We start from the raw sequence: 72,089 nt of genomic DNA, 5'->3' as shown, positions 1-72,089 counted from the left end.
TTCCCTTCCCAAACTCCTCTTGCCTCATAGGCTTTGTGTTCAGACTGTCTCCCATAGGGCTTTGCAGTTGACGTCACGGTGCAGTGCATTGTGGGATTGCGGCGCCATGTCAGAAGGCCACAAATCAAAACAAACACACTGTGTTGGAAGCAGGACTGCCAGAACCATGCTTAAAATCAGCGCAAAAGACAAAGGGCTGTATCGCGATCGATTGCGCCCAGACGCCAAGAGACGGTACTTGGAAAAAATAGCGTGCATCGGTAATGTGGACCCGTATGAAAAAAGGCAGTGGAGTGGAAAACCAGACAGCCTACCGCCGTTGTCCTATCCCGATATCTTCGCGTACCTTGTCTGTGGAGTCAGCGCATACACGGCGAATCATTTTCGGAATTATAAATTCCTGGAGGCGCACATCTAATTCACAAACGGTTGGGTACAAGATTTTTAAACCTCCACGTTGTGAGTACGTTGACCATATGATCAAGATACAGCCAGAGGTTGCCAGCTGTGCGTTGCCATGTAAATAGTTTGCATTTCATGTGTATGTACTTGCAGTACATAGTACATGTGAACAGATCTTGAATAAAAAAAATAAACATACTTTTCTTTTCTGTTTCATATATCATATGCTAGTTTGCCTGCAATAATGCCAAATAATAAGCTACTCCGTCAACATGACGTGGTTCTGCAGCATCACACATTAGGATGTTTTATCTAATTATTTATGACCTCAGCGCATTCAAAATAACACTAAAAGCCTATTAAGCGAGATATGAATTTATTTAGAACTCACCGGAAAGAAAATGCCGCAAGCAAACCAACAAAAAATTGGGGATGGCAGAGAACTCGATATCTGCTCGTCTGACCGCTTCAATCCAAGCCTGACGTCTTCGTTTAGTAATATCGAATACATGAGATCCCTCCCGTTGCCTCCAGGAGGGGAAACGATGAAAAGAGAGCCCATTTTCCAGCTTCTTGCCTTCCCTATCGTGTGATCTAACGTTGCAACCGACAACACAGCACGTACGAACCATAGCTGACGCTTCCGTGTGCTTTGTTTGGCCTACTGTCATGGCGGGAGGGGGCGTGGCATCACGCTCCAAAGCCCTATTCTCTCTCTGTTCTCGTCTACTCTGGAGCGGAGTCGAATTTCATTGACACCTCGCTCGCCGCTAGAGACACTGCCCAAACCCTCTCCGTGTTCATGCACTGTCAGGTCAGCATTTACCCGACATTACCCATGTTTCAGAGCCGCTCTCTCTCTCTCTCTGGGTAATCACACAGAGAGAATTTGTTTTTTGCATTCAAGGCACCGCTCACCCTGCTAGTGTTAGGCCACTCCTGGCTTGTGCTCCACAACCCACACATTGACAAAAAGGATAAGAATTCGTTCGGCCAGACGTCTCAACTCCCGGCAGGCTAGGTGGGCTTTGTTCTTTACCCGCTTTGATTTTACAATCACCTACAGGCCAGGATCACGGAATGTGAAGCCGGCCCACCCGGCCACCTCTTCGTTCCTACATCTGTCCGCCCTCAAGTTCTCCAGTGGGCTCACACCGCCTGTTTCTAGTGCCACCCGGGGGTCCTCCGCACCATATCCTTCCTCTGACACTACTTTTGGTGGCCCACTATAACTAAAGATGCCAGGGAATTTTTATCAGCCTGTTCTACATGGGCTCAGAATAAACTTTCCAACCGTCCTCCGTCGGCCCTCTTCGGGTAATACTACAATTCTAACCATTGTCGACCGTTTCTCCAAAGCAGCTTATTTCGTCGCCCTTCCGAAACTTTCCACTGCCTTGGAGACGGCCCGGCTCCTCACCAACCACGTGTTCAGGCTCCCTGAACAAGTGGGTGTTCCCTGAGGACATCGTTTCGGACAGAGGCCTGCAGTTTACATCACGTGTGTGGAAGGAGTTCTGCTCTGCAGAACTCCTTCCACACACAAACCAAATATAAGAACAGGAATGTGAGAATTATAAGAATAAATATATTTACAAATATAAGAATGTATGCATATTACTAAATATGTATACCAAACATATATATATATATATATATATATATATATATATACATATATATATATATATATATATATATATATACACAAAATAAAAAATATATATATACAAAATAAAATATACAGAGGTCAGCAGCATGACTATTGAGCAAAAGAAATGGCATATATGTGAAGTGAACTTTTTTTGTTCGTGTGAACAGACCATGTGAGATCCTCTGCCAGATGTACAACTAGGAAACGGAAGCTGCTCACTCTCTTCACAGCAGCGCCGTTGATGGTAATGTTGTTGTGTGCTTCTCTACTTCTCCGGAAGTGTACTATCAACTCGTTTGTCTTTGTGACGTTGAGAGTGAGATGGTTCTCTCGCCAACAGTGTGTCAGAGCGCTGACCTCCTCCCTGTAAGCCATTTCATCACCTTTGGTGATAAGACCCACCACTGTTGTGTTGTCTGCAAACTTCACAATGATGTTGGAGTTGCTAGTGGCCGTGCAGTCGTAGGTGTAGAGTGAGTACAGTAGAGGGCTCAGTACACACCCCTGTTGTGCACCAGTATTCATTATGACGGGGGATGAGGTGATGCTGCCCAGTCTGACCACTTTGCGTCTGTCAGACTGAAAGTTAAGAATCCAGCTGCAGAGAGAGCTACTCATTCCTAGGTCCTGCAGTTTCCTGTCCAGCTTCAAGGGAACGATGGTACTGAATCCTGAGCTGTAATGTACAAACAACATTCTCACATACATGTCCCTTTTCTCCACCTGCGAGAGAGCAGTATGTAGTGTCAGGGCTATGGCGTCATCAGTGGACCTGTTGTGGCGGTTTGCAAATTGTAGAGGGTCCAATGAGTTGGGTAGTGCAGAGCAGATGAAGTCCCCGACCAGCCTCTCAAAGCATTTGCTCACGATGGGGGTCAGCGCTTCATACCTGCCACATTCTCCGAGGATTGTCAAATTGTTGTTCCGCTCTGTCTCTGAACTTACATTTGGCTGCTTTAATTGTCTTCGGGAGTTGGTAATTTGCGTGTTTGTAGTCCGATGTGTTCACGAAGGCAAAAGCGGTGTTCTGTGCTGCCAGTGCGGTGCAAACAACACTGTTAATCCACGGTTTTTACCTTTTCCATGGAGTAAATAGGTAAAATACCACATTCCTTTTTTTTAAGTAACAACCCCACCACTGGCCCCAAACTCAAAAGAATCTGTGGGGAACCCTGTACTCCAGCCCAGCTTGTGAGACTTGGCTTCATCCTCTTTCTGAAATCGAAGACTTAGCTTTCTGAAGGAGAATGGAGTGGTGCAGCTCCACATGGAGATAACCTTGAAGCTAAAAGGTTTTTGCTTTTTATAGCTTTTGCTTTTTTATAGGTATGGTTGAGGAGCTTTTTGATTGTACCTCGTATATACCTTCAAAGAGAAACTCTGAATTTGTGTACTGTTATTACTAGTTCTGCATTCACTGCATACACCAGGAGAGATCAGGTAGGTGGCTAGAGGGATGTTTAAACCCACATTTAGAAGGTAATAAACACTCCACACTTGGTCAGAAACACAAATAACTTATTTTTAAACAAAATGCTGTGGAAATGAAATAAAACTTTTTTTTTTCACATGATTAGGATGTTACATATCGCTGTTACGCCCGGGGCACACCTTTTGACAGTCATCAAACTGTCTTTGTAAGCATATGCATATTGTAAATTGTAGCCCAGTGGCAAACAGATGCAATTAGAGACTGTTTATTGTAATTATTATTAAAGGTGTTTTATTCTGTTCAGTTAAAAACACTCATGATTGGAGAGAGACTCTAAAGAAAAAAATCCAAATTATTTTGTATGGAATTGCATTATTTGTGTTATTTATTTATTTTTGTTTCTCAAAGGTTATTTTTTGACCTGGATACAAATGCAGTCCAACCAATGGGATTGTTTGTCCCGCCTTGTGTTTTCATGTTTGGTTGCGCTGCTAAGGCTGCTTAGACCACACGCGCCATAGCTGTACCTGTGGGGAAAACGTGGTAGCTGTTGAAACAGCGAAGCTGTTGGTGTCTGCTTGATTAGCCGCCAGATTTGGATAGCCGAAGCTAGTTTTATGACTACGAAGTGCTTTGCACTGGTCAGGTTTTTTGAGTTGGAGAAAGGAGCCGAGACTCCCCGGAGAACTTTGGATTACAGACTTTGTGGAAAACCGCAGAAGAGGAATAATTTTCCATTGCAATGGATGGCGAGCCACAGCCCATTTGGAATTGAATCTTGAAGTCTGGTTGCCTGAACTGTGGTAGGACAAAACAGTGCAAACCATACATCGATCGTGGACTGAACTCACACCAATAACTCACCAGATCACCAAACAGGCCTGATCTGGATCCTATTGACACTTTAAAAGACCCGGGTCTAACATTCTTTTCTTTTGTTATTTTGGGTATCTGTGCACGCACACACAATTTTGGTTATTATTATAAATGCCATACAGTGCACAAATTTCAAATACAGTTGAACCATTGCTTCATCATTTGCAGTTGTGTTTTCATTGTGGTTACCCATCCTCTGGGCTCCTGTCGTTCCTGAAGTCCTCTGATTTGCCCATTGTTTATATATTTTGTTACATACTGGTTACAAAATGCTGACAGGCACAGGCATTAGAGAAGAAAGATGATCTACTTTGTCAGAGCTCATCCTTAGCTCTGATTGGTGATTTCGGGAAAAGGAGCAGCACCTAACAAATCTGTGGGCTCACAGGTTTGCTGGTGAAGTATTGAAAGCCTGTGATTGTATATTACCATGCAGAAAATTGTGGATGGCATACAACCTATAAACATATGTTCAGCTTGCAAGAATGAATTTGCACAGCCGACTTTCCATAAACTTCCAACTAGCACGATTTGTATGTGCTAGTTGGTACAATATAATTTTGTGTTAGGGGGCACATAAAAGACAAACAGTCAACATTTTGGGAATCGCTGCATTTCAGGTTTTGCAGTGACCACCAATTACATGAAATTAACTTGTCCACTATTTTGGACATGTGACTCTTAAGGGTCAAATGGATAAGGCCCCAGTAGTACAAGACAGGAGACTGGTGACCAACCATTTGGCAACCACTTAGCAGTTGCTAAGTGAAACTGATTGCAAACTTATATACAGCGCCACACCAAAAACCTCCTTGTGAATGCTTTGCTCACTAGCAGACTGCCATCTGTTTGCATAAAGGGCAAATTTTCTGAAAACACTTGCTAGCTACTCTCTGAGCTATTCTGCCGGCACCTCTGGCTCCTGTCTTGTTCAATAGATTACAGTTGGCATGAGTCAGGTTCCCACACCTCTTTTATGTGTCTCCTTGCCATCACTTCCTCTCTGTCTTCAAACTGAGACTTCCTCCGATTTCTCTCTTGGCTTTGCTCGACTCTTTATGAGAGAGTTAGACCTCAGGAAGTTAGAAAGAACAGCTCTATAAGGGAAACTTTGTTTTGGTCTGATGCCAGCATGTGAATGGGGAAGCTGGCGACTGAGGTGGGCCTTTTTATAACAACACGACTATAGAATAAACTACAAATTTCTCACAGATTGACGAGGGCCACCCTGGGCTGCAGTAGAGCAAATGAATGGAGCCATTTTTCACCTGTCTCCTTACTTGTGTACATTTTTTTTTTTTTTTAAATGAAAGACCATTTGAAAGTCTAAACCCTGCACTCGTCTCATTTACTGTACATGTGGTCAAACAACAGTGTGGGAAGTAGAAAGGCCTGTAGTGAATGTAAATAAAAAAAACTACAAGTTTAGTTATTACAAACACACAGTCAGACTTGCCACCTTCTCTGTGAGTGCTGACTAAAAAAAGCTCTCAACCATGAGCTAAGAAGCCAAAGTAGTGGTGGTAATGACAGCTGTAGTAAAAGAGGTGGTGGCTGTAATAATATCTGTGGCAGCAAAAATAACAGTAGTAGTACTCCTTCAATATGTATATTAATAGAAGCAGTGATGATAAAAGTGACAGAAGCAGCAGGAGCTGAACTGTACAAGGGGTACAGCTGAGTTTGGGTACTTGACTGTTTAAGAGGTAAATGTTGTATGTTATACAGTAACATTTATACAGTAACACATAATTACTGTTGTCACTGATACAAGACAATTAGTATAAAACTGATGTAATGTTTCATAATTTAAATAACTCAGTTAATTCAAATAACTCAGTTTACTTATATTTAATTATTTAAAAATTTAAGTACTTGTTGAATTTTATTCAATCATGGAAAATATATTTTAAAAAGGCTTTAAAATATATTTGGTTTGTTCTCTGATTTTTATGGTAAATTTAGGATAATAAAATACATGACATTAATAAATACACAGTACTGTGTATTGTATTAAATAAAATGTTAACATCTGGACTTTTAAATGTAATATTTTTTTTACGTTTGTTGTACTTCTAGGACTCTTCCAGAAGTTTTAGGATATGCCGGTATTGTATTTGTACTTTTTGTAAATTTCTCTATAGTCAACAAGTGAGACGACTGCTTTTAAAAATATGTCAGATTTTCAAAATAAAACCCAGACTTAGCTATGTTAACCAGTTTGTAGTCAGTTTTTAGTAAGTCATCATGATGCTTTTTCTCTGAGATTTTCAACTTTAAAGACCTTAGATAGTTGTTAAAAGTGATCAGGTTCATCCCAAACATGTCAGATGGCCTTAATACAAGCTCCAGTTATTCCAGGAAGCTTTAAGGTATCAGATTTTAAAAATAAAAGCTTCTACACATGCATATTTGTACAAATTTGAGTTAGCAATAGGCTTAGATCTTTTCAGTCAATCTTTTTAGCTACAATCTTTAACATTCTAGCTTTTGTAGCTCTTATTGTGATAACATTTTTATTGTGAATTCTTCTGACTACAATAATCTCATAGTGAAAATTTCACACTGTGACAGACATAACTGCTACTCTGATTCAGTTAGACTGTTTCAGTAAGTACAGTATTATTAGTTATTAGTTATATTGTAGCTCCTGCTCACCACATCGTTAGAGGTGTCGTTCTCTGGCGTCTGGGGTGGTTCACCAGTAGCAGGACTGTTGGACGGCATGGCAGGGAACAGCTCGGTGAAACCAAGTTTAGAAAGTTAAAAAAACAGAGCAAATCAAAACATGGGAAATGCCCTCAGAAGCACCAGGTGCAGCTTCATTCAACCTGTCTCGGCCTGTCAGACGATAACGCGCTCCCTCAGACCTCCCCCTCTCCTGCGGGAAGAAAGACAAAACACACACAAACACACACATAAGTACACGTACAGCTGGAGCATATTTGTCAGGTCTGAGTAAGGAATCATGCTCAGCATGTGACTGACATCTTTCTTTTACTATTTTCTTGCTTTCTCAGCTGCACACACATTACAGGTAAACTACAGGTATGGCTCTGTGAACTGTGCTTGGCAGGTGGAAGCAGAAAAGCAGCTTCTAAGCCCTGACATATTAAGAGACATGCAGGTGTCTTCAGAGAAGTCTGCTGGAATCAGGGTAGCTGTCATCACTGCTGTCACAGAGTGATTGATGCAACCTGATGAAACTGTCCCATTTTATTAGACAAAGTGGCTGCATTCAGACTGCAGATAAGGCCAAATCAAAATCCTGACCACAAGCATGACAAAGATCTGTGTACTTGTGGTACCAATCGCACTGTATCCAATAACCATCAATACAGAAGTCTTTTTCAGTGATGTATCACGTTTTATTTTGTTTTGGTTCTTTTTCCTATATGTCCTACATTTTCTGCATTTTTGAGGCATGTTTGACAATAATTGTTTATATAATATTTTTGGGGGGCTATAATTGAAGAAAATATAAAACAACAAACAAGTAAGAAACATTTTCCATAAATATCCATAACAAGTTTTATTTGATCTTACATTTTTTTTGCTTTGTCTAACAGTTTAAAACCCACAGATACTCATATTACAATGACATAAAGCAGACTCTATCATATATGGGAAGCATTCAATTTTGACTTTTATTTGATAAACAATTAACCTTTTTCTAGGACATTGTGTCTCATTATTGAGCTCGAATGGTTGAGTGGAAGGCAGCAGTGAGAAAGGTGTTCAGTGGAGAGGCAACCATGTGTGACCTTGTAAGTGCTCGAACTAATATTGGCTCTCGTTTCATCACCCTCTCATCTCATCGCCGTCATTAACATTTTTTGTTATATGGAAGGTAATTAATGACGAAACCAAGGAGCAGGAACACAGCAAAGTGAGCACAGGGACAGTTTTATAACCGCAGAAGATGTTTTGAAGATAAAATCCTGTTTTTTTTAATAAACATATGGCTTGAAATGTGAGCCCTAAAGGTTTTTTTACCAGCTGTTTTGGCAGATTGTAGGCACTTAGGTGTATTACAGGGGTATTTACGAACAATTATTGGAAAACACGCTGTAGCAGAATAACAAGCTATTGCGCGCATGTCTGTTCACAGTTTAAAATAGCATGTAAGGGATACAAACAGGAAAAAAAACAGATTTTAAGATAGCAAACAAAGAAAGCATTACAGCTCTATTGACGCAGCTCTTCTTGGGAGATTAAAACACTGATTGCGATCACATTTCAGTCCCTCTATGTTTCAGCAAAGGCATTATAAGAGAGAGTCCCGGCATTCAAAGAATACCTAACTGATATCTATGGGAGGAAGATGGAGGGAGAAGTATAACTAGGGGCAAAGTCAGCAAACTTTGTGTTTGTTTTTTTGTTTGTTTGATTTCTTTTTATCAGATTTGACTGGTGAGTATAGTTTCTGTGCCCCAGTGATTGTTGAAAATAAAGTTTATTATACATCTTTTTAGTTTATGCGCCACATGCAGCACAATTTGATCTCAACTGACCTGGACTAATAAAACCGCTGCATAATTTAAGTATAAAGCAGTATTTTGAAAACATTCACCTAGGTCACTGCCAAGATTTTAAAAAGCTGAAACCTTACGCCGAGCTGAAAGAAACCCTTCACCCCAATCCCTTAAATTGTAGCAGAAAACTAAAATTAATTGATTGATTTGCAAAATAGATGACACAAAACTTGAGATACCTTGAAATAAACTAATTATATCTCAGCTTTTCCACATTCATTGAGTTTATGGTCATTCCATTTGCAAACAGATCACAGTGGAAAACCACGGAAACCTTCAAATGCATAGTCCTGCATGCTTGTATTCCTCTAAGTAAGCTTATTGCAATGGTTCAAAGTGCAGCAAAAAAGAGTGAACATCCTATACCAGTTCAAATTACTCTGCCCTGGCTGCTTGTTTGTTTTAGGTTTGATTTATTTCTTTTAAAGCCTTTCATCACTCCATCACGTCCCATAACTGTTGTCCTTAGTGCACAGCCTTTGATCTTTAGGAAAAAATGTGCTGACGGTTTGCACCTTTCACTAAAAGAGGGGTCCTGCTTGTTACGTCTACTTTTAAATTGCTGTCTATTTTATCACTTATTTAGAAATAATCTTACAGATTTTCTTTTAACTCTGACAGTTTTAGGTATCCCCCATTTTATTCTCATAACTTTCAAATGTTTAGGTTATTTTTAATTTATTTGGATTTTTTTCCTATTATATCTTGAGGTTGCACTCGAGTCTTACATGACCAATTTTAATTTAACATGCAGGCTGTCTGAATTATTATAAGGGTTAGAGTTTGTGTGTGTTTAAACCTGGTTTAGATAAAAACTGTGTAAAAATATCTTTATTATTGAAACTTACTTAAAACCTCTAGATCAAGAAATGGCATTCATTTCTATCTATTTTCACCCTTTTCTAATAAACCCAACATCGGGAATGGAAATGCATGTTATCACAAAAATGAAGAACTATTGACTTGGATGCATCTTTGTCAGTCCTGGTTTAAATAACTAATCTAGTATTTGGAGGCACTTCATGGTTACTGAGTGGCAAGATTTTCTTGTGGAAAGACGCTGGTTTTACCCTGCCCTAACATGAAATGCCTTAAAACCAAGCCAGACATGCCTGTGACAGACACTTAAACAATGAAAGAGAGCCTTATTAGGACTGACTCTTCCCATCAGATGTCAGAATATGTCCTAGCATCTGCTTGCTAATCTTGTTTTTATGGCAATATTGTTAAGCATACTAAGACTAACACAAGTTATGTAAGAAATGCAAAAATCTATGCTCAAACGGTGACCATTATTCAGTGTTATGACCCCTTAATGCAAAAGTACTCTAACAATGCTTTTTTTAATAGCTTTAGGGTTATGTCAGATGTTTCCAAAGCAGAGGAAATTTTCATCATCCTATTAACTACTAATGGTTCTATTAACCATTTTTAGGATCTTTTTTATATCTTAACTCAGAGCAGAAACTTTCTCCTTACAAGAGGAACTTTAACTGGGTGTACAGATATTGGTCAAACCAGACTATATTTTAAAAGAGTCATATGCTTGTGAGGCAGATGCTTGTCAGGTCATAGCAAAAATAACTCTGCCTCATTCTCCTTCAGTGCACTCAGCTATAACTTACAAAATCAACAACTGTTTTCATTTAATATGAAATAAAAACAGCAACGGAGACCATAAACTCATGGGGAAAGTGTTTAGTGGTGTTATTTTTCCCATAGACTTCAATACATCTGGGTGGCTTTTTGCTCCAGGTCATTAAAAGAATGCAAATTTAAAACACTTCCACACTGGCTTCACTTTTGAAACCGGGGATAAACCAGTCTTGAGATCTGTCCTCAGACAGACCAGTTCTTGGGGAGTTGCGAGCTTAAATGAGTGACTTCAGTTTAGTTTTATTCTCTATTTTTCAGGAACTGTTCACAAGAGAAAAGCTTTCCTGTTACAGATTTAGCTACCCGCGGGCAGGTACACACAAGATTAAACAAGCTATAAAATACAAATATATGGCGAGTAATAAAATCAGATATGCATGCAAAGCCTAAACTTCCTACATCTCTACTCTGACCCACAAAGCACAAAGCTACGGCTAGACTAATATAAACACATGAGCACAGGGAAACTGTTCATGTTGAGGGTCTCCGATGGGCAGAGGAATAATATCATGTTGCAGGAAGAAGAGACCGAAAACAGATCAAACTTCATCAAAGCGAAAGCGTCCACATCACGAGGTTGGTTGCTAATATGTCAGTCTGTGATTTTGACTACTTGTTATGAAAACATCCTGATCCTAAGGGTTAATGTCCACAATGAAATCCAAGTCACATTAGTTTGGTAGAAGCTTTCATTTCTAAAAATTGTTCAGGTAACAAGTGACATGGAAATCATAATAAAACAAATTTTGTTTGTTTTTCATCTTCTCTGAAGAAAAAAGGAGGGAAGGACTGAAACTGCGGTTTTGGAGTGTCCACATATAACACTAATTAAATCAGTACTGACTCTTGGTTTAATAAACCTCAATCACAGATTAAATCAGTGGCTAAAGGGATAACCTGATCTTTTGGGATTACACCATACAGGATGGCCTCTATTTCAGATAAACACCCCTGGATTAGTGTGCTAGGTGCGAAGTCTGTTGTTTCTGTGCTTTTGTGAGTGTGATTTGTTCAGACAGGTGTCAGAAGCTCATCCCAAAAAGGAGCTTCAAAATGTGGTGTTGTAGACTTCAGCAGTGATCTGGATTCGAGCGCAGTGTGAGCGCAGCCAGTGTGTCTGGCTTTACTCAGGATGCATTGTACAGTATGTCACTCCTCATGCTCAGGCCTTACATCACCTACTGTAAAGACAACAGGCGGCGGGCCAGGGTTACCAGCAGAAACACGGAGTGGAAACTTTGCAGAAATGGTTGTACAGTATCCACCCCGCCATTCCCGGGGGCTCCCTGCACAAACTCCAGGCTGCAAGCCAACTAACTCTTCCAAGTCCTAAGTATTTAGGTCACACACACACCTCACCCTCCTATAGCAAGTCAATATACACTGATTTAAATTGTTCCAGTCTTCATGTCAGCAGTGGTTTAAATTAGCCCCTAGTCAAAGGCCCAAGCAGAAGCCTGCATTGGTGGGAGGAGAAATGGTTGCGCAGAGAAAAAGCTTCAGAGGAAGGTTAAGGTAATGAGAATAAGGCAGCGACAAGACAGGAACATAAGTGATAAGTGATTAGTTTTCACAATAAAAGCATTACATCCTATTAAAAAGATCAATTGCCTTGTTTGTTTGCAAATGTTTTTATCCTGTTATTATTGTTGTTTTACAAATCAAGGCCAAACGATACTTTTCTTTTAAGTGATGAAAACACTGACCGATTCTTTTTTTCGAAATTAGGTTTACAATTATGCACATTTCCCAAACTGCAGCACTTTATAAGTTATCTGTACTCACAGAACTTTTTCACAGGTTTTGCAAATACACAGGTCATCTGAGGACAAAATACTCACAACACACCTCACCCTCTGGTGTAACATTTGACCATATGCAAGAAATAAGGTACTACAACCATGTTTATAGTTAAAAGAACACAAGGTGGGAAACATATTATTAATATCTTGTGTGTTCTTAAAGTTGTCAGATTGAGATATTTACATTATCAAATGTATATGTTGTTGGAGAATGATGTCCAGTTAGATCGTGCATAGAATTTTGTGAAAGAAATTACATTTAAACGTATTATTAATATTCATATCATTCCCCAATCTCTATTTCTCAACTAATAAATTATATATAATTAACTAGTTGAGTGTTTTAGCCAAATTTTGCACAGATATGAAATGAAATTTCTAAAATAATTACCATCACATTCAACATATAAACAAACAGATCTTAAATTCTTTCAGCAGTACTGGGGTAAGAGGCCTTTCTGGATTCAAGCAGTAAGGGATATGTTATTTAAAACACACCCATGGAATGCTTTGATGTTAATGAAAACAGAGATAGACAGACAAAGATAACAGAAGTAGATTTTCAGATTTATAACAAATGAATTTATATTTATATTTCTCATTTATGTATTATTTTTCTTGTGACAAAAGGGAATTGTATTTCTAAACATTGCCCACTTGTAAAATTATCTAAATGTGGAACTTTATTTAGAAAAATGGCCACTTAAATCACCTCTTTCTTGTTCCTTTAGTTTTCTTTTATGTCAAAATTGTGTAAAATTCAGTCATTCAAACTATTAAAATAAAAGATTTTCTGTTTTTCAATCTTTTGTGACATTTTTTAAGACGGTATAATTTGGGGATTTCATGGACGTGTTTTTCTTAGTTTCCTGGCATTTTACAAGCCCAAATATAACCAGCATACTCAAAATATAATAAAATACTGCAGATATCTTTGTAGCAAAATAAATTCCGTCAAATAAATTTTAAATATTATAATAATATCATATTGTGATTAAGTACCGTTAAGTAGTCAAACAAACGCCTTTGTGTCGACTTTTATTTTAAACGCCCAATCCGGAAGTGTGGTTATTGCTCCTGCTACCTTGACAACGTGCAGTATATAACAATTAATATTGTGAGCGACCTCACGTGGCCTTTACCGGACGGCCTCTTATAACCGGTGTATAATCCCGGCTGGGGTGTTTGCGGGGCGGGCAGCTGGTGAGAGGCACGTGTCTGAGTGTGTAGCGACGATAAGCTTTACTGGGTCAGGTAAAAAACACACACGGGGGCGCGTCTCAGACCGAATGCACCCGTTAACCCCGGCATGCGCGCCCCCGCCTGCTTGTTCACGCGCCTAGACTCCGGCTCCGCGCGCTGATGTGTCTGTCTGCATCTGGTGAACGAAGAGGACGGTGCGCTCCGGTTTAACGTTACCTGCTGGTGGTTGCGGGGGGGCAGAAGCCTGGCGGAGGGAGCAGGGCTTGTACCCTCCGCCGGACATCGGTTAATAAGCATCCGTTATATAACGGCTGTCCGGTGGCGGTGATTTTCCTCCCACTGTACAAAAGAAGTCCCCAAGTTCACTCGCCCCGTGTACCGCTCCGTCTTCACGCGCCCATCATCTGCTAAAACGGAACCGACGATTTGGCTCCGGAGCGCGCGACGACTTTAGGAGGTGACTATTAGCTAACTTAACGGCTGTAACGGGTGCCGGTGTGCGTTCAAAATGTAACGTTTATATTTACCGTGTCGTCCGTCCCTCAGGCACCCGGACCCTCACGGTCGTCGCTCTCTCCCCTCTCGTTCACTCTCGATCTCTCTCTCTCACACCCACACGCACTCAAACTCTCTCTCTCTCTCTCCTCGCGTTCAAACGGGTCTTCTCTCTCCGTTGCTGCGCGCTCCCGTCGGCGTTCTCTCACACACACACAACTCAATCTCTCTCTCTCTCCCCCCTCCCGCTGACTTTCTCGAACTGCAGAGGCTGCGGAAGCAAGCCATTTCAGCCAAATATCGCGAGTTTTCTAACACGTCTGGTTAAGAAATGGCGTAAAAAAACGCCGTTTGATTATTCAAAACGTCGAAATGGCTTGCCATAAAAACATATAGGAGACAGGTGTGTAGAAAATGAGCTTCAGTTCAGAGCTGCCTCGGGAGCCCGCTTTAACCCGTGCAGTTATTTACAGTGTTTTAAGATTCAGCTGGCTGGATGAATTTAAAATAAAATCTTCTTTATTTAACTCAGAAGTGGGTAAATTCCTGTATTACAGAGGGGGGGAATTAAAGAAAATAGTTTAATTATTTCCAGTAGACAAGCTAAAAAAAATTATGACTAAAGTTAAATATTATCCAAAAGACTAGAGCTCAACTAAAGAGGAAAAAGTCCAATAAAAAATCAATAAAGTGCAATATAATAGCCTAATATAAAACAGTGAGCTGAAATAAATTGAACAATTTATATTAATAATTAAAGGTCAAAATAAAATGCAGTTAAATACTGTAAAAAGGTGATACAATACAGGAGGAAACTTAACAAGTAAGAATTTCAGTATATGAATTTTAATAAAATGCATATTTCTATATACACAGGATGAAACATGGGATACAATCTCTGTTATAAAAGTGTTTTAACACAGAAGGAATCACATGTAGAAGATGAGCCAGGTTTCAAAGTGCGAGTAAAAAGGAAGAATCAACATAAGGCAAAGATGGTTCTTTCTGTAGCTCTACATCATAGACATCAAAATTGGTGCATTTTTGCTACGATGTTTATAGAAGCAGTCTTGGCTTTAAAATTTCATTTGTGCCTGTCCGTGAAAAATACTCACAACAATAAAGGCATCACAATTACAGAAACTAATAACAAGAATGTGTAGTCACACTATCTTCTGTGTGCAAGTGACACTACTGTATCATACTACATCGTATCACCTGGGTTTGTTTAACAGATTTATAATACCTGGTATAAAAGGTTAAGGTTAACGTTACTTTATTTATACCCATAGGTAAATTTGCTATGTTTTTATAATGCTTTGTCCTGCATCTTTAAACTAGAAACCTCCGTCCTAAGGAAAGAAGCTGAAATTCACCCCGTAGAGGATGGGAACCATTTTTAAGAATTGATAAAGCCATCTGTTGTACCTGTTTAGAGTACAGGGAGGCTAAACGGGACTGTGACTCACCTGTCATACGACTGGACCATCTCACTATCTGATTCAGTGAGTTTTTTTCTGTGACAAAGGTCTGACCGAACCATGCCACCAAACAAAAAGATAAAACAGACTCAATAAAAGAACGCTAAAACAAAGTTACAAATTTCTGGTCAATCAGGAAATGAGCAAGTTTCCTGAGGCAGAAAAGGCGCTGATGACCCTGTTTACAGACCGATTTGCAATTCTCATCCAAGTTCAGTTTTTCATTGATTATGGTCCCAAGATATTTATATGATTGCATTTGCTCTATTTTCTGACCTTTAATAAAAGTGACTCCGTGCCCGTTTTGTTGTTTACTACAATCAATAACCAAATCTTTTGTTTTAGATATGTTCAATTGGAGATAAGACTCCTCACACCACTGAACAAAGTCATCAATCAGTGGACCGTGGCTAGTTTCACCCTCTTTCAGTAAGCTGACAATAGCATAGTCATCTGCATATTTAATATTGACCCTGTTTTCATATCTGCTCTGACACATGCTTGTGTAGAGAATGAGTAATAAGGGCGATAAGACCCACTCTTGAGGAGAACCTGTGGAGGAGAACACTGGGTCAGACAGAACCCCATTTATTCTCACTCTTTGTGACCTTTCAGTTAAAAAATCTAAAATTCAGCCCACCAGGTTTTTCCTGATTTCAAACTGTTCTAAAAGTTGTTTAATTAAAATATGGGGCTGTATTGTTTTAAAAGCAGAAGAAAAATCGATGCAAAAGTCCCTTTACTCTCTACATGTTTAAGAATCTTCCACTCCTCTGTTGGGCCTATATGCAAATTACATTGGATCCAGCTGTTGTTCAATCTCTTCCATAATCACACTTCTGATGGTTTTTTCAAAGACGTTTATCACAGCTGAGGTGAGGGCAACAGGCCTGAAGTCATTTAGAACTTCTGGACGACTAGATTTAGAGACAGGAACCATGACAGTTTCTTCCCAAAGAGAGGGCACATGTTGTATTTGCAAGGATTCATTAAAAATAACCTGAAATGTAGGACTGAGTTCTTTAGTGTAAGATTTAATTAGGTAATGCATAAAAATATGAATTTGCAGTTTTTTCACTATCATTTTTATAGTGGATGCATCCACTGCACACTATTCATTATACACGTGGGTCCACTTTTCTAGCATTTTACATGTTTTTTTCGTACTGTTTAAGAGCTGTGCCGATGTCCTCCCTGGCACAATTCCAATGGGATTTTTACATTTTTATTAAATTGATTTTATGTTGAATTAATATTTCCTTATTTTTCTTTTTTCCCCTGTTCATTTACTGCTTTACTCTTATAGTATTACCCACCAACCATTTTTATTAAGCTGGATTGACCCTAATGTAATCTAACAATGGCTAGAGGGTAAAAATGTCTGAAAATGTGTGTTTTGAGCAATGATTTAAGTTATTATGGGTTTGAGGGGCTTTTTTTTAGAGGTCTGCAGCATTGGATCCCCTGAAGTCTGCAGCCAGGAAAGGACAAAAAACACACAAGGACTGAAGATTTCAGGAGGGGGAGCAGAGATTAAGGAGGTCAAAGAGATGCTGTGGGGCAGGAACATGAAGGGACTTGTAGTTTTGGAGGGAGGCAGTGTAGAAGGGGTTACTTCTGCTTGAGAAGGACTTGTGTTATAGTACTTCATGTAAAAACAAAGTTATGTGGAGAAAAGTCTAAAAAAATCATGCTTATTTCTTACCTTTCTAATCACCTCATGATGCTTCTGATCCCCTTTGGGATTTGGGGGAACTATGTTGGAGAAAAAACGTTGTTTTCTTGGGTGAGACGGCTTCACAGCGAGCTGCTGTACCTTTCTCTTGGCTGCCTATCTTCACCTGCAGCACCCACACCGACTTGTTTCTTGTTTGGCAGGTTACTTTCTTCTGGTGTCACTGCTTTCTCAACAGGTGAAGTTCAGCCTGATGCAACACATTGAAACCTGCTCGCTCACCGCTGCGATGTGCTCTGCAAATGGAGAAAAAGTTTGGAATTAGCGGGAAGAATTCCTGCTCTGACAGGTGGTCTAATATTCGTCCTATTTACAAAATAACAGCTGGATTGGACTGAGGAGCGTGTGAAAGGATTCCCTTAGAAATGATAATGTGCCCATCTCAGCGCTCTCACCTCAACATTTTCAGTTTGCCCCAGCTGTTAAAAATATCAGCCTACTTTGATTAAGTAAATATTATATTCTACATTCGTTTTGAAGGTTTTATCATGAACCTAAAGTGATTTGTGACCTTCTTGTCCTTGCATTTTGCTGCTGGACAAAATAAAAGCTTTCCTGTACTCCTGATGAAGGTTGTTGTGTCTGCATGCAGCCCTTGCAGGCATTCGTTTATGCATACCTCTCTTAAGGTCCTGCCACAGCATTTCAATCACATTGAGGTCTGGACTTTGTCTGGGCTACTGCAACACCTTGATTCTTTTCTTTTTCAGCCATTCTGTTGCAGATTAGCTGCTGTGCTTGCGTTCATTGTCCTGTTGCATGACTCACTTGGGACCAAACCTTAGCTGCTGCACAGATGACCTCACATTTGACTCTTCAGTTCATGGTTGACTCAGTGATTGTAAAGTACCCAGGTCCTTTGGCTGCAAAGAAGCCCAAGTCATCACACCTCCACCATTGTGCTGCGTGTTGTATTGGTTCTGATAAGCTGTTTGGTTTTCACCAAATGTGGTGCTGTGCGTTATCTCCCAACATCGCAGTTTTCTTTTCATCTGTGTGTAAATTGTGCATTTCATACAAATCTGTGATTTATCAAGAAAAATCTTACCTGAATTTGTTCGTACTTTAGGAACTAATATAAGTCTCTCTGGCCATATGTACGAATAAATGACAGGTCTTTAAAGAAATAGGCCGATTATAATACTGCTAATAATAATAACAATAATAACTAAATCAAATGTAAGTCTTTTTAATATTGGCTTTTATTCATTATTTAGAGTTTTCCAAACTACAGTAAACCACAAACACTCCTAATTATAATAGAATGCATTTAAAGAAAATAACATACTAAATAGAAAAGCATAGGCTAATCTTCCAATTATCGAGGGCCGGGTCGCAGGTCTGTAGCTTAAGCAGAGCAGCCCAGACCTGGCTCTCCCCTGCCAGCTTCTCCAGCTTATCTGGGGGAACACCTTGGCATTCCCAGGCTAGCAGATAGATCCAGCATGTCCTGGAGCTATTCCTCCCAGCAGGACATGTCTGGTATGAGTGTAGATTTAATCTCAGCCCCTCCTGAATGACTGAACTCTTCTTTCATTAAAAAAGACTTTTATCATTCCTTGATGCCACTTACAGTATCATCATGCTGGAGGTTGACAGATCACATGGTTCTGGCCTCCACTAGTTTTCTTGTAATCTGTTAATCTGTCTCAAACCTTTGTTTTCACAGTCTGTGTCTCCTGTAATTCTAGAGTTTTTATTTATGTGGTCATTTATTAAATGGTCGTCACTCCCGTGAAAACACTTTGCTTTGGAAAGCTGTGCCTCTTCTGGCTTCTCCTTGGAACTCTGAACTCTTCTTTTTCTTGCTTTGGAGATGCAGGCTTCTCTCATACAAACATCATCACCACTTTCTCTGCTTCACCTGGAGGTAGTCCTTATATAGAGAGGGGATGGGGCAGTATGCAGCGAGTATGCAAATTGTATGACTGCACAAGAATGATTCTGATTTACTAACTTATGTGTGACGGTGAGGAAAAAAATAGGTCAGTATGCACATTTCATAAATCTTTGAGTGCAAAGTCATTTTTTGTGCAGGGCAGAAATGTTTCCACAGAATTATTAGTAAATGAGGCCCATTGTTCCAGGAGTCCTGTTGTTTGTTCAGAGGCAACTTTGCAAACTTCTCCTGGCAACCCTTTTTCTAATTGTACTGTCAAGACCTTTAACATTGAACATGCTATCTCAGGCCTATAGAGTCTGAGACGTAGCTCTTTGGGTTTTTTTTTTTTGCAGTTTCTCTGAGGGTTGCTGTGAATTTGCTGGGACATCCACTCCTGGGAGGATTGTGGAGTTAACACAAACCTGACTGGACCAGAAAACTGATAAAATGTCAGCCTTTAGAGACGTGCAGAGGATCAATTAATCAAGAGCGTTTGATTAGCAGCACCTGGTTGATATTTACCCTCTTAGAGGAAGAGGGGGTTTGTCATGGGTCTTCAGATTGTTTTGTGAAAAGCTTTTGTTTTCACGTCATTGTAACTGAGGGATGTTTCAGACTCACCATATCCAGCTCTAACTCTAAACTTATCAAAAACAACATTTTGAATTTTAGTCTTAAGGGTAAAGAGGCTGTCTATCTTTCAAATCCTGAAGCTGGTTTGACATAAGAGGGGCCTGATAGCTGAAGGCTCTGCTTTGAGAAACTCTAGTAACCACCAGTCTGCAGCCTGACAGTGAAGTGCTCTATTAGGACAATAGGAAGGCTTGGACATGTGATGGGGTTTGATATTTCAGGACTTTATATGTGAGAAGAAGGATATCTGATGCCTGTCAGCACTCTTGCCTCAACATTTTGGATCAGCTGAAGGTATTTCAGGGTTTGTTTGTTTGGTTGTTGTTGTTTTTTTAGAACAACCTGATAAAGTGGATAACAAAACTCCAGTTTAGAAATAACACAGCAGCGTCATTTTCTCTGAATAAAAGAAGCAATATTAGATCACCAGCCCAAGATAATGAAGTCAGAGCTGTTAACACAACTGATACTGGGAAGTTTTACTTTTTTATCGAACCTTTTTATTGTGATCTCAGGTGTTTATTTCGCTACAAGCGAAAGCATGATAAACAATTTATTCCGAATATTTTACATCCCTGTCCACTGAGAATCTTTAACTTCTAAAAAGGTGTTTTCAATCCACTTATAAATAAAACTGCATAATATCAAACGAAAATGTTCAGTTTTTGACCTGATTATGCTGTAGATTATATTTTAAATTGACAAAATTTCAACTTTTGCAAAACAAATGTCAAAATGGGTCTGAATACCATCAGAAGCAGCTGTTTAGAGACAAATATGCAATAGTCATCACATCTGAAATCAAAGCATGAATTCATGTTTTAAAAACTAAATTGGAATAAACAAATATTTTCATCATCTTCACACGAAACTGTTTATTATTCAGTCCATATGCTGTCATAAAAAAGCAACAGGGAGACCTCTGATAGCAGAGCATTTTTATCCGTATATAATGTGTTCAAATAAGCAAATATTTGATTGTTTTTTCCCTGATAAGCAACCTACATATTTAGTAAGCTCATTCATTGATAAACTGTCAGATGTAGGAGACTTTTATTTTATTATAAACATGAAAAAAAAATTGATTTTGTCTCCCGACGGGACTTTAATCCCAGTTTGACCTCTGGGAAGAAGAGGCTAAACTGATCTTTATACCACACAGGGTCACAACAGCTCTGGGTGTCTGTGAGTGTATGAGGCGGTGTACTGCTGGATGGGAGGTGGGTTATTTATAGCAGTCAGTGAGGTCACCAACAACAGACAGCCTCAATGAGCTGTATTCAGTCTATAGTTTAAAGCCCCCCCTGCATACGCTCCGCAGAGTCATGACCTCTGAGGGAAGCTCCTGGGAAAAGTGCGAGCTGCTGATCGTTACTGATGAGGACACTAAATCAGGGAGAGTTTAAACATAAAAGCAGTGGGTGTACTTACAGAACCTTGCGCGCGTGCGTGTGTGTGTGTGTGATCCTTTTGGAGGAAATGTTGGACTTTTTTGGTCAGACTGCAGCTCTTATTGTGCTCCCCTCACATTCCTGTCATTCTTTAAATGGCTGACGTTTGAGAGCCAAAGTAGTAAGAGAGTAACTTTTACTCAGCTTTGACTCAATTTAAATATTAATTAACTTTTATTACAGACGTCTACTCCATTACATTTCACAGGGAAGCGTCTGGATGTTTTTGCCTCTTTGAGTATTCAAATTTGGCATCAAAATGCCAAAATTAAGCAAGAATAGAGACAAATTGCTAGATTATTTAAATGTGTGCACATGTTAGGTTGATATTTAATTGTTTTGTTAATCCTGTGAAGCCTGAACCATGAAATAATTGCCAAAAAACTCTTTTTTTGGTAGGGGTAGTGTTTGTTGACAGTCCAAATGGCCCAGGGGAAGAAGCTGTTAGTGAGTCTGGAGGTGTGGGACCTGATTGACCTGAGGCGACAACCAGAGGGCAGCAGGTCAAACAGGTGGTGGGCGAGGTGCGAGGGGTCACCTGTGATGGCCCTGGTTTTCATGAGACAGGAGGAGCTGGCGATGGCCTCCAGCGGTGGCAGAGGGCAGCCAATGATTTCTCAGGCAGTGTTAATTACCCTCTGCGCAGCCTTCCTGTTCTCAAGAGAGGAAGGTGTACGATTTCTCATTTTCCTATAAATGTAAATGGAAGCTAGTTTGATTTTAGATCTGATCTGGGGTTATTGCCTGATAAATGTTGACACATAAACCAGTCCAGTAACAGGATAAATATGGCACTCTTTAAAGCCACTTTTCATAAGAGTTCCTTCTACTTGCAACACATTTACTTCAGTAAGACTCCAAATACTGGGCTTGTTTAACAGAATATTTTAATTTTATCAGCATCTAAAGCCTCTGAAGAGGTTGATGCTCCAACAACACTTGTAGTGTAAAGAACAGCTTTATTACTTTCAGCCTGTGGCCTTCATAGTATTCAGTTAAATGTAAAGGTTTTTTCAGGGAGCTAAAGGAGCTTTTATTTTTATAGCAACAGCATAATGCAACAAGAGTCAGATTAACATAGTTTTAGAGTAAATATTTTACATGCTTCAGCATCCCCACAGGGCTGTATATCGCAACTGTTTGTAAAGTACAAATGACTCTTTTATAGGTTTTTGTATTTGTACACTATTTTTTTTATTTATTCATTTTTCTCATTTAATTCTAATTCACATTTTCTTCTTGACACTTGCGCTGCTGTGATGTCTGCATTTCCCCAATATGGCATTAAAAAAGTCTGCTTAATTTACACCTGGTTTTCTAACCCACCTCCAACTAAACGTCTCTTTTTAATTCTATATCTGACTTGATATCGATTATTATTGATGTCTGCTGGTCTCCTCATCCAACGTATGCACAAAATATATTAAAATACTATATTAAAGAATTTTTGCAGTGCTTCTGGATAAAACAAAGATCGGAATATTCGTCTCTATTTTATTTTGCCCTGAAATCCTAAATTGGTGTGTATATATTTTTTAGGTTACTGGGTCATCTAGTCTAAAATAGATGATGCCTTTGTTTTCCTAATGACCCAGAACTTCATGTGAATGATTAAAAACACTCTTCTCCATACACCTCACTTCTCAGGTTTCTCTTTCCTATAGTTTATTTTCCTGGTGGTTCTCAGTGAGTTGCTGCAATATCCACAGGATTTAGAAAAGCCGTAAACCAGATGAGGGAAGTCAAGGAATTTTACAAATGGATCACTTTCCAAGAATACAGCAGACTGAGGTCTCCAGCTTGTTTTACAGATTTATTACATTAGATATGTTTGTTTGGCCAAACTGCGCTGCAGAGAAGACCAGAAGGGGAATCGAGGGCTGAGATCATGGAAGAGGTAATTATATATACACTTTGGAGCCTTGCTCGTCCTCCAGAGATCAAGACCAGCGCACACAGAGACCAAAGAAACTCCTAGTTTGATGTTAAATACTATTTATTGCAGATCAAACACAGATGCACGCTTATCACTCACACCATCAGCTCCAGCAGGCTCAGAGCTGAAGGTGTTTACAGCTTCATGTCAGGATGCGCCTGACCTGTCGCACTCAATTTCTCTCACTCACTTACTCACACACACATACACGCAACGAAACGTGAGCTCATGTATTTAGTAACTCACACAGTCAGTCAATCATTTGGCAGACTCGAAAAGTGATAATCCCAGTCGCAGTAAGTCAGTCAAACAACCTGGAGGGCTGATGAAAGCTGAGGGAAACCGATCTGAAAACGTATAAAACAGTAAAGAGAACAAACCAACAACCTGTACAGGTGTTTAAAAACATGCTGCGGATAAAATAAAATCTCTTTGGATTTCAATACAGACATAATTTTTGGGGTTGATGGGCGGAGAAGTTCCCGTAAATCCCCTGCATTTTGGAGGAAGCTCTGAAAGGCAGTAAAAAGTAGCAAAGGATTGGATTGTTTTGAATATTTTAAATAAATCCCTTCTGATGGCTTTGATTTGAAGTAAAGTAAAAACAGTTTCCTGTGTGGTTCAGTCAGAGCAATGGGGACTTTTTCTTCCCTCTATGTCTTCTCAAACTTTCTGACTTAAATCAAAGCACTTATAACCCTTCATAAGAGGCAGACTTCATCTTGATGATGTGAAAGTATCCAGATTTTCACACGGAAAAGCAAAAAGCTACAGAAAAGTCCAGCAAAACTGCTCATACAATATGTTGATATGATGTTTAACTGTTCATTTGGTGGGTGTAAGTATTTCCAACTTTGCTACTCTTTAGTAAAATTGACCCTGTTGGAAGTTACACACACTGCAGTACCAGGATACACAGGGAGGCCTGAACACCCTGAGCTGCTATCATTACCGGCAGGTTTCACACACAGACTGTATAGAAAGATGGACAACATGCAGCAGTCTCTGAGGGATTTGATTTGTGATCAAGATCAGGCAGCAAATCAGTTCAGAGACACGGAAGCGGTTCTTAAGCCTTGTGGTTTTTTTGCATTTGAGCCATCTTCATCTTCATTTTTTTGGAGCTAGAAGTCACCATATTCAGATGAGATGGTGCACTGTATCCACAGACTGTATGAGGGCAATTTAAAGACTCATACCTGCTACTTAGAATACTAGAACTTCACTTGCTAAAGCTGGAGCACAGGTTTCTTTGCACAGGCTTTTAGCACAGTTAACAGCACAGCAAGCAAGGTTATCAGTGCATAAAAATGCCCCCAATAACACCAAACTGATAGTCTCAATATAGTTTAAGTAGGTGCTTTATTGAAATGGTACCCCATGTACAGCTGTCTTAAATGGGTATGGTTGCTATAGAGAATAAAAAAGGCTGTAAACATGCTTATTTCTGCTGTGAAGTTGGAACTGCAGCTTTTCAGCCATCTAGACAGAGCAGAGAGAGCAGCTGCAAATAATGCTGAACTAGAAAGCCATAAGCTGAAGATTTTCCCCTTTTCCACAATATTTTCTTTTTGTATAATGCGTCATTAAATTTAAACCCTGATGCTATAAAACATCTGCTTGTGCATTGTTAGCCAGAGATCGATGCTGTCTGCGTACAGTGATCCTCTCTCCACGCGTGTTCATTAAAATCATCGTTTGACCTAACCCTCCTGGATCAGTGTTGTTTCTGTGTCCCTTCTCAATATTTGAACCCGCAACAGAAGAAAGTGGTGACACGATGCCCATCTTCTACATACAGCCTGTGTTTTTAGACACCAGGACTTTAACTCTCCACTCTGCCGGACTTGACGCAGCAGTAGACATCCCATTAAAGCTTATCGTCTCAGCAGGACCCGACGACACTCGAACACACAAAAACAATCAAACCGGAAGAATAAATGGCAAAAACCTCAACAAATTAAAGCAATAAATACTAAGCACACAGTGCCAAATCTTAAAACTTTACAGCTCGCCTCTAGTCTTTGACTTCTCCTCTTCCTCCACCTCATATGTTACATGCTTTATCTCCTTCCTCATCCTGAAGCTTTCGTGCTCTTTACACCTTTACAAACATCTTTCTTCTCACTTACTCGAACCTTACTCGTGGCTTAAAAAAGAAAAAAAAAGAAAAATGCTGAGCGCACACACATGCTACAGTACAGATCAGTAGGTTTCAGATTCCTCATTTAGCTATGCGTGATCAAATCAAAAATAATCAAAACAAAAGTAAAATCACAGTGAACAGACACACAGAATCACATCTATACATCAGTAGTGACCCAGCGGCCGTTTGGTGTCCAGCATCGTGATTGGTTGATTGGGAAGAGGAGCTCTTCCCCTCCCCGTCGGCTAAAAACGAATATCTGAAGATGTACTCAGTCAGTCTTCTTTGGCCGTGACGAAACATGACTCCATCTGAGGGACAGGCCAACCAATGAAAAGTTACCGAGGCATGTAGGGACGTTAAAGCGCTGACACACATTATCACTTTATGCTCTTTAATCTGTTTGGCCGTGATTCATCTGCTTATGTTAACCAATTACAATCTGCCAAATCATTCGTTGGTGTGTGTCAACATGCAAACTTGGGTGAGGAATAAACTCTTGGTGTGTGATCTTGTGTAATTAGTCTCACAAAGGTTGTGCGTAAATTTTGATGGCTCACAAATGCACGCTCCAAACCTCGCAAGCATGATGTTGTGCATGAAAATCAGGTAATATAACAAGAAGGGCACCTAAGTGTCAACCATATCCAGCTGAGCAGCTGTTTTGTCCATTTCCAGTTTATACACAACAGGTATTTTTTTTATGTTAATGCAATCTTGTCATTTGACTCTTGGAAGGAGAGCAGAGTATCAAACTTCTACTTAATTTAGCCTAAAAGCCACCAAGGCACCATTTTTAATTTGTTAAACCCCAAACTTAAAAAATGGATTCCTAGAATAAAACATATCCTTAAGTTGTCGTTTGTTACTATGAAATTAGATGATTTATGATTCAGACACAAAAAAATCTCACTGGATAAAAAAATATATGATTTTGTTTAAAACAAATAAAAATCTGTGACCTAATTTCAAATGTAATAATCTTGATTTGTGTCACTTCTTTTAGTTAACAGCTGAACATGAACTAAAAATAAGATTTGAAAACCAAAACTGCTCCTGTAGGAGGATTTTGTTTGCCGCACACAAGGGTTTTCCTCAGAACTGCTTGATTTGTTTTCTGAAGCGGCACCTTCCTGTCGAACACTGGGGTGTGTTTGCCTCTTTGATTGCTTCTGCATGAAGCAAAATTAAAACCTCACAAAGCTGACCGTGAGGAACCAGAAACAAGCCATTTGGAGGCCTGTGCAAACAAGTTCAAACACATAAACAGTTCGACTGAGTCATCAAATCAACCCGTTTTCCCCCATAAAACATGAACGCAGCATCTTTCTTGCCTTTCCTTACATTTCCTTTTTTTGAGGACACCGGACTGAGTTTGAAAAACTGCCTACACAGCCCTGTTCTTCTGCTCTAGAATAGTTCTGATTATTATGCAATTAATAAGAGGAAATGCATGAAAATACTTACTTTTAACATTGTGTCCTGTCAGCATTTTAACCTGCTAAACACACAGAGAAAGAGAGAGAGAGAATAATTCATTAGTGCACAGCAGAGCAGTCTGAGGCTAAAACAAGTGCTAAAGGTTCCTGCCAGAACCTGTAATAAGAAGCAGAGCAGCTCCTAGCACAGAAACATAAAAGAAGCTCTTACTTAGCAGGTGCCACACAAATTAACTCCAGAGACAAAAACTCTACTGTAGGCAGCTCTAATGCAGTAGTTTTATTTATCCTCCAAGACTTAACTGTGGCCTCCTGTTCGTCTGTCTGTAGGGGAGGGGGGGTTTGGATTATTATCACAGGTTAGTACTCTAACGAGCGCTCAGGCCGAGACCAGGAAGTAGTTTCGCCACTTCTCCTCCGCAGGCGGTCCCCTCATAAAGAGGAGGGGCTCCATAAAGCATGGCTAATGAGACGGCATGCTAACGAAGCTTGCTACGGTGCAGGCGAGCGCACCTGGAGAGGAGAAGGCGAACAGGAAAAGCTGTGAGCACGAGCGGATTTAAAGTGTAAGCAGAGAGACAGCGATGCGATCCACAAATCAGATTTGGCTCCATCATCATCAGAAAAAGTCGAGAAACAGAGCAGAGCTTAATATCTTATATCTGGAATTGCTAATGCTGGCTGTATTTCACTAGAAGACATAATAGTGCTATACTACTATATCATGATTAAATTATCTTGGTAACATTTTTCAACAAAATTTCCTTTCCTCTGCACAGATCAGCTGTTTGCACCCTTTTAACAGCTGTGCAAATAAATACACATAATCCTTTATTACATCCAATTTCCAGGCCCGTTTCAGAAGGAAATATCGCCCTTTTCATTCCACTTAACTCAACTGTAAAACACAGCTACTCTGATTTTCTATACAAACCATATGAGCAGATGATAAAATACGATGCATTACTGCAGATTAAAGGCCTTTTTCCAGACAAGCATGTGTTTTCAGTTTTGTGGCTTGTTAAAATTGTTCGGATTGGAGTTATGTAAAAGCACTGCTGGGATTTATATGAGGTTACCAGCATGAATACAGGCCCCAAAGGAAGAGAGCTATGCAGGCCCGCGTTTGCATGCTGTGCCTGTATACAGTCACCAGGGGGCAGTGTCAGAAATAAGTGGATCGAAGATTTATGTGCTCAAGTTGGTTGTTCAAGTTTAGCCCCTGCAGGGAACTCCCACTCTTTGAACTTTAAGATAGTACAGAATGAATGGGTCTCTAAGGAGCTGTAGAGCAAGTATAAATCATGATTTTTATAGAAGGATTTTTTAAAAACTAGATTCTATTCTAGTAATTCTAGTTCTATTCTTCTTTCTGTGGCTCTTAGAGGCATAACAGCACCATGAGCCACTAAAATTTTGATTTTAGGCATGAAGCGGTACAGAAGACGCTTCTACAAAAATAGAAGCTTCTGATGTGGCGCAAGTACTCTTCCAACATCTAGTTATTGTCTGAAAATGAGCGCCATTAAGAGAGTGTGTCCGCTTCTAAATTTTTAAAAGACAAATCAGTTTATGGACAAAATTTGCCGCACTGTAAAAGAAAAACTTGCAACTTTATGCAAATTCGGGCATTTTACAGAACCTGGATTTCTTTTTGGTTCATGAAGAAGTTTCACCTCTCAGCAGTAAAGAGAGAGAGAGGGAGTCCCAAAAGTTTACCCCTAGTTGAGGTTGTCCTCACGGTCACTGTCAACATAATCGTTAAGGGTGACATGAGATAAGGTGTGAATCAAAGGTTTGGGTCGTTATAGTCACAGGGCCTGAGGTGTGAATCCTTAATGAGATGTTGCCCCACCCTCAATGTGTGAATTGAAGTTGAATGACCTGGGAAGGGACCGCAAGACTGCACTACAGGTGACTGAGGCCATGTCCACGCTAATACGTTTTTCGTTTGAAAACACGTTTTGGCTTTCCGTGCACACTGAGACGGCGTTTTTGGAAACGCTTTTCAAAGCGCCATTTCTGCTTCACAGTGTGGACAGCGTAACCACAGGCTTTCGGAAACGAAATATAACGCATTTAAGTCATATGATGCAGTCATGTGACCAACTAAACTAAGATAGCGGAGGGCATTATACAGCAGTTGTTTTGTTTGCTCTCAATTTTGACAGCCCTGTTAAAGATTAATATCAGTTTGAAGCTTTTCTTCAAATTCTTTAATCCTCACTCGCTTTTGCAACTTTGTACTTTTGTGTTACTCGCAGCAACAACTCCACCTCATTGTAAGTCGATTTAAAAAACTTTCCTCTACATTTTGCCGCGACGTTTCAAAGAGTCGTAAAGTAAATAAACGGCAGACAAAAACAACGCAGGTCGAAGCATATTACGTTTCACCCATGCGCAATACAGGAACCTAAGTGTTTCAGTCGTTCCAGTGTGCATGAACAACTGTTCTGAAACGATTGAAAACGATAGTGTGGATGCGGAGCGTTTTCAGACAAAAACGCTGTTTTTGAATGTATCCAGATAAGTGTAGACGCAGCCCCTGCTCAATGACCTTAGTAACTAACATGATGGAGAGGTGAAGCAATGTCACTCAGGACTGCCTCTAAGGTGACAACCCCACTAGGGGTTAAAAACCTGGAACTCTCCATCAGTCTTTACAACTTAAGAAGCTTCGTGTAGATAAGATCTTCATAGTAGATCGTGGCGCGGGTCATTACAGTCACAGGGACCAAGGCGTGACTCCTTTGTGATAAGATCTTCATAAAGATAAGAACTCCAAACTTTACTATTCAAGCCAACTTTTCAACCAATCACCATTCTGCCTCACTCGACATCGGCCTACGTGTTGTTGGCTTTTTGTAGGAAACATGCAACTCCGAAGCATTTTAGGCTGGTTTAACTGCCACAGGCACTCGCCATGCATATCCGAAGCACTACACAAACAGACGCCACATAAATCCCACAACATAATGACCACCCTGGGTCTCGTGGTGCTACAAAAACAACAAGGAAAGCTTCTGAAGACTTGAAAACCTACATTTTTAATCAACTTTTGCAAGAATAACCCCTGGATAAATACTGTTATTATAATAATACCTTGTCAGGATGTTGAGAACACTTTAAAAATAATATAACCAAATATAAAAAGAACATTTTGAATCAAGTAGAAATAATTAAATCAGTCTAATTTAGCTGTATGATCAGTAATTGCACTTAACATGTATACACACATCTGTCTGCAATATTTAAAAGAAAACATCAAAGAGTCAGAGGTTCAGTCACATCTGAGAGGGCAGAGTAAGATCAGCTTTAAAAATGATTTTTTTATGGTTATAGCTGCACCCGGCCCATTTTAATTAGATTAGGAGGTGATCTGACCTGCCAGAAAACTCCTTTCACATTTTAATCTTCATATATTATTTATTTAATGCATTATTTTGTTTGCAGTTGGTTTTGCATGATTAAACTTTAATTTTAAGCCATCATTCTGACTGCTAATCTCAGGTGACTCACGTAAGACACAACTCAACTTAACTTTTATATTCCCATGTTACTGTCAGGTTTTGTTAGCCAATTAAGCGATTCAAAACAGCATAAATGCATTTAAAAAAAAATGTAGGAAACAATACTGTACCTCTTTCCTTCCCATTCAGCAATCTCTCCTCCTCCTCCCGACTGTCATCTGCTCAGAGGAGACAGTAAAAAGTGACATTATTGTAGAAAAATGTGAAGACTTGGTTTAAAAAAATCTAATTTCTTGTCCATGTTTAACAGCTTTGCACACAAAACTACTACAAAAGGAGTGCGTTTCCGTTTGTGTGAACCTGAGTGAAGCTCTTTGACCAACGAGGACACGGTGTTGGTGATGGAGTCGGCTGCAACCAGGAGGTCGTTTCTCAGGTTTCTCCTCGGGCCTGGAGCAAAGAAAACAATCATTATTTTATCCAGCACTTGTATTTACAGTAATTAGACAGTTTTGTTGTTCCCTGATTATTTGTGCTGTTACTCTGTCTCGCTGTGGCAGCAGCATATAATCTGGTGTGAATGAAAAGAGCTGTTTAATGATGAAGCAAAAGAATAAAAAGGGGCTGAAATGCGAGCAGAGCAGACGTGTGAAAAAGCACTTTGAGGCCAGTTTGTGATTTGTGATGCTGGTGTGCTTAAATACAAGAGATTTAAATGTTTTGCATAATTACTGAATAAAGTGCAAACTGTGTGTGGCATTGTGACGGCGAAGTGCGTGTATTTATTTGATGAATGAGAAAGCGTATAAAATGCCTTTATTGAGGATTCTGACTTGCTGCCGAGTCTCTTTCACACTGCTGGAATTGCAGCCGTCAGGACACAGAACACACAAGAATGCCTGATCAATCAGTCAAACCAATTTAAGTTTGATCTACGTCCATGTGCGGGGCATATCCCTTCTCGTTATAGGGAAGGACACAAAGACAGATGATGCAAAACAAAAAAGTAAGTCATTTTTGGTTGTTGAAAGGTTAAAAAAGATTTGACGAGGACAAACAGGCAGACCGAACTATTTATGCACAAAGAGCTGAGTAGGAACAACCTCAATGAGATAACAAGACACAGGTGAAGACAATCAGTGGAACACAGACAGGAAGCAAAGCTAACACAGGACTCGAGAGAAAGCAAACCTCCAAAGTAACAGAATACAGATGTAAATCCTAACACAAACACCAACAGAGGAACAGGAAAGACTAATTCTTATAAAAAAAAAATACCAAAACTAAACAATCACTAGAGACAAAATTGTCAGGGCTCTGTGTGCGGGCAGGAGGAGATGACTTGTTGAGACAAAAACCACAGCTTTCTTGCTGGCAAAGAACAAAAGCATAAACTGAACAATGAAAGCTGAGACCAGAAACACACAGGCAAATCTGAGGGTATGACGCGACGCTGAACACTGGAGGACACACACTATAGCTGTATCCCAATTCAGGGTCTGCAGCCTGAAAGGCCGCATTTTAAGGCCAATTCCGTCACAGCGACGCGACGAAGGCTGTTCCAATTCGAAGGCTGCTCGAAATGCGGCCCTCAAATGCGTCCTTCATTTCCCTGAATTTTAAGGATGTGGCAGTGTAGACTTCGTGGCCAAACATATGCCAGAATGCATAGCGCGGCGGTGGGTGTGGATAATTTTGCCGAAAAAAAACGGCGGATGAGGGGCGCCCGAAGAGTAAACTTTAAGTAAGTACTGAATATTATGTCACTTATTTATGTGCAAATGTTTACTAACAAAGAACATTAAAACATTACTGTTGGCCACATGTCGGCAAAGTTATGTGACATTAGTGACGTTTGTACTAACTTAAAGCCTTTACTTTAAAATATACGCCGTTCAATAGCTGACCTTAATCTTACAGAGAATGATCAAAGCTCATGTAGAAACAAACAAACAAACAAACAAAAGATTTTCTCCTTCCTTTCTGTCACACAGTGCTGTATGAAACGTTTCCAGCTGTTAGTATCATGGTTGCTAGGCAACCTGGGCGGCGCGACAGAGGCTAGACCGTCCCATTTCACAAGCCTCGCACTTCCGGCCTTAGTGGTCTTTGAGTACGCGGCCCTTGTGGACCGTTGAGGCTGCGTACTTTAAGGCTGCAGAACCTGAATTGGGATACAGCCTATAAATACACATGAAGGAATGACGAACAGGTGGGAACACAGCCGGGAGAAATTTTACCTAACGACACAGAGGAAGTGAAACTAGAAACACTGACATAAGACAAACCTTCAAAATAAAACGGGAAACAATTCACAAAGACGCAGACTTGACACTGAGCTAAACCTATACTAAACACCAGGGCACAAGAAGAAAACCTAAGAACTAAACCCTTAACCAGAATAAACTGAAACATAGATTTATAATAATGATCAACAAAGCACAACAAGGGAATCAGAATATAACCCATAATACAAAATTAAACCAAAACACAAGAACTCAAAATGCTGGGTCAAAATGACCCAGAACTGTGACAAAAATAGTAAAAGAACAGCAAGAGACTCAAAAATAAAACCAAACTAAAAGTAATGAAGTTAAAGAATCCAACCACAAAACACTTAATAAATACAAAAAAATTACAAAGCAACTCAAAACCCGGGGACCAAAATAAAAAGGTCGCTGCTGTCATGGACAGCCTCCAATGCCACCATCTTGTTCTGCTCCAGAAACTCGCTGCAGGATCACATGAACCAGAACTTGCTTGCTACACCGATCTCAGAGAACTGATATTTCTCAGTTTTTTATTAGCTGCAAATAAAAGTATTTCCAGAGGAGAAACTATATAAACCATTAAATGATAATTAACTTAAAAAAGCATATGTGCATCTAATCTTGCGGTGCTAGCATGCATGCCACATGAATCCCATAAATCTGTAGGAAGTGCCGCCATATTAAGGAGATCCCCTGTGATGTCATACAGATGCACAGGTTGGGAAAAAAAACTGTCTGAGACTGGGTTTTTATAACAGTTTGAGGCCTCAGGTTTTGGGTCACAGGGACCACTTGCATATATGCTGATTATTTCATACCTCTGGCTACCCCTATTATGAGCATCCATCAGTGTAACGGTCTATATATGACAGAAAACAAGGAAACGCATAATAGCTCCATTTTAAACATCAGTTTAAGTATTTATTTCTGTCAAGTGGTTTATATTAGGTTTTACAGTGAACTGTTAATCAGGTGAGACTAATCCAAAACACAGCCTGGAAACTACTGTATGTTTGTGCCTGTAGCTGACAAGAGGTTCAATAAATAAATGTGGTAAACACAGCTGGAATTACGACGTAACAATCCTGAAGCGCTACCGTCAGGGATCCATTTACACGTCGTGCTTTTAGAAAAGCAGCTAAGCAGAGTATGTTCTCAAGCATGCACTACTTCATATGAGTCAAAGTCTTAACAGGGAATTTGTAGAGCTGCTCAGACATGCAGTGAAACCACATGCAAGGCTTTTCAGCCCAGACCAAAATCCTAGCAGAAGCTTCCCTCAAACAGCTGAAAAAAAGTGTTTTTAGACCTGAAAATGCTTCACTCAAAACATCAGACCCACTGTACTTTGTCTCAGCCGTCTAACTAAACAAAAACTCCTTCAAACATAAGCCTTTAATATCAAAGAAGGCAAACTGCAAGACTTTTTTTTTTTTTTTTTTTTTAAGGTTGCCATGTGGGAGAGAAATGAGTCCTACCTTGAGCAAAAGCCTCTTGTACATCACCTCCCACCCCAGCGAGGGAGTCCTGAGGAGGATACATGTGTGTCTGGGAGGGTACAGCACCTACAGAGCGGACGGCTGACGGGCTCGGCCGAGAGGGAGAGGAGTGAGAAGAGCCGGCTGCCTGCGCCTACAAGATGAGAGGCGTTATCAGAGCTGGTTAATGTTACTTCGAGAAGGTTTTAGATTACAAGATCACACCTTTTGCATTTTGCTTGAATATACGTCCAGTGTGTGGACTTATCTAACTTAACCTTTTAGTTTGGATAACAATTAATTTCTAGAACCAGCTGACATGGCTTGGGCATCTGAACAGGATGCCTCCAGGCACCTCCCAGGTGACCTGCTCTGACTTAAGCTTGATTTAGACTTCTGCGGTAAATCTACGTTCTAACCGGAAACCAGTTTTAACCCTACATCACAACCTTCCGCACCATTCAAGTCATTTGAATGGCACGAGGTCGCGTCGACCCAAAATATAGTAATATTTCTCAGGAGGTGAAGGTCAGGTTATGGCATAGGATTAAACAGAGTTTCCAGATACGTCGTAAGTTAGGACGTAGATTGCCTATAAGTGGAATAAAATGGATGAAGTTAATTATTAACGACGAGGATGAAAACGAGACCAGAGTATTACAAAAACAGGCACACTTAGAAATGGATGGTTCAGGTTAAAAACCAGGCTTTGCTTGACTGGAGTCATCACAAACACACTCACTCTAACATCACTGTGTTTCCAGAGTTGTTCACTTGCTTTGTGTTAGCATGTTGCCTGTGCAAGTGCTTGCAAAGAGTCATGAGTCACCTTAGCGGCTGCTGCTTCTGGTGTGATTGTAGTTTGCACTTTACCATGACGCTCTGGGCCTTTTTATGTGCTGAAAATAAAAGTAATGTCAAAATCGCCGCTCATCCGCTAAGCTAGTTTCCTCCCTGCACATGAACTGAAGTCAGCTGATTGTTGTGAAAATGTGCAGGAAAAGGGAGTGTTTGGTTTCTTTTCTGTCCACATCTCGTGAAGAGGTTTTCAATCTTTGCTCACCACCTGCCCTACTTTCCGTGATTTTTTTCCTCTTCCCCAAAATTACTTTAAAGTTTAAACACTGGGTTTGTGTGGCGGAAGCATCGTGACAGGGATCGCCAGAAAAATAACTGCAGTGATGCACATGGAGAGCGCTCTGAAGGCGCGATCAGCCACATTTAAATCATGCACAGGCCTGTTTTTCCAACTTTTTGATTGCATGTGATATTTCAGGTGACTAATAAGGACTGAATCCCACAGTTTCTTCAGTGTTTCCAACAAAAGGGTATGGACTTACTGCCTGTCGCTGTTCCTCATCCTACAGGGACCACAACATGGGCAGCCGGAAAACAAAGAGGGCAGAAAAGAAGAATGGAAAACAAGAGGTCAGACACAATGACAGCCAGAAAAGTCATAGAGGAAGAAACATCAGAGGGGAAAATGAGGCTTGTTACTGCAAGGACAGAAAGAGGGGGGTGTGAGGAGCAAGGGAGGCTTTGCCCTCTAGTGTGAGAAAATACAAACTGCTGGAGATTTAAATCAGAGTGTGTGTGTGTGTGTGTGTGTGTGTGTGTGTGTGTGTGTGTGTGTGTGTGTGTGTGTGTGTGTGTGTGTGTCACCTTGAGCAGCTTCATCAGTCCTTCCAGCTGCACCATCAGCTCCCTCCTGCTCTCCTGCAGCGACGACATCCTCTGCTCCAGTTCATCTTTCCTCTGTCTGGAACACACACACACACACACACACACACACACACACACACACACACACACACACACACACATTACAAAGGCTTGCTGAAGACAGGAGCTGGAGTAAAAATAGATTTAAGTCCCAAAATGTGGAGAAGATCAGAAATGCAACATGGAAGAAAAACAAGAGATTAGATTCACAGTCCTGAAGTGCTAAAACAATCTGCAGAAATTCACAGAAGCAGCTGTGTGATGAGGTTAATAAATAGATGAATAAGAGAGGAGAGATGTTATTGAAGAGCATGTAGGAGAGTGTTTCCAGGAGAAAATCAGCTAGATTACGTGAACTTTTAGTCAGAAATCCTCAATATTTTGTAAGATGGCAGGGAGAGAAACACCAAGTCTGTTTGAGGACTTCAAATTAAGATGAATATATATACAAAAGTGCACTCAAAATACTGATAAAATGCTCTGCAGCAGCAGGGCTTTCTGGAAACAAAGCTTTAACAGCAGGCATAGAGTTTAACATTCACGATCTTTTCCCACCAAACAGTATGCGGTCTGGATGAGACATTAAAGCGAGAGCAGAGCTCGTCTTTCTTTCCTGGCTTCCCTTCACGTGGCAAGATAAATGAGTAAATAAACAAATGAAAACAAGAGTCTGACTCATTCAGTAAATAGAGTTTTGTTTTATTGTTATCCCAGAGTAACTTTACCCGCAAGCTAGCCAACAACCTCAGAAACGCCACTTTATCTGTACTATTTAAGATATAGCTTAGCAGTTTTCTCCAGTAACAATATCTAGCTCTGAGTCTGTAGCGGAAACATGAAAGAGATTACCAAGACAGTAATATTACTGATTACAGGCTTGTTAAGACATGAAGATGGGTACCAAATTAACTCTAGTTGGACATAGCTGGTGTGGCCAACCATTTATTCATTAAGTCCTGTCCTGAAGAGCATTTTCACCGCTGCCATTATGAACAAGGGGTGGTTGTGACTGAACCGGAGGACCCTGCGACAGTCTAAAGCGTGCCCTACTTTACCCTCCTTTTTGACTAACGGATACCATAATTTACAGAATGATCACCACGGTGCATTCAGTAAGACTGGAAACTAGTGACTCATAAAACCAGACCAAGGGCAAGAGGGAAAATTGCTGGCAGATTCACTTTGCACTGGGTGACATTTTCTTTTTTTTTTTTTTAACCCTAATCTCATCCTGTAACAGCTGGAATAGCCTCCAGCTCCCTGTGACCCGAACTGGAAAAAAGATTACGAAAGAAGATAGAGAATTCTGAAAAATTGGCCATCAGAAAGAATGCAGGTTTTCAGTAAGAGGAAACACTAGAAAAAGCACTATGTTAACTTCACTGCAAGACTACCTCATACTATTTTAAATTTGGAGAGATTTTACCTCATTTGGTCTCATGGCCACCAGGAGGAAGTAGAAAACTCCAGACAAACAGAAACAAAATAGAAAAGATGGGCTCTTACGTGCTGAATCTGAAAAATGTTTACTCTACTGCCGCCATGTGGCTGTTTTATCAGGCATGTTAGCGTGAAAACTGGAATAAAAACTAAAAATCTAATATAACAGCTCTGTTTCACACTTTAAAATATACACTTTTAAAATATTCGACCGTGGTTCAGGGGGTTGGGAAACTCATCTTGTAACCGGAAGGTTGCTGGTTCAATCCCCTGCTCTGTCTGTCTCGGTTGTTGTGTCCTTGGGCAAGACACTTCACCTATCGCCTACTGGTGTTGGCCAGAGGGGCCGATGGCGCGATATGGCAGCCTTGCTTCTGTCAGTCTGCCCCAGGGCAGCTGTGGCTACAACTGTAGCTTGCCTCCACCAGTGTGTGAATGTGAGAGTGAATGAATAATGGAATTGTAAGGTTCACGAAAAGCGCTACATCTATATGCAATCCATTATTATTATTACATATTTAAATTTCCATAACATGATGGAAAAAATGCCTGACTAACATCTCTCAGGGCAGAAATGTTATTGTTTACGTCAAAGCCAGGCAGTTTCCATCACTTTCAAGTTCCTCTCCTCTTCTTGAAGGACTTGTTTTTACTGAAAACCGCAATAAGTGCGTTGGAAGGGATTCCTTCTTTGGTGTTTTTGTGAACTCCACCATCTGTCGGTACCATCTGCCATAAAGAACTCTCCCTCTGCGCCGCAGAGCAACACGGCAAGTTTTCCCGCCAATTCTGACCGCGGCGGTATGGCAAAATCCGGAAACTATAGCGCAGCGAGCGAAAGAGCGATTGTTTGTGAAACATATTTTCTGTGGGTGTGACTCACAAAGTTAAAAGATGTACATTTTAACTATTATATGTATATTTTCTGTACAGAAACAGCAGGTCTCAGAGGAACTGCGTTCACCTGAGCAGACGGAGCTCGGCCAGCAGAGTCGGGTTGGTGCTGCTCTTCTCCGGGCTGGGCTGGCACGCTGCGTCATGCTCTGCACGGAGACGTTTGATCTCTGCCAAGATCTCTCTGGGAAATGAAAATCACACTGGTCAGCTGAAGCCTGATACCACAGTATTTTAGGAATGAACAGCCTGTAAATAAGCGGGGCAAGATGGCGAACTTCAGCAGGCTTTAGAGGAATCTTTTTTTGGAATGATGCACAAGTTTAATTTAGAGAGTAAAAAACAAACAAGCTAACAGCCAGACCACAGATGTTCACACATACAGTGCTTTTATTGTGAAAGAACAAACTGTAAAAACTGATCATGCTCCCTTAAAAGTAATTACTTGGTAACGGTTAATCAAATATACGACCACAAACCATTCAGCTTCTTTCTGTCACTTTTTATTGATTTCGCTCTCATATATTAACCTTATATCTTTAAATAATTACATCTTTTTTATTTGTATATTTTATGATACCTTAAGCTCTAAAGTTTTTTCCCCCCCAACAAGTTAAATTCTCCACCTCGCTCCTGTTCACATATTTCTACCTGTTTTTAGACTCCAGCTGAGCAATGAGCTCCCTCTTCTGTTTGTTCGCGTCAAAGTTGATGCTCCGCGTCGGGATCACCTAAAACACAAGCAAACGGTTGATGGGTTTCATGTACAAACCAGAACAAGATCCCCGTGTAGTCGGAGCATATGCATGCATATGCAGTATTAAAGTTAAAGGCTTAGAGGAGATGTGTTCGACTCACTCCTGTGCCTTCGGTCTCTGCCAGTCGGGTGGTGTAGCGAGCGATCAGTTTGTGCTCGTCGTCTTGCCTGCTGGGGCTGTCAACACTGAAGCACAGAAAATCTCTAATTTACTAAGTCTAGTGAAAAACTGTATTTAAACCAGCAAAGAGCATGATGCATGAATTTAATGCAGGTAAATATGATCACTTTTAAGTTTTCAGAAATAATCCATTTAAGTACATAAATGTGGTAAAATCTGTGTCTCTCTGCATCTCTTTATCTCTCAGAAAATACTTTTAGGAAAACACCTCTTTTCACCATCTGTGTAAGAATGAAATGCTCTGAACACAGACAGGAAAAAAACTACAGAGTTTGTAGCTAAGCATGGCTCAGAGGGTGAGGACACCCAATTTTTCAGTAAGCATTGGAGGAAGCACAATTAACGGGGCAAATTTTTAACTAATAAGTATCACCAGTAAACGTCCCCAGGTGATTACTTACACCAAGACTGTACATCCTGATGTGGGGACATTTTGGCTTTTTAGCACCATATACTTCATTCTGCTCTATAAAGTGTTTTATACTTTGTTAAACAAGCATTTTATTGGTTGTACTGTAAAATAAACCTAGTGTCCGCATATGAGGACCTTTTTTAATTAACTGCTTTCTGCTGGGTTAAATTAAGATAGCTCTCAGATCAGGTTTTATATTATAGTTTGCTGATGCATTATATCATTAAACATGCATATATTTGCATAACAGTACATAAAATTGCTTTTTCTGCCTGTGGTGTCTCACCTTATTTTGTAAACATGTAAAAGCAATTTAATATTTTTCATAACACTGTTAGCAGGTTAATGTATGAATGAGCACTCAACGCTGTGTGTGTGTGTGTGTGTGTCTGTGTGTGTGTGTGTGTGTATCAGATTATTTGTTTTAAAGCAGGCAATGTTTTTCTTGTGTTGAAAAAACTCCTCAGAGCGAAAACAGAAGACTACAGGAAAAAGGAAGCTTTTGCTCCTTCTGGTTTCTGAATTTAAAAAATAAATTAATTACTTCATAATTTTATTTGGTCTGTATTTTATAATGCAAGAGACGCACTTCCAAGACTGCTAATTGTCCTTTAACGGCAATATTAGGCCGATATTAAACACTTCTGCATTATTCCTGATTCTCCTAGATAATATTCTATATTTTGAATTGACCCCATCTCTGAACTGAGGCCCGATATCTATTTTATTTAGCCCACACTCCTGGTTTAATTAGTGCTTCCCACCTGTTAGGATTAGTACTAGTGCTTGTTTTTGTACTTTGTTAATGTTTTATAACAATGACTTATTGCATTATTGTGAAGCACTTTGGTCTGCCTTTGGTTTTAAATGTGCTATATAAATAACATTGTATTGTATTGATATTTTAAAAATGTATCTGTGTGTTGTTTCCAATGTAAGGCAGTCATAACTGTAATTTTCTTGTATTGCAGTATTATAAAAAAAAAAAAAAATCCAAAACAGGATTTTATTGTAGATTAGAAAACTGTTTAAAGTTATTACAAAACCTGGGCAAATGGAAATCATCATTATTACAGGAAAACAAACTAAATTAAAAGCTAAGAAGTAACACAATAATTTAATAGGATATTCTGTAGCTGCAGATTTCTCTCTTCATAAGAACTATAGCAAACTACAGCATTTCACTTGGCTTCAGCTAAACTGTGCAGCACGGTGCCCTCCTCCTTACTGCCTCCCTGACTCCTTTACGTAACCACCCCTCACTCCCTTCTCACCGCGGGCTGCCCTGGAGGCGATTCACATACGCAGCGATCAGAGCGTGCTCCTCGTTCATTCGCTGAGCCGCTGCCAAGCTGGACGGACACAAAACAGACGCAGAGTAATCAGCCAGCATCAGATAACAGTCTGTCTTACAGGAATTACATCAGTTTAACTTCAAGTCAACACAAAATATCTCTTAATAAATGTGCATATGAGTAAAAAGAAAGAATATTTTCATAACACCTGAAAAATGCGTGTAGATTTTTATATGCAATGAATATCTTTTATTATTTCAATTATTCACTAACATGCAATATTTCTTATTAGTTCATTTTTGGTCCACAAAATGCTAAAAGAAGTTCAGAAGAACCCAACGCACCAGAGTTTAAAGTGAGCCTTTTTTGCTTTTTCTTATGTTCTGTCATATTAATCCAGTGCTGGATGCTCATATTAAACATGACTAATAATCATGAGGTCAGTGTATGTACAAGCCAGACATTCAGCCACCAGACAGCTTGAAAAGCTTCGTTTCACACAGTTTTTTTTAACTACTGCAGCAGCTGGATAGCGTAGTGGTAAGACCCCCCATGCTAAAAACCAGCCCTGGAGTTGCGCGGCTATGTCTGCAGCCTGTCCGCAGTTCAGGACACAAGCATTTCACTGCATGTTCACAATATGTTGCACTGTGTATGTGACAAATAAAGTTTGCATTTATTTATTTATACTGGCTATGTACGATGTCACGGAGGGGATAGCCCTAATATGGACGTCTCCTCTGCCTTTTAAAGCTGGTTGTGAGGGACAGCCAATCAGAAGAAAGTTGGATCAGTAAACATTGAATAAGGCTTAGTCTGAAGTGTGAATCACGCCTCTAACAGCACATTTTTCCACTGATTATTACTTCTTTGATTAACCTTATTAACCTCTGTGAACTCTGTTTTTCACACCAAATATTGATTCACTGTGGAGGCTCACCTTCATGTATACAAACCCAGAGAGGGTGGAGAAGCTAGCATTCCTAAATCTGCACCAACTTTTTCCTTCAGCTGTTTTTTTAAATAGCTTTGCATCCTTTATAAGCTGAGTTACCACTGTCCACTGTGTGATTGGTTTACGGTGTTCTCTCTCCCTTGTGTTTTGATCGATTCTTCCTTATTTGTGATTAGTTTTGTAAGCAATTATTTCTGTACTATTAAAATTTCTTTTGACTGGAGCAGTTTCGTGTAAAGAACGGAAATAAGGAGCTGCAAACGAGCATTAAAAACTATTTAATCATCTTTCCATCCATCTTTTTCCACTTATCCAATTCAGGGTTGTTGCGAGGCCGAGAGCCTATTCTTACTCTTACAGGACGAGAGACTTAAATACACAATTTTTTCATTTCATTACAAAATAATAACGGTCCATAATCTTACAAGCTATGTAGTGGAGTACGTGTTTTGCCTTTTAGACATACACCTGTATGGTGGTGTCAGAGATGGCTGCTGTCAGCTTGCAGGAAACTTCACCAAAAATGTAATAAATGTAAAAATAATGGAAAACTAAACTTTTCTTTTAACTTGCACTTAATTCAACAGCTCTTTCACAGTGTCAGATCAAAGACATTGCAGATTCCTTCACCTCTCCACCTGCTTCCTACTCTCACTAACCTATGACAGCATCGTTTTACTGGCGTTGAGTTGGGCTGAATCTCGTATTAGTTTTTATTCACCCACCACGAGCCCTTAAATCGCTATGAAGAGTTTGCATCTATTTTTAACTGCGTGCAAGTGAAGCACTCATGCTATCGAGCCCTGTGTCACCAGTATAGACCCTCTGCTGTGTATCCACGCAGCTAAAAACAGCCTCTTTATTTCTGTTAACTCATATGATTCCTTTAATGTGAAATTACTAATAGAACAACCTAGTAAGCTTTCACTTCACCAGTTTGCTTCACACTTCAACTCGGAGCTGTGATTTATTGAAACAGCAGCTGGCCAACCAACTTGCCTGACACGGTGGTTAAGGTCTTTATTTGCCTTGAATATTAGAGAAATATTAGTTTAAACAGAAAAAAGAAATGAAGCCACAAGATTGCACACTTCTAATCAGCTCTAATGTCAGTCTTTACCTTTTCGAGGACTCGCGAGCAGATGAAGACAGCAGCATGGCTTCACTGGTGTTCCCAACGGGTCTCGATGGTCTGAACAGACAAACACAAACATGCGTTAGAGGCTTATTATCAACAGAGTTAACACGGAGGAAGGATAGCGACGTTAAATCATTAAACTGCCGAAGCCTGCCTAACAGAAAGCACGCATTCTTACGCTCCCATTCACATAGTCACACACTCTCACATGCTTTTGAGTGCATTCATGCAACAGTGAACTGTAAAAGGTCTGAGCAAACACAGACAGGCCAAAGATCAAACGAGGGAGAGAAAAAAGAAAGTAAGAGAGGGAAGTGGAGTGAGGGCACATCCAGAGGAACATTTTAAAAAGACTATAAATAATCAACATTTTTAAGTCTGAAATTGAAACGGCATTTTTAAAAAAAAAAACAACATACTCACACCCGCGCTAAATTCAGCCTGTGTGTGCTGGCCTGAGTATGAGCCTAACGCCTGCAGGTCTGTGACGACCTGGTCGGCTTCAGTGTGGAAAATTAAACAATGCTGATACGCCACAGGGGGCGGAGCAACCGAAGCGTTTGGATATACAGAGGCAGGACTTTTGCTTGATTTATGTTATCTGAGTTTTCTAGGTAATGTTAAATTTTGTAGTTCGAATGGTTAGCTTTTAAGCTGTAGATGTTTCACTTCCTATTGTGAAAGTGTTTAAAAAAAGCTTAAAAAAAGCTTAATCTTTTTTGTTCCATCTAATGCGAGGAGGCCTCATAGTGAATATTCCTCCATAGCTTCAGTGACTTTAGAGGCACAAAGAGACAATAGTATCTGTACAGCCCAGCAGGCGTTTAACTTGGGCACAAAAAATGAGCAAATCAAGGCTTTTTTTGGAAATAAATTCAATGCAAAAATCAAACAATCTTCTTTTTAAGCAATATGAACATTTTACACACTACAGAGGTCTATTTTAGACAGGGTAGATACACATGAATTCAATAATATGCAATCCAGTAATATTAGCGTTAATCATACAGTCATCATTGTTTCAGCTTTATTCACACAGATCTCCTGTAAGCCTATTATGTCAAATCTAGAATAAGTTTTAGAAATAGTTTAAAGGTCGTTAACGTTACCATCACACAGTTTAACTGGCACCAGGTTCAATACTTACAGTCCAAAATCATAACCAAACTATACAGGCACATCAATTAGATTGATTATTAGTGAAGGGCTCTCAATATGGAAGCTCAAAAGCGCCAAAATAAACAAATGAATTGAAAATGTTAAACATACATGTATAGATTGGTTAACTGACACTTTTAATTTGCTTCTAAATTTACTAGATTTTGTATTAATTTTTGTATTTCTTTATTCCCACGTTTTAAATTTTCATTTTATTTAGTAACTTTATTTTCTATAAACATTTTTCCAACAATTTCTCTATTTTCTTTTTGTTTTTTTTTACTGTTCAACAACAGCAAAAAACGAATAAAAGTAAAAGTATTAATAACAACAACAATACTCATGAGAAGTCAAGCATCATTTCAACAGACACGTCAACCATACATACAACACTGTAAATCAATTATCCCATTTTCACCATCGTTTGAAGTCTTGTGCAAAAAAAAAAAAAACTAAACAAAAAAAACCTTATCATTAAAAGCTCAGAAAGGGTCAGATTAACAGAAATGTTTCCACTTTTTTGTAAAAATCAAGGGATTTATTTCGGACCAGGTAACTCCAGTGGGATGTGTTCCAATATCATCCTGTGCCATCTGAGTTTTACGAAAATAGTGCATTTTTCTTTGTGCAAAAATCAGAAGATTAAACCACTTTCTGAGATATTTGTTTCGCATGCATGTATTTGGGAGACCAATGACAAGTGACACCATGTAAAGATCAATTGCGGTTTCTAAGATGTTCCATAATTTAAAAAAAACAAAACAGACTGATAAAAGGTGGTGTGTATGATTGACAGCAATTATTTTTTCTCCTGCATTTATGTAAAGCATGTAACAAGGTTAAGTTTACTTAACGTATAGCTTTTTAGTGTGCATCTAATCTAAAATAATAAGGTCAGTACTGTCATACCGGCCAGTAAATGAATCAATTCATACAAAAGCAAATAAATATAGAAGCAAATTATTATTATTATTATTATTATTATTATTATTATTTTTTTTTTTTTTAAATACCTTGATATTTTTGTTGGCACGTGTAATGAAACTTATATACTTTGTCAGTTTTAGGCCTCCATACCTTGAAACTATCACTGTACGTTAAATTAACATCCTAATGAGGTGAACTGAGTGACAATAATTGCCAAAGGGGACATAATAGAATAAAATAGAATAGAATAGAAGCTGAATCCTTTTGTGCCTCACTGAGTAAGACCGCACTGATCTGACAGGAATAACCTGCATTATTAAAAAGCGGTTGTTGAAAATTTCAGTAACATTTAGCTTTTTGATATTTGGTGTAATAAATGTGTGAGTGCTGGGAGGTCATATCATACACTATGTTGGCGAGGTTAAGGGTCCTCTCGGGTTCTTCTGGGTAAATTGGGTGTGGCGGCTCCCTAGACGACACGCAGCCCAGAGTCCTGCTCAGGGCTCGACCGATCTTTGTCGCCGGTGACTTCTACACACAAAAACAAACACACAAGCATCAGTTTATGAACCCACACTGCATGAGTGCAGTAGATGTGTGAAGCCCGTTTTAAAGAATCAACTTTAGCACTTTTTGAAAACAGAGATACCTGCTAATTACTGCTAACTAAACTGCAGCACAGACGTAGTGAACAGACTGCTGCCCTTTAGCTAATCACTCACTTGTATATATGTACTCCCAGTTTCCCTTTGTTCACTGCCAGATCACTTTCTATTCTTTCCATTTAAGGCTTCTAGTGATTTCCATTGTTGTTGATCCTCCTCATGTTTCTTGTTATTATCTGTTGTGTTCACTTGTTATCTTCTCGTGTATTGCCTTGTGGACTGGTTTTGAGTTTCTGTAGTCTCCCAGGATTCGTGTATTTCCTGTCTATGATCTCTGCTTGTCTGGGTTAAAGATCTGGATTTACGGGCATTTATTCTGACTCTCCGTGTCCTGCTTTTGGGTCCTTCTCTGTCAGCCCTTACACCACTAGTTTTAATTTCTAGACCACCACAGTGCCGCTGTGCAACTTATTTGACAGATAATTTAATGAATCTCTAGGGCTTTACTGTACATGTGCTTATGTGCATATTTAACCCTTTAAAGGCCCTTTTTTAACCTGAAAATGCACTGACACTTAACTCCTGAGCACAAATCTTAAAATCAGGCATCTGTTTTCCCATGAACCACATTCAGGTTGCTGCTGTTGGGTGTCTTTGTTAAAAAGAAAGAAAGAAAAGGACATATACTGAGAATAAAAATGAAGCACAAAGCCCAGTCCTACAGAAAATCACATGTAAATATATGTAAAGCCTGAGCTACAATGAGTATATAATGTTACATGATGACAGGCAGGAGCTGCACTAGTTAGAGGCTTTAGACCTAAAACTGAAACATTAACAAGAAAAATTATGCCAAAGACTTATTGATGAATAATTCAACAACTATATCTCCTTCTATTAATACATAATTTCTTCATTAAAAACATTTATTCCTTCAGGCTAGAGCAACTTTTATTTAAATTATCCGATTCACTTCAAATAAATACATCATGCTTGAGTATGAAGCTATAAATATTTGGGTATGTACACACCTGCATTTAGCTACTGACCCTTTGCCCACAATTATCAAGGTGTGTTTACAATGTGTGCTTTTATTTTTGAAACCAATTAAAACCAATTACATTTCCCAGGAGGCTATGTGACTGGTTCAGGTTGTTTTATACCAGAATAAGGGTAGAGCGAGTACGGCTAGAACAGGGGAACAGTTTTAACACCTCAAATAAATAAATAAAAAATTTTCTCTGCACATGTGTACAAGCATCATCTTTGATTTTGAGAAATTCATAGCAGGTGAAGTGAACACCTGAATGTTTCTTTCAAATTGAATGGATCCTTGTGTTTGTATCACTGAACTTAGAGCCTGGCAACTCCATATTCAAATTCCTTTTTCCACTAACCCTCTAACTATGTCTCCAAACTGCTCAACCTGAGCTGTCCCTCTGCTGTACTCATTTTCAATCGCGGTCACTCCAAATGAAAACCTGAACATCTTCAGCTCTGCTTCTTTATCAGTGCCACCATCTCCAAACCCTACATCGGATCAAGCCTCACTACCACCTTGTAAACCTTTCCTTTTCTTTTCGCTGCTATTCTTCTGTAACAAATCAGCTCTGACACTCATGTTTTTACCCTGCCTGCACTTTTCCCCTTCACCTCTCTTATGCACTGTCCATTTCTTTAGATGTTTGACCCCAGGTATTTAAACTCATCAACCTTCACTATTTCTACTAATTGCACGTTCACCTTTGCACCTGTCTCGCTCTCATTCACACATATTTCATTCCTCTTCTCTCCAAAGCATACCTCCACCTCTCCACCTGCTTCCTACTCTCACTACAGGTCGAAATGTTGTTTGCAAACATCATAGCCTGCAAACAACAAGGGGCTCAGAGTCGATAGCCAATGTAGTCCACTCCCACCCTGAACCCATCTGTCCCTCCGGTCTCACCATGGTCTCGCTGTCCTCATCCATGTCCTGCATCACCCTCATACCTCTCTGGCACTCCCGACTTCCTCACGTAGTACCATTTATTAACAATTTACATATTTAATAAATAATTGACAGGACACTGAGTGGTCTCGGTTGCGATATGTCAATTATGATACATGATGGATTCAAGCTCCAAAGAATACCAATGCACGAATGGACGCCACAATTATATTAGCGTCCACTGTGAATTTTAATGTTGTAAAATGCTACTGTTATGTAGATGTAGCCTCCAGTGTTATTATGTTGTTGTGGCAGGGGTGTGGTCTCTGGCTCTGCTGCAGTGGAGGGGTGGTACGGTAATCTCATAGGGTGGTGCCGGGAGGTTGGAGGGGACAGGTGAGAGGGATTGCAACTAATGAGCTCTCCCCCTTTTTAGTGTCTGGAGCCGGGAAGGAGTGGTGTGTGTGTTGTGGGAAGGCACTGGAAAGCTGGCTTCCCGGTTAAACACAAGGTGTCGAAATAGTGGAAGACACTGTTTTTCAAAATAAAAGGTGCTACGACTGACACTCAAACACTGTGTGGGTCCTGATCATTTCACAGTTGTTTTAAATATTTCTCAAGAGGGAAAAAAACATAAATATAATGAAATACAATAATTTTGTATTTGGAGTCATTTGCAACTATTTTACAAATGATCTGGGGTTTTTTTGGGTTTTTTTTACTGTTGCTCAATAAATGAAATTATTCACTGAAATTAAATATTTTTGCTAAATGTTTTTCTGCCAACTGTGGAAAACATAAAGCACTTATAGGCATTACTTATTATTACTTTTACAGTGCGCAAGGAAAGGAAACATCACATGAATTATAACTTGTTTTCATTCATTAGCTTTTGTGCGGTAATTGAAAGAAGTAAAAAAAAAGTGTCCCAGTTGTACTACAAATGAGTCCAGATGCGCCTCCGCACAGCGAGAGCCCCCTGCTGTGATGGATGAGTAACCGCTCCGTGACTCACCCAGGAAGAGTGCTCCTTCATCTGATGCTTGTTGCTGTGCGAGCCGCTGGTGTTGCCACGCCAGAAGCAGTTCTGGCAGAGCTGGTAACCGCGGCAACGGAGGCAGCGATAGCGGAAGCCCGTCATGCCGTTGCTCCGACAGTAAGAGCACGAGACGGGATGATAGACTGAGAGAGGGGAACAAAAAAAGCATGAGACATTGAGAAGGAGAGAGCACACTGTATAGTGGTTTTTAATTTCATATAATCAGTTATTACCACAATAAAATCCATTTTACATCCAAGACCTGACTTTACAAAGAGTGCACAATATCTAAAGGCATGATAAAAACATAAGGGATGACAAAGGGTTCTTTGCACAGTGGAGTGGAGTGGAGCACAGTGTTTTCCTGTTCCCATGCACTGATGTGAATCACCAGCCAAATCTGTGGCTAATTAACTTTCTGGATACAGAACATTGATTGGCACTAACAAAATTACCCTTTTTTTAAACAAAAATACTGTTTCCACTTGAGGCAGGCAGCAGCACTTTTTTAGCACAATTCTATTTTAAATTTGTACAAACATCTGAGGAGAGATGAGGGTGAAACAGGGGACACATTTAGCATAATTCTATATTTTTGGCTATTTCCCCTCCAGTATTTAGCTATCTTAGTTTGTTCACACCGTCAGGCAAAAGGTGAAACACGATGTAAACACAATGACTCAAAAGGTCTGAATGAATTCTGATAAAACTGTGTCTAGAGTTGAGTGGAGTCGTGTTAGGAATCCATTAGATTTCATCTTACAACCACCAAACAAAAAACCCTTATAGCTTAGAAACTATGGTTCTTACAAATGTAGCGTTTATGGTCAACATATAGAAAGTAGCATATAAAGATTTGACCTCTTCTTCAAAGTCAATCGATTGATTTAAAGCTAAAAATGATAATAACGCTATACGGAGCTATTTAAACCTTTTTGACAACATCTATTGTACTTTAAGAGGCTTGTAGTGCAGTAAAAGTACAGTACATATAATGATATATGGAGATTCTAAATATTAGGTTACTTTGGACCTCTAACCTCTTCTTCAGGGTCAAATAAGGTCAAATTCCATAAAATGTATTTTTTAAATTATGCTTAAAAGTTGCCTACCTTTATTTATATTGGCACCATGTGTGAGATGATATACTGGTTTAAGGGGGACTCAAAATACCCCATTATCATTTTCATCTAAATGTTATGTCACATATGACCTCTGACCTCACTTTTGCATTTCTGTAAAAGTCTTTCTTTCAAAATGACCTCAAAACATTGTGTAATCACTATGTTTTTAAAGGAAGTATTATAAAGAGAATAATGTGCCTAGTTAGTTAAAAATATGCAGCAGAATAATATTATATAATAAGCTCAAGTTCTTCGTTTCCAGTTACTTACAAATCAGTGCCTATTATCTATTACCTATTCCGACATATTATATATATAATAAAAATAAACATGTGTCATTCCACCATTATCTGACTTGTACTGCACAACAAACCTCTTAAAGTATGTTTAAAAAGAGAAAATAAAATAAATATATGTAAAATGTAATACTGTTCTGTTAAATGTAAATAGTGCCTTGGTGGAGGGTTGCAAGTAAATTTCTGCTAATAAACCAGGTTTGCTGTTAGAAAGTTTGCATTATATCGACAGTGTCTGTACCATGCTCCACATTGGCCAGGCGGTGCATCAGAGGCAGCCAAATGAGACACTGAGGAGGGTCGGCCACGATGTCCAGGAACATGTTGAGCATCACTCTCTTCTACAAAATAAGAGCAGGACTGTTTATGAGCACAGAACCAACACAGAGGCTGTTTCATCCTTCAACCAGTTAAAATGAGTGTGTGTGTGTTTTTTTACCTGTTGGGGGAAGCAGGAGCGTGCTAAGGTTTGTGTGTAGCCAAAGGAAGGCCCTTCATATACGGCAGTGGGCAGCTTGAGAGCCTCCCTCAGAAATTGATCAAACTTGGATAGTACCAATACACCGTTGGAGTCAGATACCTGAGAAAACACATCTACACACACGCGCGTGCACACAACCACACAAAAAATGAAGAAGGCAGCTTAAAATACTACATGTCCAAACCCCAGTGCCTCCCTTAACCTTGACTTTAACCAGTAAGTGTGGCAGATTAAATCAGTGAGCGTCATAAAAGCCAGACTCTCTCAGCTGAGTTTTTGTTTAACTTTGGAGCTTTTTAATTTAATCTTAAATCTAATTTAATTTTTAAAGCATTTTTGAGACTTCAAAACTTCTTGAGTACAGGTGCACATGATATTTTGAGTTTGTTTTTTTTTTCTTTTTTCTATTGCCCACTCCATGTAATTCGAGTCTGTGACATGGACAATTTTCATAGTGTGAAGGTAAAATTGGTCAGGGCTTCATTAAATTTACTAAAGTTCTTTAAAAAATAAAATCATCTGAGTTTGATTAGGTTAGCAGGTACATTTTTGGAAATTTGACTGACCCTAACGCAAGTGAAGGTAAATAAGCATAAGCAAACAGCAGCACTGATATTTCTCGTCCACCAGGTGGCGCATATGCAACATATAAACAGAATAAAAGATTTCCTGTAAAAAACAAATATAACTACAGGTAAATTGTACCAAAGCTTGTACTAAAATGCTTTAGGCCACATTGAGGATATGCTTTTTACAACTTAATAAAGTTTTCTGAAAGTTTAGTGAACCATCCACTTAGCAAAAACAAGTGCAATCACCAGTCTGTGCACTCACAATACAAAGATGTGCATCTGCATGAATTAACCACCTTACTTTGATGTGTTGTGACAGACCACAGGTAACACCTTTGTCAGTGATCCAGATCTCCAAGTTGGATAAAATTAACATTTTGGACAACCACTCTTATCATGCAATACTTGTTGGCGCAAACTGATGTAGTTTTTTTTTTTTCATTTTAAGAAACCTTCTCCACCCCTGTTTTAGGATTTCATCATAATATAAAAAAAAATCACATAATAATATAAAAAAAAAAAGTATTGTGTTCCACTTTAACATGACTGTGCACAACAGCCTGAAGAAAACCTAGATAAAATTCATTATTTCAATCAGCAATCAGGTCGACCTCTCACAGTGAACATCATTTGCTACAATGACAGTTTGCAGCTGGAAATAAGATTAAAACGATCCAAATCATTCAGAAAGTAAATGTGCAGGGGATCGACTCTATATACTCTGCTGTTCCTCTTTTTTTAATCTTTGAATTCAGGTGTTTTCAGTCCCACTGCTGTAAGTGTATAAAAAAGAGCTCATTAAATTTGAGCATGGTACTATAATAGGATGCCACTGTTGTAACAAACCTGTTTTTAATCCCTCCTCAAAGTGGCATCCTTGCAAAGTGAAAATGTTTAAGATCCACAGCACCTCAGTTATAAAGTGTCAAACCACTTGTGGTTTATGGTGCATAAAAGTAACCAAGGCTCTCCCGACTCTGCAGAGCTCCAAACCTCCTCTGTCATTAACATCAGCACAGGAACTGTGCACCAGGAGCTTCATGGTATGGGTCACCATGGCCAAACACACAGTTCCTCTGTACAAACTGGCAGATTAAACCACAATAAGTGATCAGGTTTATGCAGAGCAGATGTACCCTTTATCCATCAATATCACATCCGTGTTCTGATTCGTCTCACATTGCTCTGCCTCTCTTTCCCTCAGTCTCTATTTTACAGGGTTTTTTTTATTTTTTGTATAGTTTGAATTTTTATTTGTTTGCTTGTTTTAATATGTCAGTGACTTCCCCCCACGGTTTTCTAGGTTTTCATGTCATGGGCTGTACAAAAGAAACTGAGTTGACTCATATGTAGCACATGGCAGGAAATAGCAAGCACACTGATTGACGTTCACACTACTATAAATACTGTGGTTTAAGCAAACACACATGTGCTCCTCAGTCACTAACAATAAACACACCAAACTATTACTGCAGATTGGGGTAATAATTATGATAATGATTCGTGTCTGTTGTGATGTATCGACTGGTACTCACAGCGGAGTTTATCCACCAGCTTCCCTCCACACAGAGTGGCCAGCATCGCCTTTACAGAGAAAACTGTCAGACGGCTGTCCGGCTCACTGCGGCACAAACAAAAGCATGTGTGATGACGTTTGTGAAACTATGACAAAGACACACTCATTTAAAGGCAACAACAGGATGTGGAGGGCCACATCTCACTGTTGCCACTTCCTAATCATTACCACTCGATGGCAGCCAGTAAGAACTCGACCAGCAGGACGGTGCTCTGCTGCGGGTTGATGGTGTGTGTGGTGGGCAGGCGTTTGCTGAGCTGGTTGAACAGAGAGGACACGAGGTTCTCCAGTCTGGTCACAGAGATGCCAGCGTTCAGCTCTACTGCGTTTAGACCAGCATCCCGCACCGCTTCGATCACATTGTAAATGTCAATGAGATGCACTGGAAGAAGAGGAAGGAAGTCAAAGTATTTAAATTCTTTTTAACTTTAAGAATCTTATCGTTTGATAGTGCAGTGCTTCACTATTTACATAAAAAGTACATAAAAAGTAAGATTTTGATCAAATTTTTCTGTACTCATTTTATTATTATAATAATATGTCACAATGTAAAAATTTTCCCTTTTACGTCAGCCTAAACTGACACATGATTATTTAAATAACGCATCTTTCTGTTGTAAACGAGGCCAGTTCTGACTCACAGTTGCATCTCTTCTGTATAAATCTGAGCTTGCAGGCTGTTCGATATGTTGACAGATAAATGGCATCAAAGTTCTGCTCCCCTGTCGAAGAAGAAACACAGCATCAGTAAATAGCTCTCCTCAGTCTCAGTGCAACTAGTGTGATCTATTTAAGAAGGTATATTTATTTTTAAGGAAGCGTTGACATGGTTGAAGAAACATTTAGGAGTTAAACGAAGGCTCAAACTCGCTCACCGAGCTCCAGGAAAATCCGCCTCTCCTCTGCTTGCGCCGTCGCTGGAGCTCTCCTCCCTCTGTCTCTCTGCCCCCCCTCCTCCATCACCATCCTGCACGATACACACAAAACATCGCAATAAATGCTCAGTACACAACAAGGGTTATAAAGGGTTTAAGTTTTAAACAACAAAGAGCTACAAAACCGGGTAACTCACAAGAAAAACGAGATAATTAGCTAACAGAAAATCTACGTGAATAGCTAATGAAGCTTGTTTCTGCTACTGAAAAAAGAAAAGAAAAAAACCCACATTTTGCCATCTGCAAGTCAAAATTTCAACTTGACAACTCCAAATTAATTACCCAATTTTTAGTAAGTAAATTTGAGTAAAAACTGATTTAATATTCTGAAATTTTGACAGACTGCAAAGAAAATATTTCTTTTCAGTGGACTTCTGGCCAGGTGTTTCTGCTATTCATGCCCTGCAGCATTTCAAATAAATAATCTGACTAATATATGGTAAAGACCCAGAAGTTTGTGCAACTATTGAGCTTATTAATAGCCCGTCAATAATACACAGATATCTGTGTCAATGTAATGCACCTGTACATGTTTAACATATACAGGTGATGCTGACATCACGGTGTCTTGCAAAAACATGAATGGGCGGATTTTTAAGAACCATTTCTAAAGATCATAACATAGCATCTTTACACTCTGTGCACCAATTATCTATTTTTTTTAAAAGATCATGTTGATACATTTAATGGACTTAAAAACGAAATTAATTTAAATTAATTGCTACAGTGTATCAGAGTGCTCTCAAAGCTCTTATTTCTGATTTCCATCAATGTTCTTTCTTCTGCGTTTTGAGTTTATGTGAATTGGTTTGAACTCCGCACATTTCTATATATGGTCTTCACAGAAAAACATTAAAAAAGCAACATCATCATCATCAGGGTTCTTTTTTGTATTAGACCTGTTAGAAAACCGACTAAGTCTACAGGAAACAACTGGTTTAATATAACGAAATACTGTAACTTTACTGTGTACACATGCAGACTCATGCAGACACTCCCAGCTGCAAACAAAAACTAGAGCCAGACAGTCAAGTTCAGGGCCACCAGAGGATGAGCTGAGAGCTCGGTAAATAAACTTAATAACGAGAGCAGCTGATGAAACCTGAGCTGTAGGCTGGCACTGAACAAGGACAATTAAACAAGGATTAAACAAGGATACAGAGGGAAGAGCGAGGAAGAGAAGGAAAGAAAGAAACAAAGAAATTAAACAAAAAGAACAAAAGACATGAGGACGTAAAAAGGAAATAAAATAAAGTGAAAGAAAGAAAGAAAGAAGTTGTCAGGTAACAAAGAAATCACCAGAGGACAGGGTCACCATGGCAACAGTTACACTACACCACAAAAGTGAATCACACACAAATATTTGCATTCCTTGTTCAAATGTGCCACACACACACACACACACACACACACACACACACACACACACACACACACACACACACACACACACACACACACACACACACACACATTCCAGAGAGGATTTGAAAGCTTCCCAGGAGACTTCATGCTTCATTCAGACAAAAGAAGGATCCCTCCTTCCAGTTAGTCTCTCACACACACATTTACATGTTTATGCAGCAGTTAAAACTTGCTGTTTCAGTGCTACTTCTGTCTCACACAGACTCAGACAGGCTGATATAAGTTAGTCAAGTATATGTGTAACTTGCAGCCCTTGTAAGACACTGCCGTCTTTACAAGTTTGTTAAAGTGACAACATTCTGTCATATAGTGTTTGAGTGATACCAAACATTTCAGCTAATGAGGTCAGAGCTTTCACAAGTAATCCCCATGAGCCAAAAGCTGCTCTAAACCCTCCTTTTCTCTGCTCTTAGCTGTGTATGAGTTGAGTGAGAGGACATAACCTTTAATAGGGTTATCTCAGATTCACAGAAACCACACCCACCTGCTGATCAAACCTTCTGTTTACAAGGTGCAACCAATCAGAAGGAAGTTTTCTAAAAGGGAAGATGATCTTTAAAAAAAAAAAAAAAGAGGTGCTAGTGTAAGATAAATAAGAATTACTTTCAAACTGTGAGTCATGCAAAGCTACTCGAGCAGATTAAAAAAAACGAACAAAAATGAAAATAGGCAGAACCGTTCCTCGCTCCTATCTCTACTAATTCGGGACACCAAAACTGGGGCTGGCCCTCTTTGTGGCGTTGACAAATTTTTAAAGCATTTTAGTGCAATGTCTATGGGCTCACACAATGACCATACCCTGGATAATCATCCTTAGTCACAAGGGGTCACCAAATCAGGTAGCTCTGCATGTTTGAGTTGGCAGATTTTTAATGCCAGATACATTTCCTGACCCAACTCCAAAGAGTCCCAGGATCAAACTAGGGGTCTTACGCTTGTTACACCATACTGTAAACCACTACACTCTGGAACCACTTTAATACGACCTAAAACTAGTGACAAAGCCCACAAGTTGTGAGGAAATTCAGAGTGAGGAACCTAAAGGCTTTTTTTACCCTGTAAACTTCTATACAAACAGACCTATTTTTCTCTGCAACCATAGGAGTCGCCCCCTGCTGGCCATTAAAAAGAATGCAGGTTTTAAGGGACCGCATTAGCTTCAGACTCTGTGGCTACATTCCTTTTTACAAATTTTATAAAGTCAATGGATGCATGCGACACCAGAGTGTAGTTTGTGGAGATCACATGGTCCCAGAACAAACAGATGAAGCTATCAAACGTGTTCAGTAAAATCTGGAAAATCACAAATAAATGCATTAACAAGCTGCCTCATGCCTTCACCTGATTTGGGGCCTGAGGAGCCATTTAAAGTAAGCAATTTTGCTTTGGCATCTGTTCCTACTTTGATAGAAAGAGGGTAGACCTTTATAATTTTGTTTACTACTGCATGACAAATGCACTAAATCCCCAGGTGGTCCAACTGTGTATTTTGTCCAACCAAGAGTGAAATTACAAAGTTATTTAGTATCCAATCACAAGTAAGAATGTGCGACCATTAAATTTTAAGCATCTCTGCTTGTAAAATGACTGTTAATTGACTCTCAAAGTAGCATATGTTTAATTAACCTCTTAATTTACTTCAGAAATATCTTTAGCTTCCAATATCCAAGGGCAAGGCGCCTGAATCGGTGGCTGTTGAGGGTAAATTAAAAGTTTAATGACTTCACTGAACAGATTTTTTTTTCACTGGTCACAGGCATGAGCCAAAAACAGAACTGTGACTGTTTCCAAAAGTCTCACCAGCTCCTCAGTTACCACAGTGGACTCTCCTGGTGAGTAAACTGTTATTTCCAGCCTGGCCTTGGTGATAACTACACCCTGTCTGTCTGTCTGTCTGCATGTATAAAGCTGACACAGAGGAACATTTGGTCTGTGAGCTGTGCTTCCTAATTTAACTCTAAAACCTTTAAATCATCATAGATATAATTATGCTTCCCGCAATTAACCATAACTATGCAAAAAAAGGATAAAAATAGCTTAGCTGTTGTTTTCCTAATCACTAGTTCAGAGTACAAAGTTAAGTCACAGGGAATCCACTCAGATTTATTTAAAACGAAACTCTGATATCAAACAAACTTTCACCCAGGTCACTGAACTCGTGTACTCGCAGCTGCCTAAATAAGCCCGACATCGTAAAATAAAGGCTGAATTAAATACAGTAGGCTGGTGGGTGAAACAGTTCCAGCACTATTTGTGTCAGGACCCCTTTAGTCAAAACAGGACTGCTATTTCCACCTGCAGTGATTTATATTTCATGGCATGGCTCTGTTTTCAGACCTTCCCACCCTTCTACGTGCATGCATGTGGAGAGTAGCAGCATCCGTAACAGAAACTATGACATTGCTTCAGTCAGAAATAGCATGAAATGGAGGTCACAGGTCACCTCTGGTTTAAAGGGGAACTATTATGCTTTTCTTCATTTTCTGTCACCCAATATTATTATTACAAGAGCTTTATTCTAAACAGTGACTCATGCAAAGCTACTGAAGTGCTAATTTATGGGCTAACACTATCAGATTCAGCTGTGAGAGGTGTGGTGGAAGATAGAGGATCCAAATGCAGTGGTAGGCAGAGGTTGAACATAAAGTTAAGTCTCTATTGCTTAAAATGAACAACTGTCAGTCCAGAAACAAAAAGAGGCACTAGGAAGCACTGGGAAAAACAGTAGGAACAGCACAGCTAAGTGGGACAACTCAAAAAGGGCCAGTGGAAACGATCACAACAAATACACAAGGTGATGAGGGAAGAGGAAACAAGAGGGGAACACGGCTAAAGCTAATCACAGAAAAATCAGACAAGGGAAGTAAACAAAATGGCAAAATAAAACAGGAAATAAACAAGTGGAACATCACAGAGACTTGACACAAAAGGGCTGAACACGAGGGAAAATGTAATATACAAAACTAGGTACCAAAAACAAAGAAGCTAAAGTCATGGTGGATTACTGCTGAAGTGGTTTGTTTGCAAAATAAAAGTGTCTCTACAGTACATACCTGTATTACTGATTTGTAAAGCTAAGTGTTGACTAACAGAGTAGGGGCTCTCATTACCTTACTTTGTATACTTGAACTCCTAAAGTACAGGGGGCGAGAACTTAAAAGAGAAGAGACCTGGAGAGTATTTACAGCTCCTCCTTTTCTGTGTGGGTGGAGATGCACATTGGTGTTGCACCCTGGTGTTTTATTAGCGCTAACATTTGCTGAGCTTCATGGAAACAAACACATTACTCTGAGCACACACTCTGTATCCTAGTGGTGATGTATGTTGCTAGGACTCTCTGATGACCCAAAGAAGAAATACTCACTACTGTCAGGCTTCATAGACATGGCACAGACAGTCCCAAAAGGGAGCCTTGCTCAGTGCAGGGATCAAACTGCTGACAGCCTCTACCTCCTCAGCCCTGACTCACCGCCAGTTATCTTTATTGGTATTTGGAGATCAAAGTATAGGAGTAAATAACATAGAATAGTCCCAGAAGTCAAGTAATATTCCTACAGAACCCCATCGACCCTTACAACATTTTAAATTTACCTCATAATTCTCACCACACCATCAGTTTTGGTTTCCTTGAGACCTCTCTCTTATTATCCTTGATTTTATCATCAACAAAACTGATGTTTTCCCGCTAACAGAGACCTGGTTAAATTCTGATGACAATTCCACTGAGGACCAAAGTTGATTGGTTCTTTTGACATGACATCACTATTGCCATTTAAATCCCTCTTAAACACATATTTTTATCATTTCCATATCCTTTCATAATTTTTTTAATCTTTTTCTTTTAATTATGTTATATTTGCTTTTTATTCACTTGTTTTACATTTTTTATGTTATTTTAATTAATTTTATTCCTATTTCCTTTTTTATCGCCTCTTAAGTGTTTATTTTCCTGTTTGTTTCCTGCTTTCTTCTAAAGCACTTATTTTTGAAAGGTGGAATAAAGATGAACTTTATTACTATTATCACCATTATATGAGCGTGTGTGTGTGTGTGTGTGTGTGTGTGTGTGTGTGTGTGTGTGTGTGTGTGTGTGTGTGTGTGTCTGTGCGGTCATACCTCTCTGTGTCAGGGGGGTCACACAGGACAGAGGAGTCTCAATAAAGGTCGTCTAGCAGAGAGACAGAGACAAGAGAAAGGCAGTTTGAGTGTTTCCAGCCTTTCAAAGACTCTTTGGGGACTCACCACACCTCGAGATCCCTACACATTAGTTGGAGACCCGCACACATGTTTATACTCATCTACAATCACCCTTTGGTCAATTTAGTTTATGATTTGAGTTCTGACAGTGCTACTCATCAGCCTCCCACTAGACACACATATGGATTTCAAAATCCTATGCCACCTTGTTCTCAAGTTATCGCATTCACAAACATCCACACCGCCTACCCGGGTGGGTGATAACAATACCCCATCAGCCCTTTTACAGCTGTGGGGTAATAAAACTTTTCTTAGCTTTTCATTGTTTTTTTTAGTCCAAATGAACGGCACCTTCCGCAGCTTATATACCAGTGGACAATCTCCATGCTCTTCTGTTGGAGGTTTATTGCCCACTTACGAGCTAACTGTAGCCCCTCATGTCTTGTGTTTCATAACTGCTGTGCGGTCACTTTTCTACCATTCAGCTGATTGAGACCTGGCTCAAAACTCACCTCTGGGTAGGAAAGTGCAATTTGTCCACATATAACTTTAGCAGCGTGTTTAAAGCAGCGGTTTAAATTACTTTGTAGAAGTCCACACATGTTATTTGATTAAGAAAAATAGATTTCATGACTTTGGCCAACTCTCTAACCAGAACCTGCAGCAGGTGGAAAACTGGTGAATGACTATAGAGCTAAACGACGACTACAGAGTCCATCCCTGGCATGAGAAACTCAATAGTGTGGGAGCTGATTACTCTGGTATTTAATTGTCACAATTCCAGAGTAGATACTTATTAAGATAACTGAATGGTACAGTGTCCTCCACAACAATGCTTCCACCACAAATACAGCCCAAATCTGAGCGAAACACTGATTAGAGCAGGGGTAGGCCGATTTTTCTTTTCACAGAGGGCCAGACTGAGAAAAAGTTGGCAAAGGGCGGAAAAGAAACTTGTTAAAATACATGAATTATGGTACACATGACAGACTGTTTTAAATTAAGTCTTAGTAAATAGTTAATTCATTATTATTCATCTCTGGCTCTCCTCCACAATGTCCTGTTTCCTATCTGTCAAGCCCAGAGATCACCACCCCTCCCTGAGCCTGGTTCTGCTAGAGGTTTCTTCCTGTTAAAAGGGAGTTTTTCCTTCCCACTTTCACCAAGTGCTTGTTCATAGGAGGACGTCTGATTGTTGGGGTTTTCTCTCTAATATTATTATAGGGTCTTTACAATACAAAGCAAGTTGAGGCAACTGTTGTTGTGATTTGGTGCTATATAAATAAAATTATATTCTGGGTCTTTGTTCTAAAAACCAAGAACTTTGCATTAGAAAAGGTTAATTTTCGTGTGTCAGTCTGGTGCACAGTCGGCCCTTAATAAAATGACTGAATAAAGCATAAGCATTTACAGACTGAAGTGATTAACAAATACACGGTCATATTTATGGATACGAATGCACCAAAAACTATTTTTACTTGTACAGTTAACTCAAACTTTTAATATTGTCACAGAACAGACCTGCACCACTGCATGAGGGAAAGCTCGGCCAAAGTTTTAGCCATTGTGAAGTGTATGTTTTCATCTTCATTTTCATTGATCTATTTACTACTGGACAATTTCTATGCTCTTATTGTGAAAGTTTAGAAACTTAATGAAGAGACAGCTGATGCTTTCTCTGTTATTTATAATCACAAAGTATATATCAGTAAGTATTATTATTCTATTTAATAACTTTTGGTGCACACATGCACACGACATTCGCTGCAGGATTTGGGGACATTTTAGGGAACTGATTAGTTTTCCTTTGTCCCTTTCCTTGTACCCATGTATAGGTACTACCCATGTATAGATTAAACCATACTTTTTCATTTCTCATGTTGCTGATCTGCATACTGAATTTATAAAACTAAGACTCGACACTAAATTAATACCATACTCTCTTCCATATTCTCTAAGAGCTGGAAACAAAGCATCATTATTTTTGACTGACACACTCCATTCCTTTGTTAAAAGCAACAGTACATGCTGAGTGTTTCTGCACCAGATAATCTAGTGTTTTATAGACAAATATAAGAAAAGACAGCAAAAACCGAACAGCTGCCAAGTGCCAACAAAACATAACTATAATGACAGGCTCTCAACAGCAGCAGAGTCAGCAATCCACCCACAACAAAGAATATTATTTCTCTGGTCCGTCATGCCCCACCACTGGCTCCCACAAATAAACACTGCCCCACAAATATTGTCCAATAAAACTCAAAGAAATATGGGATAGTTTTGCATTTTTCTTTTCTCAGCTGCATAATTTTAAACAAATAAGTGAGAATGCAGGGAAAACAGTTTAAGGCAAGTTTCACACAGGATTTTAAATCTTTCTCCACAAGTGTAGATGGTCTGAACTGCAGTCGTAGCACTAATCAGCTATTAGTTGTGTATGTGAACTCTGAATGCTATACGTGTTGCTGTAAACCTCTTATTTTGGTTGTTTTAAGCACTTTCTTAACGAACTCTATATAACATTCACTGTATAGTTTTACAGTGGTGGATTCTAATATACAACATAGGAAAAGCGTAAAATAAGATTGGTGTATTTGCAAGCAGTCTCTGTGAATAAAAAGCTCAGATTTCAGCTCCTGTATGATGTGAGTGGATGTCCCAAATATGGTCATTTAAGACAAACAGCTCTGGCTGTGCCCACAGAAGCTCCACCCACCTGACTACTGCGTCGCTCTATGGAAGCTTGCATATATAATAATAAAATAATAATAATAATAACCATCCTTAAGTCCACATTTCGAAGTTATATCTCAAAATTTGAACTTAGTTATCTCAGTTTGAGATAAACAGTCAGTAAGACAAAATTTTGAGATACTCAAGCTGAAATTTTGAGATGGCAGTATTTTATTTTCAATGGCAGAAGCAAGCATCCAAACTGATCAGAAGGCATAAAACAAAAAACACAATCACAGTGACTTGCTGTCTGTTAGGAGCCATGCATTTGTTTTTGTCCTTATCGTTCGTCCAATAAGATAATTTTCAATGATTACACAGTATGGTGCAAAGTCTTATGATTGCAAAGACTTCCACTTAAAAATCAATTTTAAGTCCATTTTGCAAATTATGGTCATTTACTGAGTCATAAAGGAGGAGTACCATGTCAACTTTATTTATAAAGCACTGGAAAAATGGCAAAACCAGATAAGGATAAACGCTGTACACAACATAATGTATACAATGAAAACAACTTAAAAAACCCCCAATTATAATTAAAAACAAGTAGGATCATCGTCTCATGCTGGGTCAAAGGCCAAAAAGTATAAAGGCGCTTTAAGATGAATTTTTAAAATGGACAATGTAAGTGCCTGTCTAACGTACTAGGCAATTTATTCCATGATCTAGGGGCAACAATGAACTTTCTCTGAGCTTTCTTTAGATTTCTGTATATGCAAGAATAACTTTTCAGATGATTTAGCAGCTCGGACAGGAGTTTAAGTAAAACAGCTCAGAGAAGAAGACTGGGCCAAGACCATTTAAAGATAAAAAACAAAAACAAGAACTTCACAAGGACATGCAGCAGCATTTTGAATCAGCTGGAGACGTGAGATGAAAGACTGGCTAACTCCGAAAGAAACTGACCAACAACTTGTCAGTCACAAGATATTAGCCAATGAGCATGCACTGACAGATCCACCCCTCGCTCATCACATCTGGTGTCAAAAAACACTCTGGTGGCTAAAAGCTTTGAGCTTCATAACCAATGGGTAACCATCTTTTGTACCGCCTACGAGGCTGCCTGTGTCTTGTTTATAATGTTAGCAGAGTAAATAACCAAAACAAATATAACATCAGAATTAGCATTTTAAAAAGCGATACATGCCAGGAACTTTGCACTCGATGCATCTTTAGTGTGCCACGTATGTTGTCATAGTGTGAAAACTGGGCGTTGCACCAGTGCCGACCACCCAGCCAGTGCACCTGTTCATTAACAGCTACCCCCCCACACACACATACACACCACCTAAGTACCTCATCAAAACAGCAGTTACACTTTTACAGGCTTAACACCTGAGCATGACAAATGGTCCTTGAATAAAAAACAAACACACATGATCTTCCCTCACACAAACACCACTTTCTCTTTCACAAACACACACACCTACCAGTTTAAATACCAAAAATCCCTCTCTTCCAGCACCCACGCGCAACTCACCGCTGCGATCTGTGCGTGAATCCAAAAGCTAAAACTTTGACACGACAACACCGATACAGAAACGGGCGTTAGGCAGACACGGTGTTGTTTACCACCCTTCTAACACTGCACGCACACTATACATGCCACATGACCACATTACCACTTGCAGCTGCTCACTATTCTCACCGACTGCCTTGACAGGACATAACTAGTGTGTGTGTCACACATGATGAGCTTACAGTAGTGCATGCTGCAACTTTAGACACTGACGTTTCTGAAATACCTCCGAGCTCCATTTATCCTCTAAATGACACGTCACTGTAAAACAGGTGAGGCTTTTTGGCCAGACAAAAAAATAAAATAAAAGCTCTGCAGTATTTTTCTAAATTAATTATTTAAAAGTTCATGTTTCACACAACTGAGACACTTGAATTTTTCTGTGGCTGAGTGCATTAATGGCTGGTTTGGCTCAGTCTCAAGGGTCCTGAAGCTTAATGGAGAAAGCTTAATGGAGGCCAAATAAATTGTCACTTGGTAGCTGTATTTGTACTAGATTTAGTATTACCCTGGATCTACTATGCTCAGTCCCATCTCTGTATTTTTATTCTGTGACTCGGCTAAAGAAGCTTTACAAGAGTCACAGTTCAAAATAAACCTCATTGGCTCCACTTTAAGATCTCTTCCCCCAACTTTTAGCTCAATATTTCACAAACTGTGGGCCGTGAAGGGCCAGTATCTGCAAAGTATGGAGTGAAAATAAAGTTGGCTAAAATACTGAAAATACTGTGGCATTATACACGTGACAGAAAATAATGTATAATGCTTAAGAGGTGGACTTTAAATTTTTCACAGTGGGGTAGTTACAACATCTTGCAATTCTTTTCTAATATGTGACACTACAGGGGAAAATTACATCAACAAACCCATCAGTAAACAGAAGTTGATCATTTCTAATTTGACAAGTTCCAAATATTTTACTTTATTCCTCAAAATAATAACAAAAAAAGATTGCATTTGTCATTTAAATACCTTGACAACTCTGAGAAAATTAAAAAAAACAAACAAAAACAAACTACAAATCAAAACATAGACTCCACTAATGCCCTTTCTTAGGGCCTTTTATTCTTTAAGGGACACTTTTGATTGCACTGAACTGAAATCAAAACTCTTCCCGCGTCTCCAGCCTCTCCCCCGTGACCTTCAATCTCTAAGCTGCAAAAAGAGACAGTCAGACTGACCCTGCGCAACCCTGGGGCCGTCACCAGGCAGGTAAAAACAGAAGCAGCACATCTCTCATTTCACATTTAAGATATACAGCTAGCATGCCACGGCTGTCTGTAGGACTGACAGAGGAGGTGCATGTTCTGATCTGCAGATATGAAGCGGTTTACTGTAAAGAAAGTTTGTTTTTTAAGTTTGTTGTAGGGGTTATTGAGCTGTTTAAAGCTGCATATCAGACAGTATTTAATGCACTTCTTTGCAACAGGTGACAGTAAAGTAAGTCTGACAAAACAAGTACAGTCAGGTTTATAAGTATTAGTAATTTTGCCTCTGTACACCACTGGGTTTAAAATTTGCAGACTTTCAGCTTGAATTCAAGTGGTTAAAAACATTATGAATTACAGCCATTTTTAAACACAGTGCCTCATTTATGGAGGATCTAATTTTATTTAGAAGTGTGCAGCAACTCTGCTGTGGCCAAATTAACCCTCACACAAAATATTTTATCAGAGTACCCAAACATATTTTACACAGAAATACCGTTTTAATGGCTGAGTTTGTATTTATCATACCTGTACTGTTTCCTTTCTCCATGAAAGCATTTTAAATTGTTCTAATTTGATTTATTTAGACAATCTTGGTCTGTTGCTTCTTTCTTGTTTCAGTGATACTAGAAAAAACATTTTACAAACATTTCAAAAAAACATGTTTGACTGGATTATCTGATAATAAAGTCATCAAAGTCAGACTGCTTTTGGATTCAGACTAATAAAAAATCTTGGTCATTTGTAATATTTAAAAAGTTCTGTGGAGAATCACTGAAGTAGTAAATCTTGCTACTCTAGTTCAGGCCACAGTTGACTTCAAAACACTGCAATGTGGTAATAGCAAATTGAAAACTACTATAGAACAAGCCTTTAACTTTAGCAAGTATAGAAAAGAAAGAATGACATCCAGAGGTTGATAGAGTTAGAAATACAGTTTGACTACATGACAAAGATTTGAAGATAAGAAGAAAAACACTGAGAAATCGAGATCCACCAAGAAGCCGGAAGGAAGCAAATGGTGAGAAACAAATGTTGCAAGCAACAGGATGACGGGGCCGGAGAAAAACAAAGTGACAGAGATGGGAAGTGAAAGTTGTGTCTCAAGACAGCACAGAGACACCAGAGTAACACTAAAAATGTTCAGTTGGTGGGACAAACAGGCAGCTCCAACTGTGCAAACTGTAGTGTCAATCACCGCGGACTAACTATTACAGGAATTTAAAACAAGCTCTTATACAAATTTACTCCTAAACTTGTAATTCTGCACTGAAAACAAGCCTGTCATTACACTGCATTTTACTGCACTGCTGCAAGCCATCAAACTCAGAAGCATCAAGCATGCCTGAGAGTAAACAGTCAGAAATCCCCATGAGCAGCTGCTCCAACATGCAAAATGCAGAATGCTTCCATTTCACTGTAATTTAATTCCTGAGAAATTATACAAAGCAGAGGTGGGTAATCATAGGTTTCAACCTTACCTCTATTATCTTCCCACCCACAGAGGAGACAGTAACACTGCTGCAGATCAGAAGACAATGAAAGCTTTCCAAGAGGAGACTCTGAGATGAAACGTAACGAAGTGAGAGATGGTGCAAAGACACAGAATCTCTGCAGGTAAATCAGGTAAAACAGTCGCTACTTTTTAAATGCCTGGTTATCGTATGCAGGGTTTTGACTGGATGCCTGGAAAAAAGGAATGGCTAATTTTTGCTTCCCCTTTCATTATGTTCCACTAAAGGTGTAAACAAATCGCCCACTGCTCAATTAAAGTGCATAATATGTATCTACCAAGGAAAATGTGCCTTCGGGGGATAGTGTGAGACACAAATAATCAGTTACTGCAATCGCTCTCTTTTTCACTGCCTTCCATCTCCTTTCAACTTCCTCCACGGGGAGGAAAAGTCTGAAGAAGTCTACTTTTCCTACAGTTTCCTGTGTTTAGTCACAGCTACTCTGATTGCTATGAACCTGACTGTTTAGATATTGTTTAAAAAAATAAAGACTGTTTATTTTCTACCTGAAGTTTGAATGCTAATTCAGTTTGGTTTGAGAAGGACAGAGAAACACAGACACTCTGAAATAATCTCGTTATCAGCCAAGTAAGTTTTAATACCTGAGAAAGTTAAGTATCATAATATGCATCAATTTTGACACTGATTTAACTTTTTCAATCATGATTCAGGTAAAAAGGACACACATTATTTGGTTGTAGTGTCTCAGGTGTGCAGATTTGACGCTCTTCTTGTTAAACGTAACAGTAACGATTGTTTCACCATCCCAATGAAGCCAGACTGCAATTTGGCAATTCAGGGTCAATTCGGAGGGTTACTTCACACTTCTAAATGTAGAATTTGAGACTAAATCAATTAAATTTTGTGATATTTTCCTTACTGCAGCAAAGAGAAGTGCAGGAATGTAATCGACTTTGAGTTTAACTTTAATATGTGCTACTGTTGAAGGAGACCCAGCTGAGCACACTTGAGAGCTGGATATGGATGGCTTGGGTGCTGTCATGCTCTGCTAGACTCCCCCTAAATGCTTTGGTTATCTCCAGTAGCATCTTTTGGCAGGCTGTGGTGTCATAAATCATTTCGTTTGACCCGCACATGTCACATGAAATGGCTTATCAGCGGTTTCGAGTTATTAAAACATTTCCTCTCACCCAACCGGTCACATGATTGATTATGAAAAACAAACGCATTATCAGCCAACTACATCTGTTTCCATTCAGCGTATTGACCATAACTGTACATAGGCACACATATATAATACATATATGTATGCTTTAATTACACCCCAGGTGTGGGCCGAATTTTATAATGACTCTTTACAATGTCAAAAAAGAATTACATTTTTCTTTAGAAAGTTTATGTGTTTGGCAATCATCCAAGAAACGTAAAATTGACAGTTTTTTGAATGGAGTAACGTTCCTCCCATATGAGAGGACAAAAGTTTTGATTTAAAAAGTGGGCAGGACTTAGGTCTAACACTCCGGACAGGGACGGACACCGCTTTGGACTCTCGTTTGAGTCTAACCTTTCTTTAAACAGGTTTATTAAAGACTTTCTGGACTCGTATTTACGTTTAAATAGGGTCGAGTGAAAGCTCATTTTTAGTTCTGCCTACTTCTGGGAAGCTGAGTGACATCTGAGCGGCCATGTTGCAGGAAAGTTTTAACTCCCTGTTCACCTTGTTCCCCCGAATGAATGTGTTCCTCAGACCTCTCACTGACTAACTCTGGTACATTTCACACCGAAAGTCGTTGTTAATGCGGATAAATCGTGAAACTACTGCTCCAGCATCACGTTATAAGCCTTTAACATCCTCTGAGAGACGAGCTGCACTCACCGGGATTATTTTCGGCAGGTATTCGCGTCCAAACACCAACATCAACACTGAAACGTGTGGCTCCGACTTTAGATGTATGTCGGTTTCTTTCTTTCTTTTTTCGCGGTACTTTCTGGCGTCCTCCTCGGTTTAAATAACAGCGTCCCTCGGTCCCGTTACTTATTTCCGTGACGAGCCATGTTTCACACCCTCCATACCCGCTGCTGCTGCCTCTGCTGCTGCACCGGTTGCCGCTGCTGTGATGAAGAAGTGAACTATTTTTGAAAGAAAGTCACTCCTCTCAGTCAGTCCTGCCCCCTCCCCTCGGCTCAGAGCTGCCACTGACACAAAACGAGCTCACTTCACAGTCAGTAGTACAGTTCGTCCGACTTTACTCGCTCAATAAAAGGACATGTACTTCAAGAATAAAAGGAAACGACTGAACTGCATAGGGGGCCCGGGGCAAAGTTAGCGTTTGGGTTCCCATTACCCACACCTGGCCCTATTTGTAAAACCATTCTCTTCCCCTTCACTCCCACTGTTAAATCATGATTTAATTAACCAAATTTTGGGGTTTTGTAAATTTTTTTGTATTTTAGCCTACTAGCCTAGGCTAAAATATATTTTTTTTTAAAAACCCAATGCACCATACCACGATATATGGAAACAGCTGAGAAATAAAGCCTGTTAGCACTATATAATAATGTCACAGTGTTAAGTGTGAAGTGAGTGAGTGTGCTGAAAGATGAGTCTTTACAACAGTTAAGCATTTGTAAGGTATTAGCAAGTGCTTAATTGATCATTTATCTATCAGTACTCCTTCTTAGTATGTCATTTATAAATAGAGATATATTCCACCATACAAAGCGAAAAATATGATCATAGTCATAATAATATATTTGCATTTATAAATGCCATATTAAGGATGACTATGTATGACCGATGAATTAAATTAATACCTTAACAATATTTAATAGTGTGTCATTATTATATAGTGCTACCAGTGTTTGACATCTATCAGTCTGGAAAGGGTTACTCCAGCAAATTACAGTGAAAGCCATTATCCACAAATGAGAAAACTTGGAACAGGTGTAAATCTTCCCAGGAGCAACAAGAATGTGTCGACGACTCATACAGAAGGTCAAAATACAACCCAGAACATCTAAAGAACTGCAGGCCTCTCTTGCCTCAGTTAAGGTCAGAGTTCATGATTCAACAATAAGAAAAATACTGGGCAAAAATCGCATCCACGGGAGCGTTCCAAGATGAAAACCGCTGCTGACCAAAGAGAACACAAAGGCTCGTCTCACATTTGCTAAAATACAAAACATTTTGTGGACTGTAACAACAGTTGAACTTTTTGGAAGGTTTGAGTCCTGTTACATCTGGTACTGTATGAAACTAGCACAGCATTTCTTGAAAAGAACATCATGCCAACAGTTCTCTTGCTTAAAAAAAAGAAGAATTTAGAGGAGTTTCCTTAATAACTTTGTGCACACTTTCCATTTTTCCTCAGTACATCCATGTGGATGAACCAGAGAAGCTTTCCAGGTGCAGCTTGCTGATTATTGCACTTCCTCCCCCAGGCCCATTCACACTCTTACCGGGCCCATAAACTTTATATTATGATGACATCACACAAATAAAAGCCACTTTTTTTTTACTTGGCTTTTCAAATATGACTCTCATGGGCTGCAAGCAGCTGTTTTTACAGATGTTGTTTTATAATGATAGTCTACAGGGATGATGCTTTTTGGGTCACATGACATTTGTGTCATTGCCATACTGTGATTGACCACTAGGATAAACCAGCCCCAAATATCAATGGTAGTGCTGTGTACTGCGTTCGTGTCCATTATTCTATCATTTTGGCTACATAGAAGGGAAACATACAGCATGTAGCCTGACAGCAATGACCCTGTGCCAGTAGGTTAAATGCTGATTGTTTGAAGAGTTTCCTTTAACAGAGAAAGACGCACAAAGATAATATCAAAGATCAAAAAGGACAGGTCAGAAGCCTACACAATGTCCTTAAATGTGCTTTTAAGTCTCTGTTTGACTCCACTACAATAGTTCTTTGTCTAATACAACTTCCCTATAGCAGGGCTAAACTAAAAAACAAACAACATGAACAAAAGAAGTCCAGATTACTGGTTGTCCACCCATTTATTTTTTGCAGTCATGTTATAAGCAATGAGCATTTTCACTATTGCCATCTTGGCGTTTTGAAACCCGACGTGATGACCTAGTGTGCAACTGCTCACTCATTGGCTGTCGACTTGTGATTTACAAATAGCAAATGAGCATATCCTGGATTACCCTCCTTGCTGACTCTTGGAATGACCATAATTTACCAAATGAGCTCAATGTTTTATTAGGTAGGACCTGAAATGTGTGACCGATCCCACGAAGTCATCAGGAAAGTGTTGATGAGGTCAAAGGTGAGGGCCAGAAGTCATTTTGCCAACCACAGGAGTCACTAAAGGAACTGCATGTTTAAGGAACTCCCATGTTAGCTTTTCAGACCCAGAAGGTATACCATCGTTTACATTCTCTACCACTACAATGGTACAGCACTTAATGCATCCATTCCTGGCAGTTACCTGGAAGCCTCTGTAGTGGGAGTCTGCACTTCTGCAGCTTTGCATTGCAACCATACACCACTGCAGCTGCTTGAATGAAATTTGAGGATAAGGAGGAAAATTACCTTTGAGAATATTTTAAATTAATGTTTGTACTAAAGTGATGCTAAAGCTGAGCCTACAAACTCCAGTGACTCAAGCAAGGAACAAGATCCAGAGCTGTGCTGCAGTTATGGCACAAAATGCATTACCACCTGTATCATAGTACTCTTCACAAACAGTGACACCATGTTCTTTGAGCATTACAAAGTCTAGTTTTACAAAATTAGATGAACTAAACAGAATCTTCCATTTCTGAAACCTGATTAACTCTCCATCTGCACTCATTACTTGCATAAACTGCACTGTAAAGATTACAGTGTAGCTAATGTAATATCACATTTATAATATATGTATCTGATACATAAGTTTTTTGTGAGACCTCTACATCATTAGTGGGATTTTTTTTCAAGAAAAACCCAAATAAATTGATCAAAAATGCCAGATGTAGCAAAAATGATACCAATTAAAACACATATATGAAAAAATATTATTTAATTTCTTAAAAGAAAAAATCCAAATTGTTCGATAAACACTCCAATTTGAAAATGTTTTTAATTTTCTGGAAATTATGTCATGTTTCAGGTTTTTTAGCGTTCGGCATTGTTTTTTGTCTTAAGCATCACAAGTCTATTTTTAAAAGGAAAATGCAATTAATTAAGGTGAATATTTGCTAGTTTCCAAATCTGCTGTGAAATTTAACTCAGATTTGTTAATTTTTTTGGTTTTCCACAGCTGATTAGATAAAGCCATTGGAATAAAGATATTCAGTATGTCCAGGAAGAATACTTGAAATGTCCAGGCAACTTTTTAGTACTGAAAATAATGACTGACACGGCACTGCAGCCTTACAATATTGTTATCATGGATTGTTGTGACCTTGATCATCGGCTTCTGTGTGTTAATTACTGCTGTAGCATTACTGGCACAATGCCGGGCCACCTCTGTGTCTCTTCCTTTCACGCAACCTTTATTCTCCCAAGGTTGTGAAATTCAACAGCGCTGTGTGATCACACCACACACACACACACACTTATCTACACTGGAGTGTTTCATTAGCTTACAATGAAAATTAAAATTTGATCATATTATGACAGCTACTTGTCTTTCTGATTAAGTAATTACGCACACTCCAGTAAACACCTCTCCTTCCCACACTGAGAGCTGTTGCATTATAAACACCTCTTCACTGATTATGGAGCTAAAATATTGGAAATCATTATTTGACTCTTTACTTTAGAGCGCAAACTGACTTGTTAAGCAGTTTCAGCTTGAAACTATGGCTTACTCATCACTTTGAGACATACAGTACACCTCTGTGCCGAACTTCCCTAGGTGAGTACCGAAAGGATTAATCAACACGTGACAAAGAAACCAGAAAAGGATTGATGCGTGAAAGAGCAAGACTGCTGTTAGAATAGAATAGAATAGAATTCAACTTTATTGTCATTGCACATGCACAGGTACAGGGCAACGAAATGCAGTTTGCATCCATCCAGAAGTGCTTTAGTGATATAGATATATTACAATTGTTGGGAAACTGTGAGAGGAAAGAGAGTAACTCAGTGACATAATGTACAAAT

At 39.3% G+C, this 72,089-nt stretch overlaps 2 protein-coding genes across 17 annotated transcripts in view; both read right to left on the bottom strand.

Annotated features, from left to right (window-relative positions):
- The window catches only part of LOC146372018 (DNA (cytosine-5)-methyltransferase 3A-like), a 108,077-nt gene extending 93,796 nt beyond the window's left edge, over positions 1-14,281 (bottom strand). For 4 of the 10 annotated variants that reach the window (XM_084953393.1, XM_084953395.1, XM_084953397.1 and 1 more), the window contains exons 1-2: positions 14,088-14,280; positions 7,023-7,245 (exon numbers count right to left, since the gene is read on the bottom strand). In XM_084953393.1, the coding sequence (XP_084809519.1) occupies positions 7,023-7,091 (69 nt within the window). In that variant the 5' untranslated portion in view covers positions 7,092-7,245; positions 14,088-14,280. The other 6 variants (XM_084953394.1, XM_084953396.1, XM_084953400.1 and 3 more) reach the window with 4 other exon arrangements.
- Positions 14,282-23,215: 8,934 nt separating this feature from the next.
- Positions 23,216-68,180, bottom strand: LOC146372017 (dystrobrevin beta-like). 7 transcript variants are annotated; one of them, XM_084952492.1, is made up of 23 exons: positions 67,847-68,180; positions 65,977-66,057; positions 58,955-59,006; positions 53,354-53,445; positions 53,120-53,200; positions 52,647-52,860; positions 52,438-52,523; positions 50,289-50,443; positions 50,091-50,190; positions 48,406-48,572; positions 45,262-45,386; positions 42,753-42,824; positions 40,657-40,734; positions 38,891-38,975; positions 38,684-38,763; positions 38,103-38,216; positions 35,639-35,735; positions 35,317-35,337; positions 33,977-34,130; positions 30,589-30,678; positions 30,399-30,446; positions 26,787-26,820; positions 23,216-25,630 (listed from the first exon to the last, which is right to left on the bottom strand). In XM_084952492.1, exons 4-22 carry the CDS (start codon positions 53,442-53,444, stop codon positions 26,813-26,815), a joined length of 1,866 nt encoding a protein of 621 aa, XP_084808618.1. In that variant the 5' UTR covers position 53,445; positions 58,955-59,006; positions 65,977-66,057; positions 67,847-68,180; the 3' UTR covers positions 23,216-25,630; positions 26,787-26,812. The 7 variants fall into 7 exon arrangements, with proteins under 7 accessions (XP_084808618.1, XP_084808616.1, XP_084808621.1 ...); XM_084952490.1 differs by lacking the exon at positions 65,977-66,057; XM_084952495.1 differs by lacking the exon at positions 65,977-66,057 and having other exon boundaries at positions 26,787-26,817.
- Between the last annotated feature and the right edge of the window lie 3,909 nt (positions 68,181-72,089).

This window comes from Perissodus microlepis, chromosome 15 (assembly GCF_051167445.1).
Source record: "Perissodus microlepis isolate ML-2025 ecotype Zambia chromosome 15, ASM5116744v1, whole genome shotgun sequence".
In the NCBI taxonomy this organism is placed as follows: Eukaryota; Metazoa; Chordata; class Actinopteri; order Cichliformes; family Cichlidae; genus Perissodus; species Perissodus microlepis.
Note: the sequence above shows the minus strand (reverse complement) of the source record. Positions and strands in the feature narration are given on the sequence as shown.

Coding starts and splice junctions, on each gene's coding strand:
- LOC146372017 (XM_084952492.1), bottom strand. CDS start 53,444: ATGGTGATGGAGGAGGGGGGGCAGAGAGACAGAGGGAGGAGAGCTCCA. Junction 38,976..40,656: donor CGCCTCCAGGGCAGCCCGCG/GTGAGAAGGGAG, acceptor TCTGTGCTTCAG/TGTTGACAGCCCCAGCAGGC. Junction 38,764..38,890: donor CAGAGACCGAAGGCACAGGA/GTGAGTCGAACA, acceptor CTTGTGTTTTAG/GTGATCCCGACGCGGAGCAT.